General features: G+C 33.1%; 1 protein-coding gene across 1 annotated transcript; it reads right to left on the bottom strand.

Moving 5' to 3' along the window:
* Positions 1-49,230: 49,230 nt before the first annotated feature.
* Positions 49,231-50,462, bottom strand: LOC105710475 (phosphorylated adapter RNA export protein-like). The gene is given in 1 exon segment (XM_064369116.1): positions 49,231-50,462. A coding segment is annotated over 1 exon segment (1,182 nt). The 3' UTR covers positions 49,231-49,280.
* Between the last annotated feature and the right edge of the window lie 21,627 nt (positions 50,463-72,089).

Below are 72,089 nucleotides of genomic sequence, written 5' to 3'. Positions count from 1 at the left end.
CTATTTGTGGGCAGATCTATGAAAAGCTTCAGATGCTTTCCAAGTTCCTCTAACATAGTGGGACTTAAGCTTCCTACTCTTTCTCACCTGTTGATTTGGTCAGTGTATGGTTGTAAGCTTTGTTAAGATGCTTCTACAATATAACTTATTCTAGGTATCTCAGGAGGATGTTACTGAGGTTCGTCTACTCAGTCAATCTGTAGTGAGTTTCACATTGTTTCATCTCATGTATATGTAGCCCTGCCTGCATTTCCTCTTCCCCAATGCACTGACCTGCTACTGCCAGTTGCTTCAATAACAGAATTCTGACCGCTGCCTCTTCAGCTCATCAGGAACATTTTCTGCTAACAAGCTTCTGCCAGCTCCCTGACAGACAGAAAGCCTTGTTGAGCATGAAGCTCTAAAGATTTTCCTTTCTCCCTAAATGTTGTACAATGCTGGAAATAGTTTTCTCCTTGATTTCTGACTTATTTTCATACTTGTATATTGAAGGATGGTCTTTTTCGTATTATTTACTATGTCATGGCTTGCCATAAAAGTCTTCTATGAACTTTTTTTACAGATGGCTTTTCATGTCTAGTGAGCTGTTTGTTTACCTATCTTCAACCAATCTCCCTGATCATCACTGATATGCTGTGGGATTGGATGCCCATCCCCTAAACACCAAAACGTCTTTATTGAGGTAATGCTGCTTACTCCTCAGATGTCTGGTCATTCACATAAATGGTGAAATTACATTGCTGATTCCTGTAGAAGGAGAGGCCTGATGGCTACCCCAGGAAATTCCTAAGGCTAATCTATACTCAATTTGTACTCACATTTCATTTCTGAGGTCAGACAACAGAATATACGTCCGTACCTGTATTTGACAAAGGTTGACTTAGAGTATGAATGACTCCTTTTTCATGTTATCAGATGTTAATAGTTTCTACTTGGAGCAGAGAAGACCTATTTCTATATAGTCCCTTTTGTAACTCTGGGGTCCTTTCTACTTTGTTTTCTTCCACATTATAACTTTGCTTAGGTTGTTAAGCATTAACTAAGTCTTAAATACCCAAATGTTAAATAAACAATCGGTCATCTGGAATGTACAAAGTGTGCTCTAAATTTCATCTTTGGAGTAGAGAATTAGAATTATATCTTATAATTTTTTAACTACTTGAGTTTCTCCATATATCCATTTTAAATAAACTGACCACTCAGACATTTGAAAAGATATTTGTAAACTAAGGTTTTGGGAATAGAGTCTTGTTAAAACTACAAATATTCTAATTGACAAAATACTAGTACCACATATTATCAAATAGGAACACTTAAGAGTCCCTACTGCTAAGTTATATTTCACTTTGCAGTTGCTGTGTCCACAAAATCTTTACAAGCCACTGAGACAGTAAACACAAGTGCACATTGCTATTACCACCCTTTCTTACCATACTGTTTATGGTTTAGGAAAAAAAAAAATTGAGAATAATTTTTATTTTTTTACACAATTAACAATGTATATCTTTCTTCTAAGACTGGCAATAGTTAAAACAGCATAGAAACACACTGTGGCAAAGGGAGCTAGTTATATTTACATAAATACACACATACAAACACACAAACGTTAAAACTACAGTTAAACTTCCATAATGGCTGGATAGATAAAAGGTAATTTAGATTAGGTGGTCAATGAAACTCTGTCAAGGTAAGTCCTATTTGAAATTAAGTTTCAAGAATATTTTTAAAAAGCAATTCATAAGAAGATACCAGAGAAGAAATTTCTGACAGTCAACAGTGCAAAGGCACTGAGTCTAGAAATGGCTTGTGTGGTAAGCTATTACAGTGGAGGTACAAAAGGGGAGAGGGGTGTTTTCAGGTGAGAATGCTTAAGTAAGCAGTGGCTGAAAGCTATATTTGTCTACACCATTATTTTCAGAAGTCTATATTTGGTTAAAAATAGTTAACATTTTCTGTATTGCATAAAACCTAATCCTATATCTTGATAAGTTAAAAAAATTCTGCATATTTAAGACTAAATTTTATTTACTTCATCAAAAATCATTGTCACTTATATATCACATACTTATGGAATGATAAACAAGTAAATTAATGTAACTGCTCCCAAAGCTCAACTGTCTTCTAATTTTAGGAGATGTGTCATCATTTAAGAAAGAAACACAATATTGCGAATTAAAAAAATATATATTTTTTTCTTATTTTTCTTCATAATTTTTACTCTTGTCAAAAATTGAAAGTGTGCTGTTACCATGGAAGCATTTGTATTTTTGATTCAAATATCATTGAGTGCTATTCTCAAATAACAGAGTTACCTCATGCTTTTTGGAAACAAATCATTATGCCAAAATATTATTCCTGAAAACAACATTATTCATTCAAAACATATGCTGATATAAGAGGATATTTCAAGCTCATGTGTTATATAACTACTTTTCTTATGCTGTTGTATACTTAGTAAAAATTATGTAACTACATTTTTTGTAGATTTAGATATATAGAATTCTCACTCTATAAAGATACAGAATCTTTAAGGTAGTATACCTTTCTCGTAAAAGCTAGTTATTATTAATTAAATTGAAATGAACATTATTTGCATTTGTAAAAGTGGATCTAGTAATAGAAACAATAGAAAAGAAATTCTGATTAATGATAAAATCAAAGATGCAATCATAGTCAGATAAGGTGGATATAAGAAAGTTGCAGCTCTGAAAGGACAGCATGTTTACTGGCTAATTTATATGAAAGTTAGCATCTCTGAGGATGACAGGCCTTGGAATGAATATCATGACTTTACCTCCAGGTGTTAAAATCTTCAATTTATCATGAATAGTAACCCGCAATAAAGAGGCTGTAGCGAGAAGATTATATAGGTGGAGTTCATACATTTTAATATCAGTGTATCCTTTCTTGCTTTCAGGAGAATAGTGATTACATTAAAATTTACAGAATTCAAGAAGATAAGTTTCAATAATCTCTTGGTAGTAGAGGATAGGCATTCATTGGAATACAAAAATGCTGTTTTGGTTTCAGATATTTATTATATTTCATGATTTTGTACTATTATATTAGTATTTATTATATACTACATAGTATAAGTATTATTTCATATTTATTAAATCTTTTCTGTTATAATTATGTTACATATTTTATATATATTTAGAAAATTTAAATAAGAGCTTATAAAGTTGAAAGGAAATATACATTTATAATAATTAGCATAAGTCTATGTGTATTGTATACAGTGGTGAGAATGAATGTAATCATGTAGGAAATGAGAACAGATGCAAGAGGGGGTGGGGATTGAGCCAGAGGACACTCAAGAATTGGAATTCTGAATGTGTAGGAGAAAAAAAGTAAAGGAAGCTGAGAAGGAAAAGAGAGACTGAGAATAAAATTGCTGTAGCCAAAAGAAGGTATTTCAAGGAGGGTGGTCAAGTGAAATGAAACCTAAATTGTGCTTACTGAGTATGGCACAATAGAAATCACTGGTGAACATTTAAAAATTTCAGTAAGTGGTATAGAAAAACTGCTAAGAGCTGGTTCAAAAAAATAAGAGAGGAAAAGAGACAGCTTTAGACATCTTTAGGGGAAAACTACTTACAAAAGATAGCCAAGAGATGGCAGGCCACTTGAGGAAAAAATGTTCAAGAAAAATTTGTTACGTATTATTTCATTTTGTAAAAGTTTTGTTGCCATTTCAGTATGTTTATATGAACATAGATATGAACTGGTATAGAGAAAGCAACGAAGGAGAGAGCAGGCCAGAGGGGATTGGATGCAAAACACAAGTGGACTGGCTGATCTTAAACATAAGTAGAGACAACAAATTAATAGTTCTGAGAAGAAGCACATTATATATATATTATATATAAGGAGCATATTATACATTTATATGTTGCAGATAGACTGGTAGATTATGTGAGAGGAGGATGAGTTCATTTTCTTCTGAATGCTCTCATTTCAACATAAAGGGTTTTGGTGGTCAGCTGTGTTTCAAGAGGAAGTAAAAGTTTCTGGTTGAAAGAAGGAGAAGGTGTGGAACAGTTGTGGTGGCCGTGAAATTATGCCCATAAGGTCTCTGAGTATACACTGCATAATTGGTTCTGCATGATTCACTCTAAAATTTAGTATCTTGTTTGTGTGCCTGACAACGTACTTAGGCTGTTTTCAACTAAAGTGGTAAGATTGCTAACATAGGTGTATTCCTGAAACATAGGGGATTTATCTGATGGGTGATTTTGGCTTAAGAATTCCTCAGCAACTGCACTGCACCTGACATTTCTTCACAGTCTTCTTCTTTCTATTCCTCTTTCACAGGGGTTAGACCTGCTTTGAGCCTGATGGCTGTTTAATCTTTCCCAAGTTCCTACCCATTTTTCCTCATAAGTGTTTTCCCCAGTAAATCTCTTATATGTCAAATTATGTCTTGATTTTTCTGTTTCACACAGAAGTTTAACTTGCACAGCAGGAAGCTGAACTCTATGGAGTTCATAGAATATATTTAGTAAGGAAATATAATAGGATTGCAAAGCATTTCTCACATTGTGATCATGAGTTCAATGTTTAGTTAGTCACAAAGACTGTGTTCATTGCCCATGACACGCCATGTAAAAGGAGGATGGTGTGGAACAGACAGAGACTTAGATTTAATAATGAATATTGTAAGTTTCACCACAGGTCTGACACAACATACAAAGGAGTGACTGAAAGGACAGGCTATACTGAAGTGCTTACTGAGAAAGAGAAGGATAAGTAGAAGGGATGGATACTGAAGTAATGGTTGAGTTGATAAATCAAAGGTCTTGATTAAGTAAAAGTAATCTGGAAAAGAACTACAAAAGGTCCTGGAAAGAGGAGAGGGTGGCCCAAGAGTAGAATATTTGAGGTATGCATTGGTTGATAATGACTACACTGTGGGTAACCATGAAAGAGTGGAGAAGGTCAGGTGTAGCACAGGCAATTAGAGGAGAATTTTTCCATGGCCTTGAGTATTTTTGGTGTATCTTTATTTTCATCATACTACCACATATTAGCAATCTTCTCAATTTGTTTATTTTTTCCCAAACTTTGTGAGTTGAAATGTATTAACTTTCTTCTGTAACAAAGAAATATCTGAAAGTGAAGAACCAGTAGGCCCTGTAAAGATATCTCTCTCTACTGTTTTCTGGATGCAGACAACACTGTTTTTCAGGTAAGGAAGCGACCATAAATTAACAGAAATATAAAGATATGTGAGCAAAGTATTACAGCCTGACTTCTAATAGAAGCATAACAAATATAAAAGATATGTGAACTCTTTGAAAAAATAATACAAGAAGTGATATATACAATGGTTTGTAGAAATAAAGTAATAAATATGTGCCTAATAGCAAAATATAAAAAGTAATGTGAAAAGATTAATATAGAAACTATGCAAGAGACATTGTTTGGACTTTAGACACATTTTATATTATTTGTAATAGCTATTATAAACATATTCCATCTAGTATGGTCAAATCTGAATGAATTACCAAAGTTAAGAATATAGAAGACTTTTAATACAATCTTAACCTTCTTGATAAAAAATTCCAAGCTAGAAAAATGGTGCTATTGAATTTGTTTTGTTAGCATTTTGTTGAGGATTTTTTGCATCTATGTTTATTGGAGATATTTATTGGCATGTAGTTTTCTTTCTCTGTTGTGTCCTTGTCTAGCTTGGGTATCATGGTAATATTGTCCATTTGTGTTACTCTAAAGGAATATGTAAGGCTTGGTTATTTATACTGAAAAGTTTGGTTCATGGTTCTGTAGGCTATACAAGCAGCACAGTGCAGGAGTCTGCATGCGGTTAGGGCCTCAAGCAGCTTTCACTCATGGCGGGAAGGAAAGGGAGCTGGAGTATGCAGAAATCACATGGTGAGATAGGAGGCAAGAGGGTTGGGAGAGAAGTGTCAGGAACTTTTTAACAACTAGCCAACCAGAACTAGCAGGAACTAATAGAATGAGAACACATACATTATTATAAGGAATGCACCACGTCTTTCATGAGGGATCTGCCCCCATAGCTCAACACCTCCAATTAGACCCCCACCTCCAGCATGAGGAGCAAATTTTAACATGAGATTTGGAGGGGTCAAATATCTAAACAATAACAGGCAGAAATTGTAGAATAAGATTGAAAGTGTTCCCTCTTCATTTTTTTTGACTTTTAGAAGTATTGGTATTCTTCTTTTAATGTTTGATAAAATTCAGGCCAGGCACCATGGCTTGTGCCTGTACACCCAGTACTTTGAGAGGCCAAGGCAGAAGGATTGCTTGAGGCCTGGAGTTTCAGACAAGCCTGGGCAATGTAATGAGACCTCATCTCTACTAAATATTAAAAAATTAGCTGTGCATACCTATGGTCACAGCTACTTAGGGGGGCTGAGGGAGGAGGATCACTTGAGCCTGCCTGGGAGGTCAAAGCTGCAGTGAGCTGTGACCATGTCAATGCATTTCAGCCTGAGTGACCAAGTGTGACTCTGTCTCAAAAAACAAAACAAAGCAACAACCACAACAAAAGCCATCATCAGGTCCTGGGCTTTTTTTTTTTTTTTTTTTTTTTTTGACAGCAGATTTTTATTACTGATTCAATGTCATTAATCTTTATTGGTCTGTTAATGTTTTATATTTCTTTCTAATTGAATCTTGGTAGATTATATGTGCTCAAGGATTTGTCCATTTTTTCTAGTTTATCTAATTTGTTGGGCATATAGTTGTTCCTAATAATCTGTGATCCTTTGTGTTTCTATGGTACTCTTTAAATGTTTTCTTTTTTATCTCTGATTTTATTTGAGTCTGTTTTTGTTTTCTCTTGTTAATTAACTAAAGGTTTTTTAATTTTATCTATATTTTCAAAGAACCAATTCTTGTTTTGACCTTTTGCCTTGCTTTGCTAGTATTGATGTTATTAACTTTTACTCTGATCTTTACTCTTTCCTTTCTTCTCATTTTGGGCTTAGTTTTTGTTCATTCCTTTGTTTGTCTAGTTGAGGTGTAATTTTAGGTTATTTGAAATTTTTCTTTTTTTAAAAAAATAAGCCTTCATTGCTATAAACTTGCTTGTTAGAACTTTTGCTATATCCTATATATTTTGGTGTCTTGAGTTCTCAGTTTTATTTGTCTCAAGACAATTTTAAATTTCTGTTATAATTTCTTTGTTGACCTACTTGTTGTTCAGGAGTATCTGGTTCATTTTGTATTATTTGTAATGTTTCTGAAGTTTCTGTTGTTATTCATTTCTAGTTATATATCATTATGGTTGGAAAAGGTTCTGGATATGATTTCAGGCTTCTTAAATTTGTTAAGATTTGTCTTTTTTTACTTTTTAACTTTTTTTTTTTTGAGACAGAGTTTTGCTCTTGATACCCAGGCTGGAATGCAATGGCGCGATCTCGGCTCACTACAACCTCTGCCTCCTGGGTTCAGGCAATTCTCCTGCCTCAGCCTCCTGAGAAGCTGGGATTACAGGCACGCACCACCGTGCCCAGCTAATTTTTTGTATTTTTAGTAGAGACGGGGTTTCACCGTGTTGACCAGGATGGTCTCAATCTCTTGACTTTGTGATCCACCCGCCTCGGCCTCCCAAAGTGCTGGGATTACAGGCGTGAGCCACCACGCCCAGCCCTACTTTTTAACTTTTTAAAGTTAGGAGCATTCCAATTCCATTATTTTAGTTATTCAAAATATTCCAATTCCATTATTTTAGTTATTCAAAATATACAATCAAATTTTTTTAAACTATAGTCCTCCTATTGTGCTATTGAATGCTAGATCTTATTCTTTCTAAATAACTGTGTTTTTGTGCCTATTCACCTTCTCAACTTTATCCTCCCCTATCCCCTACTCTTTCTAGCCTCTGGCAACCACTATTCACTCTCCACATCTTTGAGATCAACTTTTTAGCTCCCACATATTAAGTGAGTACCTGCAATATTTGTCTTTCTGTGCCTGGCTTATTTCACTTAAGATAATGTCCTCCAGTTCCAGCCATGGGAGTGCAAATGACAGGATTTCATTCTTGTTTACGGCAGAATAATATTCTATTGTGTATATGTACCATATTTTCTTTATTCATCCATTGATTGGTCCTTGGGTTGATTCCATGGCTATTATGAATAGTACTGCAGTAAACATGGAAGTTCAGATATATCTTTGATATACTCATTTTTTTTGGTTGGTTGGGGGAGATATATCTATATATCTATATATCTATATATATATCTAGCAATGAGATTGGTGAATCATATGGCAGTTCTATTTTTAGTTTTATGAAGAACTTTCATACTGTGCTCCATAATGACTTCAATAATTTACATTCTCACTAAAAATATATCAGGATTTCCCCTTTCCCACCCCACCATCATTTGTTATTGGCTATTTTTTGGAAAGACTTTCTTTGTGGCCTCACATATAACCTATCTAGAGACTGTTCCATATGCAATTGAGTAGAATGTGTATTCTGCATCTGTTGGATGGAATGTTCTATAAATGTATACTAGGTCCATTTGGTTTTGCTATTTAAAATCTGATGATTTTAAAAAATATTTTTGCCCGAGTGATCTGTCCTTTATTAAAGTGAGGTGCTTAAGTCCTCTACTATTATTGTATTACAGTGTACTATTACTGTAAACAGTCTATCTCAACCTTTATACTATTAATATTTGCTTAATAAATTTAGGTGCTTTTGATATTGGGTACACAGATATTTGCAATTTTTATGTCCTCTGGCCAAACTCACCTTGTTGCCATTATGTGATGTCCTTTTTTGTTTGTCTCTTTTTATAGTTTTTGACTTAAATTCGATTTTATCTGATATAAGTATAGGTTCTTCTCATACTTTTTGTTTGTTTCTAAAATTCCATTTGCATGGATTTTTTCTTTCTTCTCTTTACTTTCAACCTATGTGTGTCCTTACAGGGAAGTTAATCTCTTTTAGGCAGTATATAGTTGGGTATTATTTTGTTATTTGTCAGCTGCTCTGTGTCTTTTAATTGAAGAATTACTCAATTTACATGGATACTTAAGGACTTACTACTGCCATTTTATTTTTATTATACTTGTTTTGCAGATACCTTCTTCTTTTCTCTTCTACTCTCTTATTTTGTAGTTAAGTAATTTTCTCAAATAGTATGTTTTGTTTCCTCACTTCTTATTTCTAAAGTTTTCTTTGCAGTTACCAAAAGTCTTACAAAAAACATCTTAGAGTTATAAGACATTATTTTAAGCTGATAACGCATTACTTTGAACACATACACACCACTTTAATTCCACTTCCCCCACCCACATTTTGGATTTTTGATGTCACAATTTATGTATTTTTATATTGCATATAACCTAAAATGATTATGGTATTATTTAATAGTTTTGTGATGTAAGCTTCATACTAAAGATATAAGTGAATTACATACTATCATTGCAGTATTAGAATATTCTGAACTTAATTTTCTATTTACTTTTACCAGTAAGTTTTATGTTATTCATAAGTATCTTTTTCATTCTAATTGAAGAATTCTTTTTAGCATTTCTTGTAAGATATATCTAGAGGTGATGATCTCTGTCAGCTTTTATTTGTCTGAAACTATCTCTCCCTCATTTCTGAAGGATGACTTTGCATAGTACAGTATTTTTGCTTGGTACTTTTTTCCTTCAGCATATTGAATATATCATTCTACTCTTTCCTGGTCTGTAAGGTTTCTGCTGAAAAATATGCTGCTAGGCCTATTGGAGTTCCTTTATTTGTCATATTCTTCTTTTTTTTTCTTGTGAATTTAGAAATTCTTTCTTTGGCTTTGATTTTTGAGAGTTTGATTTTAATATGTCTTGGGGTCTTTTTGTTTGGCATGAATCTGATTGGTGAGCTTTGGTTGTCCTTATCTGGATCTTTATATCTTTCTCCAGGTTTTATACTGTTTATAAAACTTTTTATAAAGTTTTATACTGTTATTATCTTAAAATATTATTCTATTATATTTTCTCTATTCTCTCTTGAATACCAATAGCTTCTGTATTTGTTATTTTGATGCTACCCATAAATCCTGTAAGTGTTCTTCATTCCCTTTATTTTTTATTTCTTCCTCTAACTGTATGTTATCAAAGAACCTGTCTGAATTCATGGATTCTTTCTTCTTCTTGATCAAGTCTGCTGTTGCTGTTTTGTATTAATTTTTCATTTTGTTCACTGTATTTTTCCTCTGTAGGATATAGGGCTTTTATTATTAATTTAGTCTCTGTTACATTTCTCTGATAAATTTCTGAATTATTTATTTATATTTTCTTGAAGTTAGCTGAGCTTCCTGAAATAGGTATTTTAAATTTTTTGCAAGGTAGTTCGTCTTCTAGATCTCTTCAGGGCCAGTCACTGGCTTCTTGTTTTGTCTGTTTGGTGAAATCTTGTTTCTCTGATTATTCTTAATTCTTGTAGCCATGTGTTAATGTCTGCACATCTGCGTAGAGATTTATTCCAGTATTTGCAGACTAGCTTTGCCTGGGGATTTCATTCAACAGTAAGCTGAATGAGAGAACCACCTGGTATGATCCCTAAGTCTGTGGCAACTTCAGCCTTTGCAGTGCTGAGAGGCACCCTAAGCCTAGGACCACTGCATTCAGTGCAGCCAAGACTGGAGTCCTGTGGTCTCCAATGCAGGCAGGGCACCTGGCAGGTATCTTATGGCTGCCAAAGCTGGCATGGTGCTGGGGTACACCAATTTCCATGGTTACTGAGGCCTGATTGTCTCTGAGATTTTTCCAGAACCCAAGGCCACTGTAATATTTGGTGGTGATGTAGCCTAAAAGCCGAATTCATCTTACAGGGTCTACCAGTTCCTATCTGGCACTGGGGTGGGTTTAGGGGCTAAGTCCATGGGTACTATCCTTGAGCTATAGACTGTGGGGATCTGCTTAGTGCTGTGTTTTACTGTGGTGGGCTCAGTATCAGGATCCAAGGCAGTGTCCTGCAGTCACTTTCCTTTTTTGTTTTTGAAAAGGAGTTTTACTCTTGTTGCCCAGGCTAGAGTGCAAAGGCGCAATCTTGGCTCACTGCATTCTCCGCCTCCTGGGTTCCAGCGATTCTCTTGTCTCAGCCTCCCAAGTAGCTGGGATTACAGGCATTTGCCACCATGCCCAGCTAATTTTTGTATTTTGGGTAAAGACAGGATTTCACTACGTTGCCTAGACTGGTCTCGAACTCCTGACCTCAGGTGATCTGCTCTCCTTAGCCTCCCAAAGTGCTGGGATTACAGGCATGAGCCACCATACCCAGCCTCATTTCCCTTTTTTTTACCCCAAGAGGACAGTATCTCTCTCCATACTGTTCTGCCTGAAGTTAGGATAGGAGTGATATAGATAATGTAAAGCTGTTTTTTTTTCCTTCTTTCCATTAATTTATTAGTATTACTACTTGGTGTCGTGATCCTGCATCTAATTTCTTTAGCTCTCGTGAAGGTATTTTTATGCGTGTATAGTTGTTCAAATTGATCTTTCTTTGGGGGAATGATACTAAATTGTTTTATTCTGTCACCTCTCTTCACTCTTTTCATAATATGATAAATTTTATATTGTGTGGTTTTGTTTTGTTTTCAAATAAGACTACAAAGACCTACTGTTTATGTTATTTTCATTTGAAAAATTTTAAAGTTATATTAGGTATCTTCTGAGTATTTAGATAATTCTATCTCCTGAAATTTTAGATTAATTCTTTCTTATTTTCTAATAGGAATCATAATTAAAACATACTAATGCATTTGCAATATAACATTATATAAAGTGATTCTTAGCTACAGAATCTTCATCCATAGTTGTCTGTCATATTAGCTGAATCCTATCTTTCCCACATGCTCCCTTCATAAAGCAATTTAAACAAGCATTGTTCAGTTAAACTATAGAAAAGTTAAAAATAAAGATCACCTGTATTTCTAAAAGTTATTAAGGCATTAATAATATTAAGAAAATGCTTCAGAGGATGTACAAATGGTCTCATTTGTTTTTGTCTCTTCTGCTTGTGCTTTCAGTTTTTCACTCAATAATAAAGTAAGTATTCTATAGACAGAAATTATCTTGCTTGCTTTTTAAAAAGTATGTCAGAATAATGATTTTATATGTAAATCTTTACTCTGGACTCTCGTAATATTAGAACAGAATGTTTTTGTTATCATTTCCATTAATTATTTGAAATAAAAATACATTAAACAATCTCAGATTAAGCTAAAATATAAGTATAATGGTTGGTCTGTGATATCACTGTAAAGTAATAGACATTTTTAAAGTATTAAGCAGCTCAAATATTATTTTAATGAAGGCCCATCTACATAGCAAGGTACAATAACAAATTATACTAGATTTTTTCCTATCTTTAAAATTTTCTGATAATTTTCTGAAGATTGGTTCAAAATTACACGAGTATCTCAAATGGCTTCCTCTGAATGTATTTATGTTCATAATATCAGAGCTGTCCAGTAACATAAAATGGGTCAGCACTAGCATAATTATAACATTGCATTTATAAACCAGTATAGACTAGATATTTTGATCTCTTTTTTAAAAATACCACAAAATAAGTTTTTCATTGCCAGAACTTTGAATGCTTTCTTTCTCTGTGGCAGGAGACATTTTATATAATTGTTAATCTGTCCCTGCTATTTCTATACTTTACGCTTTATTTGTTTCTCCCACAGAAAATTTAAAACAGTCTAGAAATAGGGAAAGTTTTTTTAAAAAAGCCTTTTCTAGATTGAATCTATTGCAATGTTTAGATCTCAATTTTGTAGGACCTCTCGAATCTAAATTTACAATCTCTATGATGTCACACAAACAAAAAACAAAAACCTACAAATTTATTGTGAATTATTTATTCCCCCAAATGTATAAATAAATTTAAATTTAAGATTTTTTATACATTATTCTAATACCAAAAAACAAAAACAATTTGAAAAATCCATCAAAACCAAACTTTTATTATAAGAAAAATGGCACCCATAATTGATGATGATTGTAGTAATGATTGGCTCCAAAACACAAGTTCATGAGAAATGTTATGTCTCTGTTTTCCTGGCAGAAACTACATGTGTTATTGAAAAATGTTTTCAAACTACAACACATGGGGACAGATAAGGAGAAAATAAGCTGATATATTTAACCGGCACTAGTGAAACAACATGTGTCTCTCCTTTTGAAAAATTTGTTGCAGAACAATATAATAACATCAGTCACGTTAAGGACACCCCCCAGGATTGATTTGTACCTAAAAATAAAAAAAGCATACACATGCTTACAAAAAGAATGGCAATAGAAGAAAGTTGTGTGAAGAATCACATGGCTTTGTTTGGTGATTTTAAAATAAGTTAGTTAAACCTCTGGTTCCATAACCTGTTGAGAGTTTATGATCTGATATCCTAAGACTCTTATATGTATACTACATTATATATAGAAATACATATATATAAATAATATATTTTTATAATATATTATAAAATATAATATGTAAATAATATATATGTATTTCTATATATATAGTGTAGCATACACATACAAATAATAGAAATATAATGTGTATATATACACACAAATATAAAGTATAAATACATTTTGCATATTTATGTATTTATATATTTGCATAATATATAAATATCATATACGTGTGTGTGTGTGTGTGTGTTAGATAGATAGATAGATAGATTCAAATACCTAGAAAATCTACAAGAAATGCTTTCTATGACCACACCAATCAGCCTGATCATGATGTCTATGTGTAATTATCCAGTGAAAAGATCCAGAAATCCTTAAGGAAGTGCCTGATTTTAGGCCTGGAGCAGGAAAAATACATGAAAATCGTGAACTTTATTTTAACCAAAAATAAAAAAAAATTACTTAAAAATAAGAAGGATATATCAAAAGATTCAGAGGTCAAGCTTAAGTAATATACACCAAACAAATCAGGAGAAATTTGAGCATTAAAACAGATAATGATATTAATCAATTTAATGTTGAGTATATACTGATACAAATAAATTAGTAAACTTAGTATTTAATTAAAATGGTTTTTTGCATGGTTTTAAAGTACCATCTCATACAATACTTTCTTATAAAAAGAAAAAGAGTAATTTTGCAATGGAAAAGTCTGCTAGATGCTACCTTCATCAAAGGATCAAAATACGCATCATCAATAATTGGAAAAGTTATATATTGTGCAAACTGAGAAGCATAGCACTTCAGTGGCATTCTGCACAATTGTTAGAAACCTGAATCTAATCAGAAGGAACCCAAATTGAGAACTAACCCAAACTGAGGACATTCTATGAAACAACTCTTTCACATTGTTCAAAAGTGACAAGGTTGTAAAAGTCAAAGCAAGAATAAGTAGTTTTTCTAGATCAAAACTAAAATTAAGACATGACAACTAAATAAATCATGATTCTAAACTGGATCATTTTACTATAATGAACATTATTAAGACAACTGGCAGATTATGAGTGGGGTCTGAGGACTAGATTTTACCAAGGTATTGATATTAATTTCCATTTTTCGATTATATTGTTCCCATATAGAAAAATTGTATGCTTATAGAAAATATACTGCATAATATTCAAGGGAGATTGAATAACATACTGGCAACTTACTCTCAAATATTTCAAGAAAATTAAAGTTCTGTGTTATGTTCTTGCAAATTTTCCTTAACTGTGATAATTTAAAAATGTAATATTTATACAAAATTCTACTCCGGATGATAATAATATTGCAAATAACTATTTCTAAGAGCCAAATAGATGTATCTGTTATTGATATTTGCATATTAGTGACATATGCAAGCAATGTCACTACTAACAGCACAATTCTTTACCTCTGTCATGTTTCTATTGACATGAACTGTAATAAGCTAACTTGGGAACTTTAAAATGTAAAAATGTGCATTTTATAATAATGGAAACACCAAACAAAATTTAAGTATTTATTTACACTTAAGTAAAGAGAAATAAAAAATAGGTTTTTTATTTCTCTTTACTTAAGTGTCCAGAAATAGATACTGATGCACCGAACATCTTCACAACATTAGAGTAGGCATACTTCCCTAAATAATTTATTAAAATGCACTAACTATAAATAAGTAATAAATTTGATGCTATTTACATGAAGACCTTTATTCCTCAATAGTCATGATTAAAAAATAAAAAGGAAGTCTATAGACCACATGGAAGATTACACTGAAAATAAAGATCTGAGAAAGGACTAACTTTCAAAATATGTTTGCATATGTTTATCAATTTATGTATCTATATATGCCTTTTTGTACCTAGGAATGTACAGATGAATGTGTCTATTTAAATATTTATATTGTAAAACAATAATACTAAGATGACAGAAAAGCTACTTGAAAGACAGACAAAATAATTGAATGAGTACTTCATAAAAAAGAAAATCAAATGTACATTGGTTCTATACATTAGAGAAAGGACACTCTCTTCAATAAATGGTGTTGGGAAAACTGGATATTCATATATGTAAGAATGAAACTAGACCCCTATCTTTTGCTATATACTAAAACCAAGTAAAAAATGGATTAAAGACTTAAATATAAGACCTCAAACTAGGAAACTACTAAAAGAAAACTTCAGGACATCTGTCTGGGCAATGATTTCTTGAGTAATATCTCACAAGCACAGGCAACCAAAGAATGAACAAATAGGATCACATCAAGTCAGACTGCTTCTGAACGGCAAAGGAAACAATCAACAAAGTGAGAGGCAACTCACAGAATGGCAGAAGATATTTGCAATCTATTCATCTGACAAGCGATTAATAATCAGAACATATAAGGAGCTCAGAGGACTCAATTAGAAAAAAAGTCTAATAATCCACTTTTTAAAATGGGCAAAAGATACGATTAAACATTTCTTAAAAGAAGACATAAAAATGGCAAACAAGTATGTGAAAGGTGCTCAACATCACTGACTATCAAAGAAATACAAATCAATACCGCAATGTGATATCAACTCACCCTAGTTACATCATGCCATTTATCTAAAAAACAGGTAATAATGAATGCTGGTGAGGATGTGAAAAAGGGAACTCTCACATGCTTGGTGGGAGTGTAAATTAGTACAGTTGCTATGCAGAACAGTATGCAGGTTTCTCAAAAAACTAAAAATGGAACTACCAAATGATCCAGCAATCCTACTTATTGGTGTCTACTCAAAAGAAAGGAAATCAGTATATTGAAGACATATCGCACTCCTGTGTTTATTGCAGCGCTATTCACAATCAGTAGCTAAGATTTGGAATCAACCTGTGTCTATCAACAGATGAATGGATTAAAAGATTTGATACATAATCACAGTGGAGTGCTATTCAGCCATAAAAAGTATGTGATCCTGTTATTTGAAACAATATGGATGGAATTAGAGGACGTTTCGTTATGTGAAGTAAGCCAGATATAGAAAGACAAACTTTGCATGTTCTCACATTTTAATTTTTAGTAGGAGCTAAAAGTTAAAACAATTGAATTCATGGAGATAGAGAACAGAATGATGGTTACCAGAGGGTGGGAAGTGTTGTGGGGAGGGAAGGGGAAAATGGGGATTGTTAAAGAATACAAAAATATAGTTAGATACAATGACTAATATCTAACATCTGATAGCACTACAGAGTGACTACAGTCAGCAATAATTTGCTGTTCATTTTAGAATAACTGAAGGAGTACATTTAAAATGTTCACAACACAAAGAAATGATGAATGCTTGAAGTGACGGGTAGTCCGTTTACTCTGATGTAATTATTACACATTGTATTCCTGTATCAATAGATCTCATGTACCCCAGAAGTATATACACCTATTATATATCAATAAAAATTACAAAAAATTAAAAAGCTAGAAAATGTATACTGGTTCTACCAGTTTGGAAAACTGTTTGGCATTATCTTTTAAAACTGAACATACATATTTCCAACGATAAGAATGCTCTTAAAAGCATTATTTATGACCAAAACTAAAAGCATCTATATATCCACAACAGAAGAGCATATCCTTTTATTTTGGCTGAAGAAATGCAACTTTCTACTAAGATACTGTGTAAATTTATATGAACAGTAACATTTTAGCTTTATTTAAGAATATGTAAGATAATAGAAGTTTGTTTCTATTTGTTGGGCTTGTGTTTGCATCTTTTTTATCTTTATATTTAATTATACCTCCAAACATTTCTATTATAATCAATTATTACTATATAATAGCCAAGTTGAATAAGATAGTTGTCTTAGAGAAGGTTATTTTTGAATTGATTTTTCTTAGATAAATATGACTTTATATATAAAGTCAGATGGTGAGGTCAAAGTAGAATAGTCTTTCTGTATTTTATTACTTTTTACCAGTAATATGTATGGTAGAATACTTTCTTATTGTATTTCATATGCATTGCTGTACTTCTCCATACCATTCTTCATTAGTATGACAACTGTTAAAATTTTGATTAATCATTGGTTATCTCTATAAAATATGAGCAGGTGTGAATCTTCGAGTTGGAACTATTAACAAATCACTCAGGCTTTGTAAAAAGAGAAACCTTTTCAAGAAACATTTTCTGTGATTTTATTATGATAGCATTTTAAATATCATCAGTAGAAAATGTCCGAAGTAAACTCAATGCTCTTCATTGTTTCCTTATGCCCAATATACAAATAAAGCAAGAATGATATATTTGAATCCTTATGTTAATTATTTGCTTAACCTGAACTAGTATATTTTTGGTACTATCTTGTCATAAGAGTATTTTGAATATAGAAGCCTGCTTAAATAAATTTCTTTTAATATTATGAAGTATGAAAATGTACTGGGGACTAATTGGATCTTGCCTGGCAATAAATTAGTGATACAACAGGAGGCAGGTAAATACTGGGTAGAAGAGAATGATCCCCCAGCAAAGGCTCCACTCTCAAGCCTGGAAACCCTTGGCCCTAATGGGAACAGGCATTGCTGTTTTCACGCTTAAATGTTGCCTTTTACAAGACCCCTCTGGCCCATCACATCCCCATCCTGTACCCATAAAAACCCCAAACTGCAGACTTTATGATTAGAAGGGCAGAAGAGTGGCAGAGCAGCATGACAGAAATGGAGAGAAAAGAAGGAACATCTGAATACTGAGAGGAGTTTGGCTTGGGACGGTTAGAGAAGAGACAGGCAATGGGATGGCAAACTCCAGGGGAAGATCATCTTCCCACTCCATCCCCTTTGCAGCTCCTCATCAACCCCCTGAGAGCCACCTCCATCACTCAATAAAATCTCCACATTTACCATCCTCCAAGTCCAAGTGACTTGACTCTTTCTGGATGCCGGATAAGAACTTGGTTATCAAGAAATGTGGTGTAAAAGGTTGTCACCCTGACTACCCATTGAACTGGTTACCACTTAGCCATTCATGATGGCAAAGCTAAAAGAGCATTATAACACCCATGGACACAGCTGTAGGGCTGGAGCCGTCCCCCCAGAAAAGCGCTTACCTTGTCTCACTTGCATGCTCTCCCTTCTGTAAAGGGTTTGAACACCTAACGGTCAAGTAAATGAGCCACCTCCTTCAGAAGGGTTCCCACAAAGGGGTCAAAGAAATTCTCCTCCCTCATTAGTATTCACCATTTTATTCTACTAATAGATATTATATTTTTCCTCAATCACATCATGCCTTATTTCCCTTTTAATTATTACAAGTAATTTAAAGAAACATTTAGAACACAACATTATTAAGATACAGCTTTATGAATTTACTAGACAACATCAAAATGGGTAGTGTAGATAAAATAGTTGAAATTTATTGAATATAAAAAAATTGGTTGACAAACATTTCTGTTCATAAATTATTTTACTTCTTTTTACATGTGGAGTGGTGCTCTCTGTGGAAACAGTTACTTCACATTGCTGTGATTTTAATCAGACATTTTCAAAAAGTAAGTGAGATACTTGGGAATAACTGAAAATGTAATACATATTACATAGTATGATTGTGTACACATTTCATTTCTTTGATGCCATTGTCGTTTTTGTGTTTATGTAGAGTAATGCTCTTAGGGAATGCACATTGACGTATTTAAATGTAATGTATTCTAATAAACTGATGACTAAAATTTACTTTTCTATGTAGCAAAAAAAGTCTGTATTCTGTGTGTGTGTATATGTGCGTATGCATAGAGCGAAAAAGAGGAGGAGACTGAGATAGAACAAGTATAAACAAAAAGTGTAAACAAAAATATGTATTTTTACATATATTTATATAAAACTATAGCATATAGAAATTATACATATTTTTATGTATAAACATAAAATATATTTTTCTACATAATTTATATATTTTTGTCCAATTTTATCTTGAAAAATAAACGTTTTTGCTACCCCTTACAAATTATGATTGCAAATTATGCTTTTTATTGGTGTTTAACTCCAGAAAATATCAACATTTATTCGATTTACTGTAAAACCATGTACATCATCAATACCCTCATAGTCTTATTTGCATTTGTTTTCTCTTGAAACTTATCTGTGCTGCCTTCTTTTAAAAATTTAATGATTTTCTAAAGCCTGCTAAACTCTCAGGAACTTTAACCATGACCAATGATCCCATCATTTTTTTTTCTACACTAACTAGTAAAGAACCAACCAACCCATCATTCTTAAAATATGTCTTCTCACTTGTCCCGAGAACTTTCTTATAATTCTGCCCTCTGCTTCTACTAAACTGCCTCCTATCACCCAAGGCTAGTCCTATGACTCTAAAATGAGAAAAATAGATGAGACTCTTATGTGTCATACTGTGGAATGTATGATTTAAAGCTTGTCACATACTGAAGATGGAAACAATACATCATTATGTTATCTCTATTCAGTGTTAAATAACCATTTTAGCCTTAGTGCTTACCTGTATTCTAGTTTTAGATTTTTTAACAATTTGCTAAATATCTAATAGTTGGTCAATGCTTCACTTAAAGTGTATTGAGTACTGTATATCACCACCACTGAAAAAGAAATTTCCTTTTTCTTTTGTTCTTTAATATATTTTACTTGTAGACATATTTAACACATCAAACTGATGTGACATATTGAATTCATAATCAATCACGACCCTCCATTAATAATTTATTATCCTTTTTGTAAACCTCCCCTACTTCATACTTTGATTGCCTTGATTTTTTAAAGCTTAATATTATATTTAGTATAATCTTTTTTCAATTTCCCTAAGTACAGAATTGTTTTCCTGTCATCTTTTGTTTTCTGCTTTTATGATCTGTACAAATTTCTTTTTGTATCTTACTTATTTTTGAGGATTATAATATATATATCCTTGATAAGCCCTTTAAATTTCTCATGAGCATAAGTAAGAACTACTTACAGTGTCAAATTTAGGACAGACTCAATCAATAATCAATTATTTGTGGGTAGTTTTGTTCAGTTAATGATGAAATTTTCCTTTAAATAGATTTTAATATGTGGTAGAAAAAAAAAGGATATAAATACAACCTTACTTTCAATTTTTTGCCATCTATTTAAAGATATGTTGTAAGGGCCTATCTTTATTCCTACATACAGTCTGGTGAAACTGCCTTTTTTTGAAAATAAGGAACCTCTTCTGTAGGCCAGATGCATAAACTACTTGACAGATGTTCTATCCCTGCTTTAGCTTCCCAATCACTCTCTTAGATGGATTTACTGCTTTTCTGTGCAAGAAATGCTGGGTTTCAATAAAGATGCCATAATTTCATACACAGTGACCTTGGCATGAAGTTACTTTTCCAAAACTGTGAAACAGCAGCTGTGTGAAACTTCTTATTTATCTTTTTTATGCACAATATTTGTTTTTTTTTTCCGCATAAATATAACTTCAGTAGTTTGGGTACCTTGAAGTTGTACATAAAGGGAAATACGTAAGTGCTCACGGTAATGAAGGATATTTAACTCATCAGGATTCTAACTGCAAGCATTTGCTTTGGAGAAATGCTAAACATTCACTGTGTAATGGGCAGAATAATCATAAAAGATCCATTATAGTGTGTTCCTTACATACTTTTAGGTTGCCTTAGGGAGTATACAGCAGGTCATAAAAAGTTGTTTTATTTAAGAATTTAACAGCTTTTTTTAAATCAGAAAAATCATAAACATTGATGTGTAACCTAATAAAGTGTTCACATAATTGTCATTGAAATCGTGTTCTTAAAAAAAGTATATCTGTGATAAATACCCAGAAATGAGAATAAGAAAAAAATATTCCTAATATTTTCTTCTCAAAATATGTATGTTGTTTGATAATATCAATGTTAATTGTTGACTTAGTTAATTGTTTGATGTTATCAAACTTAACATATATATTTTGAGATTTTTTTTCTTGATACATAATAGATGTACTATTTTGGGGTTCATGCAATAATTTAACCAGGAACTGTTTCATACTCATATTGACTTAGGGGATATTCCTGGAATAATGTCAGTGCTATATGTTTGTTTCTGGTTTTCTGTGATGGTAGGAGATGGAACCAGTTTGCTTCTACACTACTATTTTGGAACCAGAAGTATATTTGTTTTTTGAAGTCTACAATATCATATATAATACTCTTAAATCTTGATTTTGTAATGATAGTGACACAATAATTAATTCCATGATTTTTTTTTATAGTTGTGCTGGAAGCATGGGAGCAGGTTTTAAGCAAATATGCATATATATACATATGTAATTTTGTTAATTATTGACAAATTCTCCTTCATAGATATATAATTTGGTATTACCACAAGCAGTGAGTGGGTGATTAGTTTAAATAAAGACTTGCCGACAGTGATGTAGTCACACTTTAAAATTGTTGGCAAACTGATGGTAAAATTTGGCTGTGTCTGTCTTGCACTGGGCTGTTTCTGTGGTTGGTAGTGTTTTATTATTATTATTGTTATTATTATTATTACTGATGCAATTTAGAAACTCATTATTAGTCTGATCAGGAATTCAATTTCTTCCTGATTCAGCCTTGAGAGTTTGTGCGCTTCCAGGAACTTATGCATTTCCTCTAGGTTTTCTAGTTTATGTTCACAGAGGTATTCATAGTAGTCTCTGAGTATCTTTTGTATTTCTGAGAGATTGGATGTAATATCACCTTTGCCATTTCTGAGTGTACTTATTTGGATCTTCTCTTTTCTTTCTGTATTAATCTAGCTAATAGTCCATATATATTGTTTACGTATTCAATGAACCAACTTTCATTATTTAATTCTTTGCATATTTTGGGGTCTAAATTTTATTTAATTTTCTTTAGCTAAATCTTATTGATTTATAATTTTTACTTGGCTAAGCTGATTTTAGTCATTTCTTTTCTTCTGTTAGATTTAGTGTGTGTTTGTTGTTTTTCTATTTTCTCATGGTTAAATTAGATTATTAATTTGAGATCTTTCTAAATTCTTTGAGTAGGTATTTGGGGTTATAAACTTTCATCTTAACTCTACTTTTGCTGAATCCGAACGATTTCTTATGCAATGTCTCTCCTTTTATTCATATCATAGAACATTTCTGCCTTAATTTCATTGTTTACCCAAAAGTAATACAGAAGGTAGTCATTTAGTTGTTTTTGTAATTTGGTTTTGAGATTGTCTCTTGCTATGGATTCTACTTCATTCCACTATTTTCTGAGAATATGTTTGGTATGATTTTGATTTTTTGAACTTATTGAAACTTGCTTTATGGCTGAGCATGTGATCAATCTTACAGTATTTTCCATATAAGGATGGGAAGAATGTCTAGTCTATATTTGTTGCATGGAGTATTATATAGATATCCATTAGTTCCATTGTTTCAAATTTAAGTCCAGTGGAATTTAAGTCCAGAACTTCTTTGTTCATTTTCTGCCCCAATGATCTGTCTAACACTTTCAGTTGGTTGTTGAAGTCCTCCAGAATTTGCGTAGCTATGCAAATATATTTTTAGGTCTAGAAGTATCTTGTTTTATGAATCTGGGTGCTATGATATTGATGTGTATATACTTAGCATAGTTAAATCTTCCTGTTGAATTGAAATCTTTATCATTATGTAACATCCTTCTTTGTCTGTTTTTACTGTTGTTAAAAGTCTCTTTCATCTGGCATACGAATAATGACCTCTAATTTTTCTTGTTTTCCAATTTTTGCAATAGATTTTCTTCTGCAGTTTACTCTAAGACTGTGTGTGTCATTATATGTGAGATGGGTCTTCTTGAAGAGAGTAGAAAGGTAGTTCTTTTTTAAAATCCAGTTTGCCATTCTGTGTCTTTTATGTGGGTCATTTCAACCATTTAGATTCAGGGTTAATATTGATAGGTAAGCTTTTGATTCTTTGGTGGTGCTGCCAGCTGGTTGCTTTGTAGTCTTGTGTAGTTGCTTTATAGAACCTGTGGGCAGTGTAGTTGTCTATGCTTCTGTGGTAGCAGATATTGTTCTTTTGTTTCCATGTTTAGAATTTCCTCAAGGAATTCTTCTCGTAAGGCTGCCAAATGATAAAGAATTTCCTTAGCCACTCTTTGCCTGGAAATAATTTTATTTCTTCTTTGCTTATGAAACTTAGTTTGGTGGATATGTAATTTATGATTGGAATTTCTTTTCTAAGAAAGAAAAGAAAAATGCTAAAAATAGCCCTCCAATCTCTTCTGGCTTCTAGAGTTTCTGCTGAAGAGTCTGCTGTTAGCCTAATAGAGTTCCCTTTGTAAGTGATCTGATCCTTTTTTCTAGATGCTTTAAAAGTTTTTCATTTTACACAGTTTTATAATTTAATTTCATAGAGTTCTAAAAAGTTATCTATCATATTTTAGTTTTTTTCTGTATTAATGGTTATTTTACTTGTAATATCTTGTTTTATTTTTGCTTTATCTAATTTTTATTAGCTTACATAGTGATTTTGCATTTTGTTGATTCTTTTAAGTAATGAGCATTTAAATTTACTTATTAACTGTTTTAACCTTATTGCATTCTGCTTTTATCTTTATTATTTTCTTTTACCATTTTGGTTTGTTTTTTGTTCTTTTTCTAGACTTTCTGTTTGGAATTTAATTCCCCTATTTTTATCTTTTATTTTATTTTTTGGTGTTGGGGAATCAGGAGATAAAGCGACTGGCCTGATCTCTGTCTACTCCTTTCTCAAGTCCAACATTTACTCCACACACACTCGTTCTCAAAGGAAAGAGAAAAAATCAGAACACGTAACATAATCTTTTTATGAAGCAGATCTCCTGGTAGATAGACTAATGCTATTTCCTGGGAGGAAAGAATGTTTCTATTGAATATGCTTAGCTGGAGGAACATGACAATTTTTTTTTTTTTTTTGAGAAGGAGTTTCACTCTTGTTGCCCAGGCTGGAGTGGAATGGTGCGATCTTGGCTCACTGCACCCTCCACCTCCCAGGTTCTAGTGATTCTCCTGCCTCAGCCTCCCTAGTAGCTGGGATTACAGGAGCCTGCCACCATGCCCAGCTATTTTTTGTATTTTTAGTAGGGACAGGGTTTCACTACTTTGGCCAGGCAGGTCTCAAACTCTTGACCTCAGTTTCTTCTGACTCTTCTATTTGATTTCTAGTTCCTTTCTCCCTCTCACTCTCTTTTCTACATTTGGATGTTTTGTCATGAATTCAATTTTGATTTAAAGTACAACTATAAAGTAAGTATATGAGTTTATTTCTATTAGGCTACTTATGCCCCATACTTACTCATACCTAATTTAAATTAACTTTCTAGCTTTGGATTTTCAAGACAACACAGGTAGAATATAGAGATATCTCTACTTAATATCAATCATCCAGTTTGTTTAATCAGAATTTCTGAATGAAAAGATTTATCATGGATTTAATTCTTATTTATTATTAACATTTCAAGCATTTTACAGATATTTTCATATGTAGAGAAAACTTGAAAGAAATGAATCCTAAACACACACACTTTAAAACCATTATATAACAATTAACATTTTACTTTATTTTCTTTATTATCTATTTATGCATTCATCCATCAAATCTTTATTTAATTTCAAAGTTGCAGATATTATTTTCATTCAAAAACATTTTTGCATGCTAGAGTTAACCAGAGTCTCGAGGTCAAGAGTTGGTTATTTTTAAATGATCTTTTTAAGGTCAAATTTACATACAATAAAGACAGCAATCTAAGTATACTTGTAGTCATTGTGCTTTAGAAAATGCATACAGTTGTATCCAAAAGTTCTATCAAAACATTACCATCACTCCTTTTTGTCAATCTCTACCTTTAAACTCTGATAGGCAACCACTATTCTTTCCTTTGTCAGCACCAATATTACTTTTGCTTGCTCTGGATTTCAATAACTAGAAATTATGTATTATGTAATCTCATATAAGACATTTCACTCAGTTTAATGTTTTCAACATTTACCTATGTGGTGGCATCAATTTGCATTTTAAAAAAGGAAAAATAAAATATTTGACATGTCAAAGAGAGACCCCCTAAATGATTTCTGAGTAGCACAACTACGAGGCACATATCTTCTTTTTTTTTGAAAGCTGATTTTACAACGATTTATTGGAATATACAAGGAGTGTTATGTAGTTATACATGTCCTTCACATTTATGTCTGATACAGCTGAATTCCTGTGTCTTCTTCTTCTTATTATTATTATACTTTAAGTTCTGGGATGCATGCGCAGAATGTGCAGGTTTGTTACACAGGTATACACATGCCACGGTAGTTTGCTGCACCCATTAACCCGTCATCTACATTAGGTATTTCTCCTAATACTATCTCTCCCTTGCCCTCCCATATATAAGAAATATATCATGTTACAATACAAATATTTTTTTAAAAAACTATCATGGTACAATACAAATATTTTAAACAGTTTCTACTGGATTAGCAGTGGTTAATTTGTTAAATAAAAAGTTTCTTTGTGTATAGTATCATGATTTCCTTTCGTGCCTCCTAATACATTTTATATACATCAGCTTTTTTGATGCTTAAAATGTCTTTTTAAACATCATTATTTTATTTTTAAATTCTACAAGTTGCATTTGATGTATAAATTGAGATAATCTCTGCATGCTTATTTGTAATGCAGTGAGTTTTGTAAACATACATATATTTTTCCTGTAAATATTGGCTGAAAAACATTATAATGACAGATCTACTCCATAAAATATTTGGATGTCAAAAACCAAGAGATCTTTCTCTAAAAAAAAACAGTAATTGAAGAGATGTTACGTAGAATATGCGTGCATTGGAATTCAAGTTTGCCTCGTTTTCAACTAAACCTTGGTTCAGGTAATTTTTTTTTTCTTATTGTTCTGCTAACTACTGTGTTCTTTCTTCTATAAACTTTTACTGGGGGTTAGTCCCAGCACCCAGCATAGTTCCAAGACTCTACTCTCCCTAATATGGTCATTACAACCCATGTGTCTTGTTTAATGACACAAGACATTCATAGCTTCACCAATAACATAACATTTCCTTTTCAGTTATGACATTTATATTGCTCTTGTTTATTATTTTCTTTACTTTCTTGTGAATTCAGCTATGCATAAATAAATAAATATATTTATTAATATAGAATATTAATAAAACATTTTATCAGTAATTTTTAAATGTGTTTAATCAAAGTTCTTTTAAAGATATTTCATTAGTCATAGTGCAATAAATAGAAGTTGATCATGGTAAACATGTTTTAAAGATTATAGTAGAATATTTAAATCATTTTGTTTATTTGTTTCTCTTTTTTATTTGGTTTGATTAAATTTATTATCATCAGGTGAAAGAAAATTTGTAGGGAAGCTGCATTCTTCTACATGTACTCTCAATTTTACTAATGATCTTTTTCCCCAATGATGTTTACACTATTTATTATTTTATTATTGAATTATAATCATTAGCAATTTACCTTTTATTTTTAAACATTTTATATAATGTATTATGTAACTACTAGTATAAGTTATATTCTGAATTTTCATAGTACATTGATTTCTTGTTTGAGTAATTTTTTAAATTTATTGCATCAAATGTCAGCAAATAATCCAAAATTGAACTTTTCAAACATCCTTTAGCTTATGCTAATTGCACATTTTATTGATAAAGCAACTACTTGTTCTTACGTAGCAATACAATTTTTAGTTAGTTCAGGAGTTAGATGTTTTAGTCTACAAAACAGTCAAGTATCTATCAACTTCATGAACATGAAGCCTAATGCAGTCATTCTTGGAATAAAGTTCCATTCGCTCATCTGCTCACATTTTAGAGTTTCCATTGTGTAATATACTGCCTGGCACATAATAAATTCTAGGCAAATTAAATATTTGGTGAATAGACTATTGTACTAGCATGATTTTGTGAAACATTCAGCAACTCAGGGAAAGCAGTCAGTATGGTTGCTCACAGTTGGAGATTGGCAATGCAGTAATAACATGACAACAAAATCAGTTAAAGATTATATTGTATTATTGAAAGGGCTGAAAACATTACACAGGATAATACATTCTGAACTAAGGGGAAAAATGACAACAAAAGTAGCAAAGAAATAGACAATATGAAATCACAGAAGATTAAACTCAGTAAGAAATATTAAGGAGGATTAAGTGTATGATGGCTTCATGAAATTTATCTATTTATATAATGCATATTTCTTTCATATGTAAAAATATCAAAGGCTTCTCTAGGCTTTATCCAGCTAGCTATGCCTATTGGTACTCACAGTATGTAACTAACATCTTAGATAAATTGGCTTCTATTTTTCAGTATTTTCTTTTAAGATAATCTTTTCAATAAAATTGTGGTTTATTCCTTTCTCTATTTTTCATCTCTTTTTTTTTTTTGGTGGGGGGATCTTCTGAGAGCGCATCTTCCTCTCCCCAAGTGTTTTCTCTTTTGCTATCAGTTCTTGGCCTTTTTTTAAGCTAGTAACCTCCCCTAAAGAGAGGTTATCTATACTTTATTTTCAATTATCATATAGAAGAACAGTTCAGAACTATTATTGGAGTCCCAGATCCATCTATCTGTCTCCTTGGTCTTTCCAACAGGATGTCTCACTGGCAATTAAAATTCAACATGTCTAAAGATGAATTCATTTTTAGTGCCTCTCTCGGTCCCTACTCCTGTCACTGCTAGTATCAAAGCCCTAACCTCCTTCCATGTTTTTGATGAGTGGAGCCATCTTCTACCAGTTGTGCAAACTACAATTTTAGACTTCCTCACTGACTTGGCCTTTGTACTCTCTCCTGTATTTCTGTCAAATTCTGACATTCAACTTTTAAATACTTCTCCAATTCATCCACTTGATGTCATCTTCCATTACTAATTTCAAATGATCTTCCTATGTTGACTATTGGAATTAACTGTTCAAATGTGGTCACTTTTGAATATAAAAAGGAAGATAAAGTAATTACACCAAGACACCTTACGTGACCATAGTTCGACTGTTTCTGACAATCTAAGAATTATCATACTTCCAAATTTAAAGATTTTACATTATCAACCATTGTTCCTACTCTCACTCATTCTCCTCTTGAAGTAAGAGTTAACTTTTAAAATACAAATTTATCAATAACTCCTTTGCATGGCTTTTAGAATAAATGCCATAATTCCTAACATGGTCTATAAGTCTGGCATAGTCTGGCTTTCACCTATATTTTCAAATATATCTCATGCTTCTCTTGCTTCACTCTTCATCTTTCTCACTGTGCTCCAGGCATCATTTTAAAAAAAGAATTTAAATTTTATTTTTGAGATGGAGCCTCACTCTGTCACCCAGGGTGGAGGGTGGAGTGCAGTGGTGCAATCTTGGTTCACTGCAACCTCCGTCTCCCAGGTTCAAAGGATTCTCCTGTCTCAGCCTCCCAAGTAGCTAGGATAATAGGTGTGTGCCACAACACCCGGCTAATTTTTGTATTTTTAGTAGAGATGGGGTTTTGCCATGTTGGCCAGTCTGGTCTTGAACTCCTGACCTCAGGTGATCCACCTGCCTCAGCCTCCCAAAGTGCTGGGATTACAGGCTTGAGCAATTGGCTAATTTTGTTTTTCAAAGGCTATAAGCTACATGTACAATTAATTGTTTAATTCCTGTTTCCTACTAGAATGTCAGCTCCATGCAAGAAGAAATTGTGAAAATATGTCATTTATCTTTTTTTATTTCTCTTGTTTGCTTTTAGCTTTTTCTTTTTCTTTTTATTTTTTTAATTTCAACAACTTTACCAGTACAAGTGGGTTCTGGTTACAGGGATACATTATAGAGTGGTGAAGTCTGGGATTTTATGGTATCCTTCACTTGAGGAGTGTCCATTGTACCTCAATAAGTAGGTTTCGTCCTCACCCACCTCCAATCCTTCCTCCTTCTGAGTCTTCAATGCCCAATATACCTCTCTGTCTGACTTTGTGTTTGTGTACCTTAGCTTAGCTCCCACTTATAAGTGAGAACATGTGGTATTTGGTTTTCCATTCCTGAGTTGCTTCACTTAGTAGTATTATATTTAGTGTACATATAATATAGTATATATAGTAGTATTCCTATATATATACAAATACACATATATACATACACACACACACACACACACATATGGTAGATCTACTTTTGATTCTTTGAATAATCTCCATACTATTTTTGAAAGAGGCTGCACTAATTTACATTCACACAAGTTGTGTTAGTCTGTCTCATACTACTATGAAGAAATACCTGAAACTGGGTAATTTATAATGGAAAGACGTTTAATTGACTCACAGTTTCACACAGCTGGGGAGGCCTCAGGAAATTTACAATCAGAGTGTAATGGGGAGCAAATACATCCTTCTTCCTTCCTTCTTCACATGGCAGCAGAAGAGTGAATGCCCAGCAAAGGGGGAAGCTGCTTATGAAACCATCACATCTCATGAGAACTAACTCTCTATCATGAGAACAGGATGGGAAAACCTCGCCCGTGATTCAATTATCTCCACCTGGTCCTTCCTAGAACACTTGGAGATTATGGGAACTACAATTCAAGATGAGATTTGGGTGAGGACACAGCCAAATCATATCACAAGCCGTTATAAGCATTCCCTTTTCTCCACAACTTCACGAGCATCTGTTATTTTTTTTGAATATTTAATAGCAGACATTCTGACTGATGTGACACGGTATCTCATTGTAATTAATTTGCATTTCAATGATAATTAATGACATTGAGCATTTTTCATACTTTTTGGTTATTTGTACATATTTTGAGAAATGTTTATTCATCTCATTTGCTCACTTTTTTGTGGGATTTTTTTTCTTGCTGATCTGTGTGAGGTAGATGCTTCATATTGTCTTTTGTTGAACATGTAGTTTGCAAATCTTTTCTCCCATTCTGTAGGTTTTCTATTTACTCTGATGATTATTTCTTTTGCCGTGCAGAAGCTTTTCAGTTTAAATGGGTCTAATTTATTTATTGTTAGTTTTGTTGCATTTGCTTTGGGGATCTTTATCACCCATTCTTTGCCTAGGTCAATACTGAACAGGTTTTTTTTTAAGTTTTCTTACAGTTCTTAGATTTGAGTATTTCATCCATCTTGACTCAACTTTTTGTATATGATGAGAGACAGAAATCCAGTTTCATTCTTCTACATGTGACTATCCAATTTTTCCAGCATCATTTATTAACCTTTCCCCAGTTTATATTTGTATGTTTAAGTTTTGTATGTTTTCTCAAAGATCAGTTGGTTGTAATTATTTGACTTTATTTATGGGTTTTCTATTATGTTGCATTGGTTTATGTATCTACTTTTATATCAGTACAAGGGTGTTTTGGTACTATAGCCTTGTAGTATAATTTGAAATTGCATAATGTGATGCCATAATATTTATTATTTTTGCTTAAGAGTACTTTGGTTATTTGGGCTCCTTTTTGGTTCTAAAAGAGTTTTAGGGTTATTATTCTTTCTAATTCTATTAAGAATGATGTTGGTATTTTGAAAGAAATTTCATTGAATCTAATTTGTTTTGGGCAGTATGGTCATTTTCATCACATTTGTTTTTCTACTTCATGAACCTGGGATATATTTCCATTTGTTCATATCATCTATGATTTCTTTCAGTAGTGTTTTGTAGTTCTCCTTATAGAAATCTTTCACCTCCTTGGTTAAGTATATTCCTAGGTTATTTTATGGAGCTTTCATAAAAAAGATTGATTTCTTGATTTGATGCTCAGCGTGGTCCTTATTGTTGTCGTGCTACTGAATGTGTACATTGATTCTGTAACCTGAGACTTTACTGAATTAGCTTATCAAATCTACGAGTCTTTTGGGGGAGTGTTTAGAGTTGTCTACATATAAGATTATACCATCAGCAAACAGAGACAGTTTGACTTCCTCTTTTCCAATTTGAATGTCCTTTCTTTCTCTTGCCTGATTGCTGTGGATTGAACATCCAGTGCTATGCTGAACAAAAGTGTCCAAAGTAGGCACCGTTATCTTGTTTCAGTTGTTGGAGGGAAAGCTTTCATTTCCCCTTTTAGTATGATGTTGGCTTTGGTTTTTTTCATATACAGTTTTTATTATTTTGAGGTATTTTCCTTCTATGCTTAATTTGTTGAATGTTTTAAGAATGCTGAATATTACTGGCTGCTTTTTCTGCATCTATTGAGATAATCATAGAGTGCTTGTTTCTAATTCATTTATGTGATGAGTCATATTTATTGACTTGCGTATCTTGAACCATTCCTGCATCCCTGGGATGAAACCTCTTGATCACGGTGAATTATTATTATTATTATTTTTGATGTGCTGTTAAATTTGGTTTGCTAGTAGGTTGTTAAAATATTTGTTGTTCATTGGGAATATTGGTCTGTAATTTTCTTTTTTGTTATGTCATTTCCTTCTTTGGCATTTGGGTAAGACTGTCCTTGTAGAATGAGTTAGGTCATAGTGACAGTAGGATCTTAGGTCATAATGTCAGTAGGATTTGTACCAATTCTATTTTAATGTCTGGTGGAAATTGGCTGTGAATTCATCTGATCCTGGGCTTTGTTGTTGCTGTTGTTGTTGGGCAGATTATGTACAGCTCATTCAATTTCACTGTACATTTATCTTTTTATTCTTCCTAATTTTAAATTTTAATTGCAGAAAAACATCACAAACACAGGCTCAGAAAATATAGAAAATGCTACTGTCCTAAGCCTCTCTTTTTACTTTAGTTTAGTGTTTCATTTAGAGTAATTAGTAAGGATCCATTATAAAATGGATGGGAGAAGACAGACCAATAGCACAGGAAAGACATTTTTATCTACAGTCTAATTATCAAATTTTCATCACTAGGAATACTAACAAAATTACTGTCTCAAAATAGACTCTTATTTGGCAAATCCAATATATTATCTTGATTTTCTACCTCCTTTGACTTGTATAATATTGGCAACTACATATTTGCTAAGAATTTTTTCCCAAATGCTGCCGTATCTTATTTTTTTTTCTAATTCCTCTGATTCTTTGCCCTTTTCTCAGTCAATAATCTACCCCACAAAGATTTTACCTATACCCCGTTTTCAACATATTATATTCTAACATAATTTATACTCATCCATGATTTTTCTTATCATTCTACTAGTTTTTAAATTCTCCAAGTTAGAGTGTTTTAATTTTTGTTCATCTGCAGTAGCTAGCATATTTGTATACATCCTGTTTTTAGTAAATATATGCTAATTTAAGTTTAATAAGTAAAACAAAGGCGTTAATGGCATATGTTTTCATGAAAAGTGGTGAACTCTGTTGCCCAGCAGAAATATTTTTATTTACCTGTAACTTACTAATCTTAAGCTTCAATCTGTCTGCTATGTTTATTTTTATATTGCATGTTGCTAAGCAAACCCAATTCAAATATGAGTATATGCCTATAATTAAATCCTTTATGCATTCATTTTTATGTTACATTGTATATATTATCTTTTTTATCTTTGTGTTGTATTTATAGACAATAAAAAGTCTATAACCACTGTGAAATGGACCGAATGCCATCATCAATGATTTGAGAGTATTTCTAGTTTTTAAAATATATTTTATAGAAATGCGAGTTTAACATTTGAATGTTTTTAATGCTTCACAAAATTTGTTTTTATATTTTTAAAATAATGAATTATCTTTATTATATAAAAATATAATGAATTATATTCTTTAAATAATGAATTAATTTTGAGTAAATTTTTATTTTGTAATTTACCCTGTACTTGTCTGAAAAATTATATGCAATTTATGCAGACAATTGTTTAATATTCCTAATTAAGCAAGTGATTGTCATAATCACTGTTTAGTTTATTTGATCTATTTATGAGATTACTGAAAATGTGTTAGCAAATTTAAATGCTTTAACTTAAAAGCCAAATCATGAGTGAACTTTCATTCACAACTGCTACAAAGAGAATAAAACACCTAGGACTACAACTAACAAAGGACGTAAAGGACCTCTTCAAGGAGAACAACAAACCACTGTTAAAGGAAATAAGAGAGGACATAAACGAATGGAGAAACATGCCATGCTCAGGGTTAGGAAGAATCAATATCAAGAAAATGGTCATACTGCACAAAGTAATTTATAGATTCAATGCTATCCCAATCAAGCTACCAATGAACTTCTTCACAGAACTGGAAAAAACCACCTTGAACTTCATGTGGAACCAAAAGAGAGCCAGCAAAGCCAAGACAATCTTAAGCAAAAAGAACAAAGCCAGAGGCATCATGCTACCTGATTTCAAACTATACTACAAAGCTACAGTAATCAAAACAGCATGGTACTGGTACCAAAACAGATATATAGACCAATGGAACAGACCAGTGGCCTTGGAGGCAACGCCATACATCTACAACCATCTGATCTTTGACAAACCTGACAACAACAAGCAATGGGGAAAGGATTCCCTGTGGTTTGCTGCCTCCATCCCCCGTCACCTACATCTGACATTTGGTTTGCTGCCTTTCTCCCCATCACCTATATCTGGCATGTCTCCCCATGTTATCCCTCCCCAACTCCCCACCCCCCACCGTCACTCCCCTAGGTCCGCCCCCAGAGACCCCAGTGTGTGATGCTCCCCTCCCTATGTCCATGTGTTCTCATTGTTCAACACCTGCCTATGAGTGAGAACATGTGGTGTTTGATTTTCTGTTCTTGTGTCAGTTTGCTGAGAATGATGGTTTCCACATTCATCCATGTCCCTACAAAGGACACAAACTCATTGTTTTTTATGCCTGCACAGTATTCCATGGTGTATATGTGCCACATTTTCCCTGTCTAGTCTATCATCAATGGGCATTTGGGTTGATTTCAAATCTTTGCTATTGTAAACAGTGCTGCAATGAACATTTGTGTGCATGTGTCCTTATAGTACAACGATTTATAATCCTTTGGATATATACCCAGTAATGGGATTGCTGGGTCAAATGGAATTTCTATTTCTTGGTCCTTGAGGAAGTGCCACACTGTCTTCCACAATGGTTGAACTAATTTACAATCCCACCAACAGTGTAAAAGTGTTTCTATTTCTCCACATCCTCTCCAGCATCTGTTGTCTCCAGATTTTTTTAATGAGCACCATTCTAACTGATGTGAGATGGTATTTCAACATGGTTTCGATTTGCATTTCTCTAATGACCAGTGATGATGAGCATTTTTTCATATGTCTCTTGGCCTCATATATGTCTTCTTTTGAAAAGTGTCTGTTCATCTCCTTCGTCTACTTTTGAATGGGCTTGTTTTTTTCTTGTAAATCTGTTTTAGTTCTTTGTAGATTCTGGATATTAGCCCTTTGTCAGATGGGTAGACTGCAAAAATTTTTTCCCATTCTGTTGGTTGCTGATTCACTGTAATGATTGTTTCTTTTGCTGTGCAGAAGCTCTGGAGTTTAATTAGGTCCCATTTGTCTATTTTGGCTTTTGTTGCCAATGCTTTTGGTGTTTTAGTTATGAAGTCCTTGCCTATGCCTATGTCCTGAATGGTTTTGCCTAGGTTTTCTTTCAGGGTTTTTATGATGTTAGGTCTTATGTTTAAGTCTTTAATTCATCTGGAGTTAATTTTAGTGTAAGGTGTCAGGAAGGGGTCCAGTTTCTGCTTTCTGCACATGGCTAGCCAGTTTTCCAACACCATTTATTAGACAGGGAATCCTTGTTACTTCCTTGTCCTCTGTTCTCAACTCTTTTCTCTTTATTCTTTCTTTTCTAGATTCTAATTCTCCATAATTTTCTTACTATTTTCCCACTTTGCTGGCTGGCTTTCTCATGCTGTATGGGAGTCTATTCCCTCTATACTCCCCAATTCCTGAGTATATTCTTTTTCTGGCATTTGTTTATATTCCTTCTTGTACATTATTTTTGCTGGGGACATTCTTTAGGAAAACATGATAAAACTACTTTGTAACTTAAATGGGCATGATGTATAATAATAGTAGCTTTATTAATAATAAATAATAATATATAAACCTCTGTTTTTAGTGATGTTAGAAATTTAATTTTGGCACGTAAACATATGTATTTTTCTTCAAAATAAAGTCTCTGTAGAGTAAAATTTCAGCCTAATTCAAATTAATCTCACTGAATTCAGCCATTAAACTCTATTGTAGGACTGTTCCTAGGGGTCGTTATAGACATATATGAACTTCCACAATTTCCTCCCTGTGTTGCACCTAGATATTTGAAAATGCTTGCAAATATTATCACATCAGAGGAAGATGAATCTGTCTGTGTACATTTTCCTGGCCTTCACCAGCCTCTGCTGAGATGTCTCCTTCATTTTGTTCTTTGGGTTTTGGGTTTTGTCTTGTTTTTTTTTTTTTTCTTCCCCTGATTCTGGTCATCCATAATTTTAAGGCAAAGCTATTTTAGTGATCACTTTTGAGAAGATAAACAATGTGCTCTTTGTTATTTTCCATCTCAATCCTTCCTGACTGCAGATTATTTTAGGTCCATTTGGGTTTCTCACTAGCTACAGTTTTCCACACTGGAGTGTCTTCTATTTGACCTCTTGTCCCAAGACGCAGTGATTCTTGACTACACATTTTGCTCTTGTGAATGGTGCAGAGAGATTTTCAAATATTTTTTCATTCCATAGTACTGTTTGAAGAGTTTTAGGGATATAGACAGGAACATAGGTCTCCTTTGCTGAGACATACTTTACCTTGGCTTGTCTACCTTGACCTGTCTCTTTCTGCTGTTCCTCTGTGTTGCTGCAGGATAAATGTAAGGCAATCTCCTTCCAGAGACCTAGGAGGAATTTAGGATTCAGGATACCCCATGCTTCGGGATTCTTCCTCAAATGATGTGGGCTTTCTATTGTCTTGTTACCCTGACACTGACTGGAACTATGGCTCCTTCTTAGAAGCCCTGATAGCCTACAAGCGCCAGACACTTTTCCTCAGATCCTCTCCAAACTTTTCTTCAGGTTAGAAAGAACTTTTAATTGCTTACTGCGTGGCAGTAAAATAATTTTATGGAACATATTCCATCATGTCAATCATCACAATTAACTCTTCTAGGAATTCTAGTCTTTTACTTTTTGATCAATATGAATTTAAAACACAAGCCATATCTTCCCCAAGTGTCTATCTATTACAAATAAAATTCTTCTGCTATCAGGCTGATTGCTGTGAATTAAAGCACTCATCTAATGTTTGGTTTGATTTGATTTAGTTCTTGTACATATTCTGAGCCCCTTATCAGACGTGATTAGTGCTACTGGCTCCAGGATTGAAAGGTGATGAAATTAAAAAAAAAAAAAAAAATAGACAAGAAACACAAAGTCTGAGTTTAAAGTATTTAAGTGTTATTTTACCTTGGCAGTATGAAAGCTTCAGTCTCATCTCTTAGAGTCATTAAGAGGGTCTAAAATTTGTTTTATAAGTAGCTTTCTCTCTCCCCCTCTTTCCTCTTATAATCCCTACTTCCCATGAGTTAACAGGGTGTGATACAACTATACTATATGCTATTTTATAATTCTTCACTTAAAATTTTTTGCATGATGTCCTTGCATGTTCATTTATCTAGAATATTTTCATTTATTTTTCCAGGAGTGTTAGCCACCAAATTATCACTTCTGACAAGAGATCACAACCAAAGTTGTACTACAGTAGGGATGCTGCCTATGGTTTCTGGAGAGAATGTCTCTCTCCAGTGATCATTTCACTCAGACAGCCACCAGCATCTGTGTTAGTTCCCATGTGCTTCACTTTCCCTTTACCACAATAACCAAAGTTATCTAATTTTATTTAAGTATCCTCACACAGCCTCCCAAATCTTCTATCCAACCCAATCTCAGATTTCTCTCTAGCTTAAAGCTACCCAGTTACTTTGAAAGTCTTTATCCGGGATCAGGTATTTTCATAATGTTGAAATTCACTCCCAAGAATTTTTTCCTTCCCTTTGTCTTACCTCTAAATTAGCTGTATTATTAGACCACAATATCCCTTGCATTTATTCAGGTGAAATTTTTCTTTCATCTCTTGCTAGTTGTATCTCTTCTTATTATTTTATTTTATATAACTCTCCACTATTATACCCAAGCACACAAGTTAAGATATTCTCTTCTTTCCTCCATCTATATATCCAAAATCTTTTCCCATATTTTTATTAAAAGATAAAATGTAAGCGAACAGAAGAAAAAAGATCAAAAAGTTCAATTACATTGAGGCTATGTTGTCTCTACCAGCTTCTCACTGCATCCTGGTTGCTAGATCCTATCTTTTTGATTTCCTTCCCATTGCCACTCCTGTCACAATTGTTTGTGATATCTACATCTATGTTGCTAATTCCTATTAAACTACATTTAGAATGTAGCTCTGTTGAGTGAGATACAAGAAGACATATCAAATATCACAGTGTTTCTGAGATAGATAAATACAGGCAAATCAGTAAAAATATGCCCTAGGATTTTTTTTTTACACTCCACCCCTTTAAAAGTATTTTTTTTTTTTTAAATTTTTTTGAGACAGATTTTTGCTCTTGTTGCCCAGGCTGGAGTACAATGGCTTGAGCTACCAAGCCATTAAAGCTATTTTAAAAAGGGTCAGAGTACATGGTGAAAAGAGATTTTTGTGAAGATACAACTATGAAGAAATTTTCAGATTTTAGTACTATCTCTTCTCCTTTAAAGAAGGAACTTTTATCATGCTACTCAAATGCTTAAAACAGGATTCTTACATTTGGTGGCCTCAGTAATTCTTGGGTAAACTAAATAATAAGTAATGGATTGTACAGGGTAGTCTTTTCTGTATAAAGAACTATTCCAAATTTCATTCAATTAAATCAGTATTTATTATCACTCACAAGTCAATGTGTCGAACACGTGGTTTTTCAGGTCTCAGGTTTACCTCTATATTTGTGAGCTGAGCAGTCATTTCTACTAATATTGGTTACACAATGAGTGTGGATTGGTTGTCTTTAGGCTGAATAGAGGATGATGTTTGTTGATAAAACTTGTTTTTTGATTCATACTGTCTTTCATCCCCCATTGAACTAGTCTGGTTTGTATTCATGTTCATTTCAGAATTCTAAAAGAGAGTGATACTGTTCAAAAACTTTTAAGGCCACAACAAGGACCTGGCACACCATCAATTTTCCTATTTTTCTAAAATCTAAACTAAGCAACTGTAAAGCCTAGCTTTAGTGTGGGATGGTGTTAACACAGGGAAGCATGAGAAATTGAGCTGTCCTAGGATGTGAGCTGACAAACTGCTCAACCATTAGAGTAAAAAGAAAAAAAAAATACTGTGGCTTTGAGATCAGCCTTTATATTCAAACATTAAGAGAGTCATGAATATTTGAATGTTTTACTTGTAATAATTTGTCCTCAGAAGAATTAGAGCCATTCTAGGTTCACCTTAAAATCTGTAAACCAGGACAAAAGACCTCAGGTGCAAGAATCTAGAGGTACAGGGCAGATTTTAAAGGACAAAACAGGAGTCTCAAAGGACTACTTAATAAAGATAAATCTGGTCAGATCAAATTATAGAAACTCAAGAAAAAAATAACAATGAGATAAAGAGTTAATCTACAAACATCTACCAGGTCCAGGGATCTAGAAGCCATTCAGCATCTGTCAAGTCTAGGGAAGAAGACAATGAGACAATACAAGAACAATAAGATAATAACTTGTATCTAATCACAAACACAACCGGTATCACTAGATTTATATCAATACAGGATCATATACATATCAAACGGGTTCTCAGAAGTGTCTAATGATGCTATTCCATTTCCCTGATGATTTTCATTTCCAAAACTCCAAGTTGAGTATTTCAGACATTGCTCACTCTCCTTCTATTTATGCCATTACATAGTCTTTGCTAATTATCTTGCTTTAAATAACATTAAGAAAATAGAAGCTCCCAGATAAGTTACCCTCTTATCATAACACCTCCAAATCATGACTACCCCTCTCCCTGGCATCTGCAGCTTCCTTCTTCTTCCCATTTATTTCCAACTAGATTCATCTTTCTTTTTTCTTCTTATTATTTCTTCTAAAAAACCAACCAACAAACAAAAAAAAGTGCCGAACGTTCAGGTTTGTTACATAGGTATATGTGTGCCATGGTGGTTTGTTGCACTTATTGATCTGTCCTCTAAGTTATCTCTCCTCAACCCCCACCCCCCCATCCCTGTGTGTTGTTCTCCGTGTCTATGTGTTCTCAATGTTCAGCTCTCACTTATGAGTGAGAACATGTGGTGCTTGATTTTCTCTTCCTGTGTTAGCTTGCTGATGATGATGGCTTCCAGCTTCATCCATGTCCCTGCAAAGGACATGATCTTATTTCTTTTTATGGCTGCATAGTATTCCATGATGTATATGTACCACATTTTCTTCATCCAGTCTATTGTTGATGAGCATTTGGATTGGTTGCAAATAGTGCTGCAATAAACATATGTGTGCATGTGTCTGTATAGTAGAATGATTTACAGTCCTTTGGATATATACCCAGTAATGGGATTGCTAGATCAAATGATATTTCTGGTTCTAGATTCTTGAGGAATTGCCACACTGTCTTCCACAATGGTTGAACTAATTTACACTCCCAACAACAGTGTAAAGCATCGCTATTTCTCCACAACCTCACCAGCATCTACTGTTTATTGGCTTTCTAATAATCGCCATTCTGACTGGCATGAGATGATATTTCATTGTGATTTTGATTTGCATTTCTCTGATGATCAGTGATGTTGAGCTTTTTTAAAAATACATTTTGTTTGTTGGCTGCATAAATGTCTTATTTTGAGAAGTGTTGTTTCATCTCCTTTGCCTAATTTTTAATGGATTTTTTTTTGTAAATATGTTTTAGTTTCTTATAAATTCTAGCTATTAGACCTTTGTCAGATGGGTAGATTACAAAAATTTTCTCCCATTCTGCAGGTTTTCTGTACACTCTGATGATAGTTTCTTTTGCTGTGCATAAGCTCTTTAGTTTAATTAGACCCCATTTGTCAATTCTGGCTTTTATTGAAATTGCTTTTAGCACTTACGCACCTTTCCTTCTACCCACAGCCAATTTCCCCATTTGTGCTCCAGATCATTTTTTCCCTTATCAAAGAATAGTTTTCTTCACCTATCTCCTTTCACTTTTACATTATCAAGGTCTGCCTTTTTTCCTGATGCTTCCTACAAAGAAACACATTAACTCTGAATTATCCTGTTTGAATAAAACAAACCAAACCAAACTAAAATAAAAACAAAATGCTATTAATTTTTTTATTCCACCCCTCTTTTGCAACTATTTCGTGTTCTATTTCTTTGCTTTTTCTAACCGTAAATTCTCAAAACTGTTGCCCCAAATTTTTCCATATCAATTCACTTTTAACCCACTATGATCTAGTTTATTTATATTTTGTTCCAATGAGTCCATAAAAATAGCTTTTGTAAAGGACACTAAGGGTTTTCATCTTGAAAAATCCAGTGGACATTTTTCTGACCTCACTTTATTCTACCACTTGGCAACTTTCCGGAGAATTGACCTTTACCTCCTTTCTAAAATGTTCCCTCAGTTTCTATAAAACTTCAACTATGTATTACTGTGCCTCCTTTTTGTTTCTCTAACATTTCTTCTTGACTCCAACATTTCCACTATGCTTCTAAAAGATACAACACTTCAGATTATATGAAAAGAACTTTACCTACATCAACTTTGTCAGGTAATTTTGCCATTTCCCATATCTCTATATAGTATACATATTCTGACAGCTTTCTAACTTAACTCTGTGTTTTAGATCTCTCATGTGAACTCCCCAATTAAATACTCTATTGCCCATTTGGCATTTCTAATTCAATGCTTCATAGCTATCTCTAAATCAATATATGTAAATGCAATTACATATATTGCATTTAATCCCGCCTAGCCTATTCCAAACTTATTTTCCCTTCAGTTCTAGTAAAGCTATCAAATTCATTAAGGCAGACATAATAACCCATAATAAATGCAATATTTTTCTCTGTTTTCTTTCAACTCATCTGCAAATTCTGTCAGTTCTATTCTTAAATACTGTACAGGTTTACTTGTCTAACCTCTCTACTACTGTTATCCCAGGCCAAATTACCACCATGTACTTGTTATGAAGTGCATTACATGAGTCTCCTAATCTTTATTTCTATTTCCAATTTTACCTACTTCCAAATTATTCTATACATACCAGCGAGAATTATGATAAATTTTTAAATTAGGTTGTATCTCCCCTCTACTTAAATCCTTAAAATAATAATGACTCATTCTTTTTACTATAGACTACAAGGACCCAGGGCACCTATTCAGTTATCCAGCATCATTTCATTTCCTCCCTGCCTTGATTACTTTACTCCAGTCACACTGGCCTGACACAATGGAAAGGCTCATATACAGGTCTTCGGGAAGCTCTTATATTATGCCAAGCTCTACTAGAAGTCAGAACCTCTATACTTACCCTTTCCATGCATGGAACTGTCTTAACATTTCAAATATCTGATTCTTTCCAAAATTTTTGAAAAGCACTGCCCATTTCTGTTTAGATGAAGGACAAGATGTGACTCACACCTTTAGTAGATCCTTCTGTCTTCTCTAGGGAGACCTTAGAATTGTATTGTATTCTTTGTCAATGTCTATAGGGCAATCAGAAAATTCTGACAGCATGAAGGAGCAGGGTAAAAATAGAGTGCAGAGATGGATGAATTACTCTTTATTAGAAATTGATAAATAGATGCCAAGTTGTAACTAAATAAAAAAAATTTGCCCTAGTACTGCCAAGGACTCTCCTGCTTTTTCTCCTTTTGATTCTCACCAAGACTTTGCTTTTTCATTCATGATTTATGCTTGTATCAGTGGACCAGTAACTTTTTTTTCTACTAGATCATTTTACATCAATTATAAAAAAGTGTTCTCTTTCTGAAATTATTCAAAAGAGAGAAAAAGTATGTTATATCCATTAATTCAATCTTCATTTTTTGTTCACTTCTACAGAAATGTGTGATTCAGATATTTAAATTACTCTCTTGAAATAAGTTTCTGCAATACACCTCTTGTCTTTTATTCACAGAATTATGTCTCCCTTTATATTCTTGGCAGATGTTCTCCAATTCATCTTTTTAATTTTCATCTTTCTGTTATGTGAAGCATATCTCTTATTTGGTTGGTGGTTGGTAAATGTACATAAATACTGGACTTGAAAAGGCCTCTACATTTATAGAGGTGGAGAGAGAGTAGTGTAATGTTACATTACTAACATTCTTTGGCATGTAAGGCTTTCATTGTATTGTCAGTTGCAGACTTTTTAAAAGAGTCTTTATATTTAGAGCAGTTTGTGGTTCACACATAACTGAAAAGATGGTACAGAGATTTCTCACATAGAAATCTACCCAGGCATAAGCTCCCTATTACCAATATACCCTACCAGAGTAGTATATTTGTTCTGAATGTTGCACCTATATTGAAACATCATTTTGTACCAAGTATCCTGAGTTGATATTAAAGTTCACTCTTGGCATTGTACATTTTGCAGATTTTGACAAATGTATGATTACATGTAACCACCATTACAGTATCTTAGGAAGTAGTTTCACTTTTCTTAAACTTATCTGCACTCTTCCTCAATATTAACCCTTGCCAACTACTGATCTTTTCACTGTTTCCATAGTTGTGCCTTTCCCAGAATGTCATATAGTTGGAGTCATATAGTATGTAGCATTTTTCAGACTGGATTTTTCACTTTGTAATATGCATTTAAGTTTTCTTTATGTGTTTTTGTGACTTGATAGCTCTTTTCTTTTTAGCGCTAAGTCAAATTCCATTATATGTATGCACTACAGTTTGTTTATTCATTCACCTACTGAAAGAAATCTTTGTTGCTTCCAGGTTTTGCAATTTTATGTGTAACTGTTATGAAACACCTATACGTAGATATTTGCATGGACATGAATTTTTAACTTCTTTGGGTAAATATTAAGAAGCCCGGTTCCCAAATTGCATGGGAAGAGTATGTTTAGTTTTGTAAGAAACTGCCAAATTATCACGTACGATTTCGCATTCAAGCAGCAATTCCTGTTACTCCATATCTGAGCCAGCATTTGGTGTTGTCAGTGTTGTAGATTTTGGCTACTTTAATAGGTACATAGTGGTAACAGATTGCTGTTTTCATTTCCCCTTTTCTGATGCTCAGGGTCTTTTTGTATACTTATTTACCATCTGTGTATCTTCCTTGTTACGGTGTTTGTTATATTTCTTATTCCACTTTTTAAATTGTGTTGTGTTCTCATTGTTGATTTTTAAGAGTTCTTTTCATATTTTGGAATAAGTTTATAAGAATAGCAGTCTTTTATTTGATCTGTCTTTTGGAAATATTTTCCTTTGTCTGTAGATTGTCATTTCATTCTCTTGACAGTGTTATTGCAGAACAGAAAGTTTTAATATTAATGAAGTTCAACCTATATATTATTTATTTTAAGGATTGTGCCTTTTGTGTTGTAATAAAAAGCTCAACACAAAAACTAAGGTCATTTATATTTCCTCCAATGTTATCTTCCAGGAGTTTAATAGTTTTACATTTTACATTTAGGTCTGTGATACATTTTGAGTTAATTTTTGAGATTTATATAAGGTATGAGTCTAGATTCCTGTTTTTATTTGCCAGTGGATGTCCTGTTGTTCCAGAATTATTTTTTGAAAAGAATATCTCTTCTTCATTTTATTGTTTTTCCCTTTTTTGTGTGTCATAGATTAGTAGATTATGTGTATATGGGCATCTTGACACTAATGAGGTTTTCAATTCGTGAACATGAAATAAAGCGTTATGTATTCAGTTTTTCTTTGATTTCCTTTAAAAGAGTTTTGTAGCATTTCTCAGAAAGATCTTGTATATATTTTGTCAGATTTATACCAAGGTATTTCATTCTGGGGGTGTAAATGTAAACTGTATTGTGTTTTTTATTTCAAATTCCATATTTTTATTGCTGGTATACAGAAAATGAAATAGATTATTATGTATTAACATGTATTCTGCAACCCTGCTCTAACAGTTTATTAGTTTCAAAATATTTTTGTCAAAACTTTTGAATTTTCTACATAGATGATCATGTCATTTGCAAGGAGACACTTTATTTTTTTCTTCCCAATCTGGATACATTTTCTTTTTTATTTTTGTCTTATTTAATTTGCTATATGAAATAAAATTTATTTTAAATTGCTTTTTATTTAAAGATATATAATTAATTAAAATGATAAATTTTAATTTCCAACCATTTTTAAGTCTCAAACTTATGGTTTTAACTTATTAGCAATACTTTTATAACTTGAAGAAGTTGTCTCTTTATATGTTTCAAGATAAATAAATTTGAGATTAGGTCAATTATTGGTTGAAAAGATTTGTTATCTACACAGTTTGCACTGGTTTCTACTTTTATGACAATAAATTGCAGTGTGTAATAATGATTTAAAAATTGTGATTAAATGCTACTTTTTCCAATTACAACACAAAAATTAGACTAGTAACAACAAATATTTTCAAATGTTCATAAAATTATAATCCATGTTTAATGTCTTTTGTTTTAATATTTAATTCTTAATGATGTCAATTTCTTCTGCTTCTGCCTTTTCTTTGTATCTATTGTAGACCTAACACATAATAGACATCCTATAATGTTGTAATAATCAAATAATTAAAACAGAAATAACTTGTCCTACAACATAAAGTATAAAATGAATTATAAATGGAAATAGTTTATTTATATTCTAAAAATGATTCTGTTTTTACCACCTGCATTTCAAATGTTCTTTGAAATCAAAATACATGCAATTAATAGCATTATAATCTGCATCAAGGAGTAGACAATTTTCACTTCAAGGAAAATACACATCAGAATTAAACAGATATAAATCCTAAGATTTTTTAATTCTATATTACAATGAGCATATATTTAATCTTTACTTTGATTGTTTTAGATTAGATGCCAAGATTCAAGTTGCAGTTAGTGACCCATTGAAACTCATTGTGGAGGATGAAATAGAATAATTATCTCTTTTGTTTCTGGAACAGGTGTAGAACAGTATGCAAAAGCCAACAGATGAGTTTGAAAAAACTGAAATAAGAAAATTCATCCTTAACAAATCCCTGCTTTGTTATAGACAAACAGGGTCTGTGTAATTGAGAACTATAGTTAGATACTTATAATTCTGGCACAAAATATCTTACTCTTGGTAGATCCAATCTCATTTTGCTTTCAAACATATATGTGTCTAATACATTTAATTTGGTTATTACTGTGTATAAATAAATCAAATGTGGCACTAACATTTTTGGCTTTGTCTTTTACCATATATATTATTATGTTATATATAATATTATATTATGTATTGTAATAATATACCACTACTAATGATAATTATATATATTATTACAATAATGACAATATTTCTTCATTATATAATATATAAATGTATAAAATAATTATAGTATATATAATATATAATTATATGTATATATATTTTGTACATATATAAATATATATTATATAATATATAAATGTATAAAATAATTATATTATATATCATATATAATTATATGTATATATATTATATTATATATCATATATAATTATATGTATATATATTATATTATATATAATTATATGTATATATATTTTGTGCATATATATATATAAAATGAATTCATATGAAACTTTCAAAAACTGAGAGTAAAATACTAAAGAGGAGATTATATTTAATAGTATCTTTGGTTTTAGGGTGTGCTCTTTGTAAATATTAAAATGTAGTTACTTATAACTTCAGGGAATAATTGATACCAATTTGTGACTATATGATACAATTTCCTATTTAAAATAGAACTCCCAGAGTATAGAATAATGATTACCAGAGAATGGGCTCATTATGTGAAAGGAGATCTGGAGAAATGTTGGTCAAAGGATATGTAGTCACAGTTAAGAGAATTAAGTTCAAGAGATTGACTGTATAGCATGGTGACTGTAGTTAATGATAGTATTTTTCAGTCTTAGAAAATGCAAAGAGAGTTGATGTTAAGTGTTCACACAAAGAAAATGATAATTATGTAAAGGAATGTATTTGTTAATTATCTAGAATTACTATTCCACTATCTATCTATAAGTATGTAAAAACATCTTATAAATGATACATGTGAGTAAATATAATTTTGTCAGTTTTAAGAGAAAAATTTTATAAACAAACCAAACCTCTAATTGTATATGTATCTGTAGTTGTAGCACTGCTGGTTGACTTCATAAATTCAAGTTTTCACACATGAAATAAAAGAATAATATGGTATAGTAAAATAAATAAAATAGAACTTCTTTATGTAGTCCAGTCAGATGTTCAAAGTGTTGATGCTACTAACTGTATTTACATTTTTACTACTAAGGAATCAGCAGTTGGAGGAGTTATATGTTACATAAATACAACTATTTAATATGTTTAGTCAGTAATTACTCATGCCATAATTGTCATTTTTCTAAAATATTGGGAATTTGCTAATATGCACCCTTTATGCCCAGAATGTGAATATGTATACCTGAATTGCAATACAAATAAAACTAACAAAATTATTTAAATGTCTACATTCAGATATAATATTGTAGCTATCATTCCTACTACAAAAACTAGGAAAGTAAAGCAAATAAAATACAAAATATATATTTTTGAATACTTTGTAGAGGCATAAACAAAAATAATTAGAAGAATTGCACATCTATATAATTAAGACCTCTTCTTCTAATTGTTGCAGCAATGGTCTGTAATTTATTTTTTTAAGGACTGCCAAAAATCTAATTTTATTTTTGCATTCTTTATAAATAAAAAGCAAATGATAACCACTTTCCTCTTAGATCCAACTTCAATGACCATATTCTCAGAACTACTGAAAGACTTCAAGTATATTAATTGTAAGGAATAGTTTATAATTTCTGAGTTTTACATTTTTGCTTAATATACAAAATTTTTGCTTAATATATAAAGCATATTTTTTGCTTAATATATTTGGCAAACTACAGTTAACTCTTGGAATGTTTAAACTACCTTTATTTTCTTCATTAATAAGAAAGGGTAATTTAAAACCTCATGCACATGTAACATTTTATTTTTATTTTTGAGATGGAGTTTTGTCATCACCCAGGCTGGAGTGCAGAGGCACAATCCCGGCTCACTGCAACCTTTGCCTCCCGGGCTCAAGCGATTCTCCTGCCTCAGTCTCCTAAGTAGCTGGGACCACAGGCATGCACCACCATGCCCGGTCAGCTTTCTGCATTTTTAGTAGAGATGGGGTTTCACCATGTTGGCCAGGCTGGTCTTGAACTCCTGACCTCAAGTGATCCACCTGTCTCAGCCTCCCAAAGTGCTGGGATTACAGGCATGAGCCACCGTACCCGGACTATGTAACCTTTTAAAGACTTAACTTCCTTAACATAAGGTAAAAGTCTTAGGCTGCCACTGGGAATGCCTCTTTTCTTTTTCCTTTTTAAATTAGAGACAGGGTCTCACTATGTTGCCCACATTGGTCTGGAACTCCTGGGCTGAAGCAATCTTCCTCTTTTGGCCTTTCAAAGTGTTGGAATTACAGGAATGTGCCATGGCGCCCAGTTTGAAAATATTTTTAGTGTATGTGGTAATACACAGGAGATCACATTTAGTATATGACCAAGTTAATTAAGAAGTCAAAAAACACGTTAAATTTAAGAACAAATAGGCTGGGTGTAGTGGCTCACATGCCTGTAATACCAGCACTTTGGGAGGATGAGGCCAGGAGTTTGAGACCAGCCTGGTCAACATGGTGAAAACAATCTCCACCAAAAATACAAAAATTAGCCGGGCTTGGTGGCGCATGCCTGCGATCCCAGCTCTCAGGAGCCCGAGGCTCGTGATCGCTTGAACCCGGGAGATGGAAGCCGCAGCAAGCCGAGACTGCCACTGCACTCCAGCCTAGGTGACAGATTGAGACTCTGACTTAAACAAAAAACAAAAAGAACAAATCTGAAAAACTTCTGACATTTACTTACTTCTGGACAAACAAATGAGTAGGAAGAACCATCAGTATAAAGCTCTTAATTTTAGTCTTCTTTTTTTTTTTTTTGAGATGGAGTCTTCCTCTGTCACCCAGGCTGGATCTCAACTCACTGCAATCTCTGCCTCCCAGGTTCAAGTGATTCTCCTGCCTCAGTCTCCCGAGTAGCTGGGACTACAGGCATGCACAACCACGCCTGGTTAATTTTTGTATTTTTCGTACAGATGGGGTTTCACCATGTTGGTCTAGCTGGTCCCGAACTCCCGATCTCAAGTGATCTGTCCGCCTCGGCCTCTCAAAGGGCTGAGATTACAGGTGTGAGCCCCAGAGCCTGGCCAATTTTAGTCTTTATCCTTAAAATTGCCTGAGTTCTCAGAACACAGAAAAAGCAAATTTGAATGCACTTGTAACAGCTTAATAATTTATATGTCCCGTTATGATTTTAGTGGAATGTTTTAAAGCCGAAGCATAATTCAATGTAAAGATAAACTTGAAAAAGCAAACAAACTTTTGAATAGTATGTTATGACCTAGACAAAACTGATTATCAACTATCAATAGTCATAATAATTAGCACATGCAACAGATTGAGAAACTAAATCCTGTGCTATATACTCAAGTATTTTGTCAGACATGAGATACCTTTAAATGTTTCTATCAATTGCATTCCTTTCCCCGCATACTTTATTTAAAACAAGAAAACAATTCTCTTTCCTCCAGATTCTCATGTTTTTCAGTGTAAAATGTTGCAATCTCAGTAAAAATGGTTTATTACAATGTTATTTTAGAAAGGCTTAGTCCTCAAACTGTTGAAAATGTACTTAAAAGATGTCCCAATAATGAGAATGATCAACTTCAATGGCTTCCTCTTCATCCAACTTGGCTTCTCCATGTCCTTCCTGTGACTCATCAAGAAATGCCAGGGCCTCATTTGTGTCACTTGCAAAAGTTTCTCATGACGTATTGTCATCTTCTTGAAAATTCAGACTTTTAATAGCTTGTTTCATCTTTTTCCCCAACACTTGTGTTCTCTTCCTGGCAGCTTTTTTATTTTCATATTCCTTTTGATTTTCAATGTAGAAGATGTCCTTAATTTGTTCTTCGCTGATACTAGGAGTGTTTTTCAAGAGATTCAGAAAAACTCCACCTGGTGTTCTTCTTTGACTACCATTCATTATAAAGAGACCACCATTTTGTTCAACTTCAGCAGTTTCTATCAGAAGTTTAATTGCCTTTTTGTTCCCAATAATCCTCACTACTCGAGCTATCAGATCTTTCTTTGGTTCCTGTAACCTGAATGAAATTTCATCAGCCACTTTCTCTTGAAAATCTTCCTCTGTGATCTCGTATCGACCTTTGTAGTTCATTTCTGGTCTGTTCCCTAGCCTGTCTTTGACAGGTCGTTTCCTTTTGAGATGACCTTGCCCATTTTCCTCTTCCATGGATCCCATTTTTTTGTCACTGTGCATATATTCATCTAGTTCCTTGTCTAGTTCTTTTGTATGCTCTTGAGATTCCCTCCTAAGTTTCTTAGCAAGCAAATAATTGTAGGTTTCAGATTGTCTGCTTCTGTCAATAGTGCCCTCCATTCCCAAGATACCAAGTTCAGTGGCCACTGCATCTTGATTCTGTTCCTGCAGCACAGCACCCCATATGTTTTTAACCTTCTTTCCTCCAGCAACAGGTGGTTTTTGACTGCTCTGGCCAAACGGAAAAAGCTCTGGTTTGGGAGGAGGGTTAAAACATTTTTGTCGTTTGCGTTTCCAAAGACAGCCATCATCATCTGAATCAGAAAAACTCTCTTCACTTGAATCCACATTTTCAACAGCTCAATAATGTGATACTGGTGCACACGTAGTTGCCGTGTTCTGGAAGGCCCTCATAGCATTGTCCCCGCCTAGCACTTTTGGCACTTGCAGCGGCCTGTCGCTGGGTGCGACCGTCATGTCGGAATCTGAATCAGAAAGCTGCCCATCTTCCATGTCGCCAGCCTCCAACGCCATCTTCCCGCGGCGCGGCGCAGTGCACAGCTCTGTGCACGGCGGGTCGGGAGAGCACTTCTGGAGGGAAGGCCCGGCGGCGAGGTTGCTCAGGCGTCCCCGCACGGAGGCCTCCCTGACCCAGTGGCCTGAGGCTCACCATTGCCGTGCAACTACCCCGGAAAAATGAATCCCTTGTGCCCCCAATGCTTTTCTTCCAAACTTTATTTTCGTGCAAACATAAATATGTTAAGAGTTGCGGTAGTCTGGGATTCCGCCTTTGGCTGTACATCCCTCGCCTGTATGCTCTGGTCAAGCCTCCCCGCTTCCATTCTTGCTCCTCCACAATCCACTCTACATATGCTTCCAGGGAAGCTTTTCAAGCAGTATAGTCCACCCTGTATCCACTCCCTATCCACAGACGCCGAACCAGCGGATGGGAAGGACTGACCGTGCACCACCATTCAAAGTAAGGAGCTTGAGCATGGCGGGTGTTGGTATCTGTGTGGGGGTCCTGAAAACAAAGACCTACAAATACCGAGGGACGATTGTACCTTAGCTCGAATCTTCCAAGGGCATCCCTCCTCAAAACAAGGACTGAGTTTTCAGCCTGGCAAACAAGGTCCTGTGATCTGGGCATCTGGACACTGGTCCTGGTGTGTCCCCCTGCCCAACTGCTGGCGCGCTGCTCCTTTATTCATTCCAAGCTAAAGGCCTCTACATTTGCTGTTCACTCGGCCTGGAAGGCCCTTCCCTCAAACCACTCCATTCTTTAAAGGTTATCTTGGAACCGCCTTTGCAAAAATTGTCAATGGCCTATAATTTTATCACTCATACCTTCACCTGAAGTCGCTTTACTTTTATATGAGACCTATAGGATAAATTTATGACATTTTAGCAGATATAGTGAAAGCTAAAAGACAGTGAAATATCATCTTGAGGTGCTGGAGTTAAACAACTGTCATCTTAAAATTATCTGTAGTTAGAAATGATTTAAAATGTAAATCAAAATAAACACAATGTAGTTGATCAACTGACGCACTGTAATATTTTTTAAAGAAATCTTTCAAGTGTAAGAAAAATATCTATAGATGGAGACATGGTAATTATAGAGGAAATAAGCCCTCTTCAGGGTAAAGAAAAGATGTGTATAATTTAAATGTCTATTGACTTAATATCACTCCCACTATTGTTACTACTAATGATAATAATATCTATTGAAGATTAAAACGCCTGTAAAACTAAAATAAATGAAAACATTAGTTGAAATGGATAACAGGAAAATAGAGTTAAAATAAGAATGACCTTGCAATGCATGGAAAGCAATAAAGTAATATTAAGAAATAAGAAATGTAGAGTTTCAGTGATCTGACCACCTATCTCAAAAGGACAGAAAATAAATTAAAATAACATTAAAAAAAGTAAAAAAGGACATATAAAAAAAATGTACAATCCCAAATATTGAATATTTAAATTTTTTTAAAAATGGTAAAAATACAAAAAAACATAAAAAGAAAAGTCACAAATAATGATTATTAGAAATGAATGAGGTTATCATTACAGAGTCTACCAATATTATAAATATAATAAATAAATATTACATTTATTGCAATCAGTTTCACAATTTGGGTGAAACAGACAAATTTTAGAAACCATAATTCATTAAAACTGACACAAAAATTGTAGAAAATCTGAAAGTCTTATCACTTTTATACAAATTAAATCCATAATTAAGTTTCCCAAAAATGTTACTGTAAGCATAGATGGGTTTATTTATAAATTCTACTAAATAGTGGAATAAATATTACCAGTATCATACAAAATCTTCCGGTGAATTGTAAAAAAAACTTCTCAACTCATTTAGTGAGACCAGTATAACTTCTAAGTCAAAATTTATCAAGAAAATTACCAGAAAAAAATAGTTAAATTAATATTTACAAAATGATATACTGCATAATACCAAACAAAAATAAAAATTAAAATGTCTATAATCACTTAAATTGATTGGAAAAATATAAAATTTTATAGTCAGTTATGTAGAAAATTCTAAATTCAATGGACTATAATAAAATGTCCTGAATTTTGCTTTTACTATCTCAACAAAAGAAAGGTAGCAACTTATGTAAACCACCATGTTTATAGGGAAATATTGATTGCTTTCTCCCTGAGTTTGGTAACTAGACAAAATTCTCTCTAATGCTTATTCTATTTTAGATTTGACTACCTGTCTTTTCCAATGGGGAATAATATATTATAGAGAAAGCAATTATTTAAATAATAGAAAATGTCATATAAATGTCTCATTGCAGATAACATGAAACTGTAAAATGAAACTCCAAAGGAATCTAGAATTACAATTAAAAAGTAAATGTAGCAAGATTACCAGATACAAGTTAATATTCACACACTAATTGTATTTTTATGTACCAACAACCATCAATTAAAGATGAAATAAAAATATAACTTATAATACTGAAAAACATCAGCATTACCCAAATAAATATCACTATAGTTATGAACATGTATACACTGAATATAGAAAGTATTGCACAGATTAGTTTATAAACCTAAACAAATGGAAAGCTATACCTTATTTATGGAGTAGAAGATAATACTGTGTAAACATCAGTCTTTTCCAAATTTATTTTAAATCTAAAACTTAAGGGCAATCCTCATTCATAAAAGAATAAAATTTGTCCTTACCTCATAGCTTACAAAAAATTTTATTTGAGACGAATTATTAAACTAACACATAGAGATGGATTTTCAAATTAAACTCACACAAATTAGAAATTATTCTGAATATCAATCATAACTAATACTTAAAAGTAAAGCAATCAAAACCACAAAGTAACTACTGGCTTTTTGACACACTTCCTTCAGTCACACTTTGATATTATTTGAATGATAAATGCTTTCAAGCTTAAAGTAAATGAGGTATAAAAGTGTGTCTGAAGATTATTTCATATTGAGAAACATTTATAAAGCATCTTTTTTACACACAAAAATACATAGCACTCACTCAAACCCTAAATCCACAGAGTCTGTATTAATTTACTAAACTCAATCTTTAACCAAGAATGCTTAAGATTATTTTAAAGAAATGTATCGTTCTGTTACCAAATATTACTATTCTGTCTATGTGAAGAATTAGGTATCTTGTTGAATATAGATTAGACTAGGTTACTTGGTTTCTTCCAATGCCTCTGCAAAGTTCCCTTAAAAATTATGAGAAATATGGATCACAGTCCACATGCATTCAGTCCTTTCCCACAATTATAAACACCATCTAAAAGGTAAAGTAATAAAGTTAACGTAGAATAATTTAATAAACATTGCATAAGGTTAGCAATTAAAAATAAGCAAAAGACGTCAAAAATACTTTCAACATTAATACATTAAGTGGTAAAATATTGAAACCATTTCACTAAGACAGGAAGTCAACCGTTCCCACTCCAGTCACTAAGATAAATCTTTATTTCATGCAAAAGGCATGAGAAGAGAAGAAAACAAGGGAGAAAAATAAAGAAAAAAAATGAGAGAGAGATATGGAGGATGAAAGGGAAGAAAAGGTAAGGGAAGGGAGGGGAGAGGAGGAGAGAGTTGGGGAGGGGAGGGGAGTGGGAGGGAGAGGGGGAAGGGAAGGGAAGGGAATCGAAAAGAGAGAGAGAGAGAAAGAAAGGACAAAAGGAAGGAAAGAAGGAAGAAAGAAAGAGAGAGAAAGAGAAAGAGAGGAAGGAAGGAAAGAAGGAAGGAAGCAAGGAAGAAAGGAAGAAAAAGAGAAAGAAAGGAAGGAAGGAGGGAGGGAGGAAGGAAGGAAGGAAGGAAGGGGGGAAAAACCAATGAAGGAGTGTAACCTCAGCAAGTTGGTGGAACAGAACTTTCTAGTGTTTGCACTGTCACAAAAGCATCAACTTGAACAATTATCCACACATAAAAATACCTTTGCAAGTGCTAAGAAATTCAGATAAGATATTACAGCACCCGGATACAGTTCAGAAATAAGAAAAGATGTATTGAACAGGTAGGAAAGACAGTTTCGCATTACATTCTTTACCCCTTCAAGTGTGGGAACCACAGTGGAAAGAGAAATAACTTCCAGTTGAGAGAATAAGAGTCAAGTGAGCACACAACTTTACCACATACCACAGTACTAGGCTTGCCTGAGTGAAAGTTGGCACCAGGCTGTTACCCATGACCCCAGGATTATACTGGCCCCTACAGATCCAGGTTTCAGGGCTGCCCTATTGCCAGACCGCTTTAAAGAACAAGAATCCACCCAACCACATTCCCCACAACCAGCACTAGGCCAAATCCTGTAGCCGCAGTCTCCAGGCTGACCCACACATTTGCAGTCCAAAGCCCACGACCAGTATCCACAGATCCATGCTGTAGTGGACCCAGGGCTTAGGCACTTCCCATTAAATTCTGGTGCCATGCTGTATCTCCACTGACCCAGGTTCCAGAAGCTACACCTGAGGACTCAAGTTCCAGGCTCACTCCAGAACTCATAAACTAAACCAAGATGCCTCGTCCTTTGGAATCAGAGTTCAGGACTGCCACAGTTGACTCTGGCATCGGGTTATGCTTCAGAGACCCAAACCAATCCCATTCCCATGGATTCAGACACCATGCCAATTTTCATGCTAGGATGGTTCTGCAGCCTCAAGCTCAAACCCTGCCCCAATACAAAGTCAGCCCCCATGGATCTAAGCTTTAGCCCTAAAAGACACAGATCCAACGCCCATCCCACAGACTTATGTTTCAAGCACATCTCTAGGGACTCAGTAGACAAATCTACCATACTGGGCCCAGATGAAGACCTGCATGAATAGATTCAATTTGCAGGCCCATCCCAGTGGACTCAGGATCCAAGTCCAACCCTGCAGACTCAGCTAGGAGGCTGGCCATTGTGGATGCAGGTGTCAGGCTCACTGACCTGCTTACCCAGGCACAGGTCAACCCACCTGAAGACTCCAGCTTCAAGCTTCCCCTTGGACCTGCCAAATGGCCAGCCCAGAATCTGAGCATGTTGACTTGCAAAGGGCTTTTTCTGTTAAAGTCAGCCTGTAAAAACTAGAAGAGGTGCCTAATTCTTCAAACATAAAAACAGTAATGCAAGACCATAAAGATCAGAAATAATTATAAAACATGATGTTACCAAAACAATAAAATAAAACATGAGTAAACAACCATAAATAAATGAAACCTATGAACTCTCTGACAAAGAACTAAAAATAATCATTTTAAAGAAGCTCATTCAGCTAAAAGAAAATACAGATATACAACCAAAAGAAACCAGAAAAATAAAACATGAAGAAATAGAAGTTTAATAAAGAGATAGAAACCATAAAAATGAAGCAAAGAAATTCTAAGTTGAAGAACTGAATAAGATAACTAAGAAATTCCATAGAAACTACTATGGTTTGGATGTGCCCTCCAAAACTCACATTGAAATTTAATTGCTAATGTGGTATTATTGAGATGTCGAATCTATTAGGGGTGATTAGGTTATGAGGGCCCTACCCTTATAAATTGATTAATGCCATTATCATGAGATTGGGTTAGTTATTGTGGAAGTGGGCTCCTAATTAAAAGATGAGTTTAGCCCAATTTGTCTCTCTCATTCATCATGTTATCCCTTTTTCCATGTTATAATGCAACAAGAAGGCCCTCACTAGATGTGGCTCTTTGATCTAGAACATCCCGACTTTCAGAACCAATTGCCAAGTAAACTTCCATTTTTTATAAGTTACCCAGCTTGTGGCATTCTGTTTTAGCAGCATAAAATAGACAAAGACAGAAAGCATATTCAGCAGAATTTATCAAGTAAAAGAAAGAATTAGTAAATTCAAAGACAGGTCATTTGAAATGACCCAGTTTAAAGGACAAAAAGATAAAAAAATGACAGAGTGAAGATGCCTACAAAACTTATGGAACATCATCAATAAAGTCAATATATGTTTTAAAGGAGTCTCTTAAAGATTAGGAAAAAGAATGGAGCCAAAATTTTACTGAAAGAAATATTGAGCGGAAACTTCCTAGATCTGGTGAGGGAAGTAAATATTATAAGCAAATAAACTGCCCCAAACCCAGAATAGATTAAATATTTCAAAAACTCACCAAGATCATATTATAATCAAATTCTCAAAAGTCAGAAACAGAATTTTGAAACCAGCCAGAGAAAAGCAACTTGTCCCAAACAAAAGAACCTCCATGAGACTATCAGATGTTTATAAGCAAAAACCTTTTAGACCAGGAGAGAATGGGATGACAGATTCAAAGTGCTGGAAAAAGAAAATGCTGCCAATCAAGAATAGTATATCTGGCAAGGCTATTCTTCAGAAATGAAGGAGAGAGAAAGATTTTTCCAGACAAACAAAACAGTGAGAGTTTATCACTAGCATTAAAGTTTATCACTCCATTAAAGAAATGCTAAAGATAATTCCATAACTTGAAATGAAAGGATGGCAAATACAATGTGAAAATGTATATAAGTGGACAACTCACAGTAAAGGTAAAAATAATATAAAAATCATAATGCTTTATTACTGTAGTGATACACACAAATGATTTTAATTCTAGTACAAAAGTGAAAATACAAAATTATTAAAAATATAGCTACAATAACTTTTAACGAATACATGATATATAAAATATGCAAAAGATACAGGATTCTCCTCCCCTCACATTTTATGTTACTGATCTTTTATACTGATATGACATCAGTAATACAAAATGTGAAGGGAGGAGAATTTAAAATGTAGAACTTGAACTTCTTTGTATAGAAACAAACTTAAATTGTTATGAGTTTAATACATACTGTTATAACTAAGTTTTTATGTATGCCTCATTGTAACTACATGTATAAATACTTTAGTAGATACTCAAAAGAATAAAGAAAAATAAGTCAATGCCAACCACTAAAAAATCATCAAATAATAAAGGAAGATGGTAAGGGTGGAAGGATGGAACAAAGAAACTGTAAAGCAGTCATAGTAACAAAATGGCAATAGCAAGTCCTTACCTATCAATTACTTTAAATATAATTGGATTAAATTCTCCCATAAAAGACATAGATTTTCTGAATGGATAAAACAACAATCACCATCACCACAACAAGACAAAACTATATGCTACCTATAAAAGACATAATTTACTTATAAGAACACACAAGCTGAAGTTAACGAAATTTTCTAAAAACCCCATGCAAATGATAACCAAAAGAGAGAATGATTGGCTATATTCATATCAGAAAAAGAGTAAGCCCTATGTCAACAATTGTAAAAGAGACAAAGAAGAGTATTATACAATTCATAAAACAATATATTCACAGAGAGGATTATATGGTTTGAATATTGATTCCCTTCAAAAATCACATTGAAATTTAATCTCCAATGTGCTAGTATTGAAATGTGAGATCTTTAAATAGTGATTGGATTATGAAAGCTTTGCCCTCATGAATAGATTTATTCATTCATTCATAGATTAATGTGTTGATGGAGTAATGGGTTGTCATGGAAGAGAACTGGTGGCTTTATAAGAAGAAAAGGAAAGATCTGAGCTAACACATGTCCAGCCCCTCCATCATGCAATATTCTGCACCATCTTGGGGTTTTTTAGAATTCCCACCAGAGGGAAGGCTCTTAACAAATGTGGCCCCTTGACTTCTCTGCTTCAATAAATGTAAAAAATAAATTCATTTATATCTGTATGAATTACCCATGTTTAGGCATTGAGATATAAGCACCAGGAAATGGACTAAAAGAGAAGATAGCTATTTATCAATTTCTATCTATCTATCTATCTATCTATCTATCTATCTATCTATCTAGATATAGACTGATAGAGATATAGATATCTATAGATACACATCCATAGACAGATATCTATATACCTATTTCACCAAAACTATCTACATAGACATATATAGATATATATATAGACATATCTATCTATAGGTAATTTTATAATGTAATTCCTTGTTACTATGAGGCATACAGCTATAGATAGATAGATAGATAGATATAGATAGATAGATAGATCACAAAAATTAAAGTACCTGAATATATAAAGAAAACATTATCATAACTGAAAAGATAGTCATCAATATATTAATATTAGAGGACTTTAATATCCCATATTAAACAAAAGCTAAATCTTCTAGGAAAAAACATCAATAAGGAATCTGTAGACATGAATAACTCTATAGGCCAAATAGACCTAAGAAGCACATACAGACTATGCCATCCACCAGCAGCACATTATACATTGTTTTCAAGCACACATAGGACATTCTCCAGGATAGATTGTGTGTTAGAAAGAAAAAAAACAAGTCTCAACATACTTAAAAAGATGAAAGTTGACTGGGCGCGGTGGCTCAAGCCTGTAATCCCAGCACTTTGGGAGGCCGAGGCGGGTGGATCACGAGGTCAAGAGATCAAGACCATCCTGGTCAACATGGTGAAACCCCGTCTCTACTAATACAAAAAATTAGCTGGGCATGGTGGCACGTGCCTGTAATCCCAGCTATTGAGGAGGCTGAGGCAGGAGAATTGCCTGAACCCAGGAGGCGGAGGTTGCGGTGAGCTGAGATCACGCCATTGCACTCCAGCCTGGGTAACGAGCGAAACTCTGTCTCAAAAAAAAAAAAAAAAAAGATGAAAGTCATATTAAGTATTTTTTTCGTTAATAATAGTATAAAACTAGCCATCGATAACAGAAGGGAAATTGGAAAATTCTCAAATATGTGGAAAATAAGCAACACACTCCTGAACAATGAACTTATTAAGAAATCAATAAAGTAATCAAATAATACCTTCAAACAAAGGAAAACAGAAATACAACACATCAAAATGTGTAACATGCAGAAAACGTTCTAAGAGTTAGCTTTGTAGAATTAAAGGCTTACCTTAAGAAAAGAGAAACAGAGATTGGAAGGGTAATTACAGAAGCCAGGAGTGGGGAAATGGTCAGAGGGTACAAAATTTTAGTTAGACAGGAGGACTATGTTTTATTCTTTTTAAAGATACATTGCACCACATGATGAATACAGTTAATACAGTATATTTCAAAATTGCTAAGTGAACTTTCAATGTTCTCACCACAAAAATTTGTAAGGTATTTGAGGTGATGTGTCAATTCTTCTGCATTATATTCATAAATCATATTGTATTCATAACATCGCTGTATACTCCAATAAAGTATACAGCCTCCTGTACATAAATATATACAGAAAATTATGAATTGTCAATGTCCAATAGAATATTAAAACTAAAATAAAAAATTTGTCAGAAATAAAATTTGGATCAATCTCTTCTTTTATCAGTTGGTAAACTTGTATCAGTATGTTTTACAGCCACTTTACTAAGTTCTAAAATGAAAGCTATGTGTGTGGGGGTGCATATGTAGCTATATATATTTGTGTGTGTGTTTATATGTGTTTATGCATATGTACATGTATTACATTGTGTGTTGTGTCTACATGTTAGTATTGGGAATAACCATCCAGAAATCCCTTAAAAAATTCTATTCAGGTTGGCATAGATAAGTAAGTGCTCATATAAATTGTGAAATATATAGTAAGTAAGCAAATCCTTTAGTTCACATGACTTAAGAAAACTTTTCATAAATAAGCTAGCTTTAAATTTGTTGATAAAATAAAAGCATTTTCAGAATTGTCAGCATAGATTTTTGCCTGGGTTTACTTTCATACAGAATTCTATTTGCCTCTGCTAATTGTTTTAGGATAATACAATACAACCTCACTCTAAAAAGAGCATAAGCTTTGTTTTTGTAACTATGATAAGTAAGACTAGTTTAATATTTTTGCTTAATGAAAACAGTTGTATCTTCTAAGTTACTAGCAAAATAGTAATTTCTGTAACTAGAAGGATTTGACTTAGGTGACACCTAATATTCATAGGCTATGAAAATGGTTAAAAGGGAAGTAACTTAAAATGATGACTAGTTTTGTCTAATATCTCAGTTTTAATAAGTAATATGAGTATAGTTGTTAAAAATATATACATTTGATGAATGAAAATGGATCAACATTTATTAATAAACTTATATAATTTGAATTTTTTAAATTATATTATATTAAGTAATGGATACTCGTTAAACTTCTAGGTCATTTTCAAATAAGGTAAAATACTAAAACATAAACTGATACGTAAATATAGGTATGTTCTTGCCTTCTTAAATTTTATGGGAAAACCTAATATATTTGGGTCTATTAATACACATAAAAGTTTTCACATAGGGAAACACATTTCTAATATTTTATTTAATTTTTTAATTTAAGTTTAGGGTATGTGTGCAGAATATGCAGGTTTGTTACACAAGTATACATGTGCCATGGTGGTTTGCTGCACCCATCAGCCCGTCATCTACATTAGGTATTTCTCCTAATGCTATCCCTCCTCCCTCCCCCCACCCCACAACACGCCCTGGTGTGTGATGTTCCTCTCCCTGTGTCCATGTGTTCTCATTGTTCAACTCCCACTTATGAGTGAGAACATATGGTGTTTGGTTTTCTGTTCTTGTGTTAGTTTGATGAGGATGATGGATGGATAAAGGCAGCTTTATCCATGTCCCTGCCAAGGACAAGAACTCATTCTTTTTTATGGCTGCATAGTATTCCATGGTGTATATGTGCCACATTTTCTTTATCCAGTCTATCACTGATGGGCATTTAGGTTGGTTCCAAGTCTTTTTTATTGTGAACATGTCACAATGAACATATGTGTGCATGTGTCTTTATAGTGGAATGATTTATAATCCTTTGGCTATATACCCAATAATAGGATTGCTGGGTCTAACTGTATTTCCAGTTCTAGATCCTTGAGGAATCACCACCTGTCTTCCACAATGGTTGAACTGATTTACATTCCCACCAACAGTGTAAAAGTGATCCTATTTCTCCACATCCTCTCCAGCATCTGTTGTCTCCTGACTTTTTAGTGATCGCCATTCTAACTGGCGTGAGATGGTATCTCAATGTAGTTTTGATTTGCATTTCTCTAATGACTGATGATGAGCTTTTTTTCATGTTTTTTGGCTGCATAACATGTCTTCTTTTGACAAGTGCTGTTCATTGCTTCACCCTTTTTTCTTAAAGATGAAAAATGCTTCTCATCTTTAAAATATTAATATGTGACAGACATTTCAAAATTTTTTGCTTCCCATGTTTTCAATAGAAATTACAGTTACCAAGTGTTAAAAATTCTAATAAATATGTATAATTTTGTATACAAAGTCAACCAAAAATATAAGATGTGTTTTTGATGAAAAGGATTACAAAGGTATAAACCTGTGGATTTTTGAGAATTTTTTCCCCAAAATTCAGAAAGTATTTAAAGTTGTTTCAAAGAGTAATTTTAGGAAATAAATAGAAAAATATATATATAAAGAAACATGGACCATATACAGTGGTTCACACCTGTAATCTCAGCACTTTGGGAAGCTGAGGTAGGAGAACTGCTTGAGGCGAGGAGTTCAAGACCAGCCTGGGTAATGTATCAGAACCATGTCTCTAAAAATAAACAAACAAGCAAACAAATACACCTTATAAAAAGAAAAAGTATATATAGGAGATAGGACAAAGATGTGAAAAAATTTGTAAGTATTAAGATGTATTTTTGATCAGGAGATTTCAAATGATAAGACCCTAATTTTTCAAAAAGATTTTAAAACAGGGAGTAAATTTTTCCTAAAGCAAAATGATTGGTTATTTTTTTTAAAAAAAGAAAAGATAGTACCAAATTAAATGTCTAAGCACATCATGAAAAGTGTGAGTACATCATGAAAAGTTAATGAATGACAAATTTATGAGGGAAATTTGTGTGTGATCAAGCCAGCTATAATTAAAAGGAAATTATTTATAAGTCTTTCTAAAAATTGAGCTTTGAGATATGTACACACACATACTGATATAGAATTAAAATTGTGGTTCCCTATGTTAAAACAACAAGGTTTTCTTGAATTACTGATATTTCCTTAATAAAATTGGCGAGAGATTTTGATTTAATAGGCAATTGGTTTCTTTAAGCTTTTCATCATCATCTGAACTGCAACTTTACAGTTTAGGTCAATGTTTTCCTCCAGTATAACTTTATTTTGTACTCTTTGCTTTTATTTTTGTGTTTGAATTGTTCCATGTAATCGGAAAATTTTCCTTGCTTTTACTAAGAACATAGATATCTATGCCCCTGCTTAAGGTAATAGTTTTCTTATTTATCTTCCCAATAAATATGGCAAATTATAGACTCATAACGTTGGGCATACATTCTTTTTGTGTCTGATTAAATTTAAGTACCTTTTCATCAGGTTCAACTTTCAAATTATCTAAATGGGCTTCTTATAAGGAGAACCAATCACAGTAGAGGAAATTTATTTTTCTTTATTATTTTGTTAAGTTGCCTCAGTATCAAAGATTTTTTTTATCTTTCTAAGAAAATTTCCTGTGTTTTATGTTGGTCTTATTGGGTTTCTTTGATTACTTAGAAAAAATTTTTGCACAAGTTCAATAAGAATCAACTCTCTTTCAGGATATAGTTGAATGCACTGTTTATATTACCAAGGTTTTGACTGAAATGTCATAATTTAAATTGTTTATAGGTACTGCAGTTACATTTATGAGTATATTATTGAATTAATTTTCCAAAATTGTATAAATTTTTAAAAGATCTAATATGCCATCCATCATAATTCTAGTTACTATGTTGTTTGCCAAATGTAACTATATTTTCTTATCAATTTTGAACTCATCAAATTTTTGACCATTTGGTTTAGATTTAACCATTTTTTTTTCCACTGGTTTAGGTTTAACCAAATCTAAATTCTATATTTATTTGATAACATAGTCTCAAGAAGTTCTTAAATTTGAGATTTTGATGTAATTAATATCCACCTTGCTGCACTTATGTAAATAATCTGACCAAAATTGATGAAACTAAAATTATTTTACAAACAAAATTATTTTACTCAAATTTATATTTGGTAGAAATTGAGATAACTATAGAGAGAAAAGGTATGTTTCTAGAGAAAAGCTATAATACACCTGATATTAGATTGTACCCCTTTGCACTCTTTTCAAGGTTTTTATTGTCTACTTGTAGAGTAGACGAGATCCTGAATTCTTTTAGGTTGCTGCAACCTAACTTTATTCTATTAAATTACCAAAAATAGAAACTACTATGTTCCTACAGCCCTATAAGCTGGATGAGTTTTAATGAATATGTCTTATGCATGATACATGGACCACACAGAGTGCTTACCAATTGGCTTGATATCATATCCAGATATATTCAAACTGCAAACCAAAATGAGAAGTTGATGGCTTCACACTGTAGACAGCTTTTCCTAAGATGTCAGAGTAAGACTCCATATCATAATGAGATTCTTATCTCTCTTCCTGCCTACATTTTTTTACTTGGCAAAATAATGGTATAATTGAAATTTAAAAACTAATTACTTCCAGTGGTAACTTTATAGCATCTGACCTAAGAGGTTCTTTAGTCCACCTAATGAGTAATCTTGGCAACATCCCTAATACAACTATTGCTCTCTCTCTGCTTTAATTCAATCCAGTCATGGGATACTAGATGATGAAATTGCTGTATATTATCACTTGGCTAAAAAAGAAAATATCTGTGCTATTGCTAATACTACATAATGTACCAGAACAAATTCCTCTGGGAAAGTTGCAACCCATATACACAAATAAGAAAACAGGCCACAAAATGACAATAAGTCTCACCTAAATTCTCATGGTCATTTGATTTAATAAATTGGTTGCCTTAAATACTAGGTCCATGGCTCTAAACTATTATATAAACTGAGATGATCTTATTACTATTAATTTTGCTGTGTGTGTGTGTGTGTGTGTGTGTGTAGATGTTTTAATTTTGTACGTTACTTGTACAATTTCTTCAGAGGTACAACTCCTAACAGAACAGCTCTCACTCAGAACCTTAAAATGACAGTCAACCACTATGGAACAGACAAAATTAAACTTAACAATGGACTCCAGGTAGACCCAGCCCTAACCTGAAATCCACTTCCTCCAAAGTTCTCTTATTACTCAAATGTGGCTAAAAGTGACACTGACTCCTATTTGCCAATTACTGCTTCCAATGTGGAATAGACCAACAATCTGGGAAAGAGCCATCTCCATACCAAGGGGCAATCAAAGGCTAACTACAGGGTAACTGGTCAGTGATGCTGTCAGAGAAAAAAAATTAAACCAAAAAAAAAAAAAAAAAAAAAAGAAATGTGAAAGTTGTTAGAATTAAAATGGTCACTTGTGTTAAAAAAATATATGATGAGTGGAGCCAGGGAAGGCTATAAAGGTAAGGTTCTCATAGATGAACACCCTATAAAAAGAATTATCACAAAAGACTGTAAAAACCACAACTTTTCACCAAGGCAATCAAAACTTTATATATAAAAAGATACTTCTGTGAAGACTTCTGCTAAGCAACTGCCTGTCTAAACTTGGACTGGTGCCGCCCTTGTTATTGATCTTTGTAGCCAAGGATAATTACCTCAAAACAATTATGTAAATCTTCTTTTTTTCCTTAAAAACCTCTGGCTTCCGTTTTTTTCCTTCAGTATAGACATAGTTTACTATGACATGCATATTCACATTGCAAAGTCTTTTCTAAATAAACATCATTTTCTTTTACAGAGGTTTCCTTTTGTCTGTTATTTAGGTTGACATCCACATCGTATTTTGGACCTGATATACAAATATCAGAATTAATAGAAACCTTGGAACATCAGAAATACTAAACATATTCACATTCATTTATATTGGATTTAATTTTAGCACAATATGCATACATAATATGGGTTAAAAATTTCTGTAGCTATCAATTTGCAAACTTTTGTTCAGAGACAAAAGTACTTTCCTAGAGTAGGACACTTTGGGTTCTAGGACTAAATCTGCTGCTATTAGGTTGTATCATTTAGCCCAACCAGAAGAGTTTGTTCACCTATAAAAGTAGTTGGTTTGAGTAGGAAATCTCATTGCAAGTGATGTTTGAGTATGAAATTTCATTGCATGTGAAGAGCTGAGTAAAAAAAAAAAAAAATTATTTAACACAGACACACACTAAATCAATAATAAATAAACTTCGTCCCTAGAAGGAGTGATTTATGTGTAAAAGAAGAGAATAATACAATGTGTGATTATTCAGTCATTGAAACTTCTTAAGGCCAATGCAATTTGGCATTGAAGGAAATTAGTGTCAAATTCTAACTCTGGCTGTAAAAGTTTACACAGAACCCGACATCTGGACAGAGTGTTAGTTTGAGCTGAAGGGTATTCTTCATTTGATCATATCTATTTTGAATATTCATTTTTAATTCATTAAATTAAAATGATATTTGGCATATTAATGTTTTTTAAAGGTACCAAACCGGAATTTCAGAAAAGCAACTGTTCTAGATAGAACTGGATAAATTCCTTTTATTTTTTAATGCATTTTTTTATGTGTAACAGATTTAAATGTAAAATCCAGTGTTTTGATTAAGCTATATCTTAGTTCAAATACACTATAAATCACTAAGGTTTGCTAAATGTTCAACGTTTTTTCAATCAATTTGTTATTCAAATATTTTTATTCAGATCTCCCAAGTGTTTATATAATGACTTAGATTTGTGTTAAATATTGCTCTCCAAAGTATTCATTTCAAATTTTCCCAAATGTATTCTGACTGCCATGAAAATTCAATGAATTGTGCAAATTTACCTTGCCACCTATACCTTACCATATAAACTCGACACCTTCTATTTTATACAATGGAGAGCTACTCAAAACATTCTTAAAATCTTACTGTTGCAGTCTGGTGTATTTTCAGTAGATGCAAAAGTTTACAAATTGGGAATTCTCATTAGGTTAGTTCCAAATCTGCATTCTGTTTTTTCCTTCTGTGCTTATCAAACTTTTAGAAAATCATTCATGTGATCCTCTTAAGTATCATCTCTGCTAAACTGTTAGTTCTCAGAGAATAGAATTTGTATTATCAACATTTTTCACTATAGCAGATACTTATGATTAGCAGAATGATTCAGACACAGTCTTATTTTAGTCAATATTTGTAGAAGTACATAAATAAATGTGAACATAATGAATGCACAAATAAATAAACCCCAATTCCTTGTATTTAGAATGCAACATTCACACAACGGCAACATGTTGACACAGGTCTGGTTGGCAACAGTTAATCCAGGCAGGCTCTGTTCTAAGAGTGTATAGAACTTCATTTGGGGGCTCTCAAGAGTTTTGTTTTAGACTTCAAATTGTAAGAACCGTAAGTTTCTATGGGCAACCATGAGCTCACTCAATAAAGCACAGCTTGCCTATTTGATTTATTTAGGCCACTGGATTCTTAATTCCAGGTGCTTTACAGTATTACATTGGGTATCACTAATCTTCTCCCATTTTATTCTGTTTTAGTATAACATCCAGGGTTACACAAGGAACCATTATGAGATGAACTTCAGTGAAATCCTATGGCCTTCTGGAAATTTCTCTAAGATTCTCAATTTTGATTTGAATTGTTGATTAGATAACCATTGACCATGGTTACATATTTCAGAGCTGCTGAGTGTAGGTTTAAATATGTGCTATTTTTGTCTACAGTGAATGAAGAGAAGGTATTTTTACAGCACAGGGGTTATCTTCCTGAACTGGAGTGGAGGAAAAAGAATCAATTAAAGTGTGGTAAACGGTGGCTAAGAAGAGAGTGTAAACAGTCTATGCCGAAAATTCCATGACTGCAGGAATGATTTTGCTCAGAACTAAAGGAAAAGAGCAGTGAGAAGTAAGAAGACTCACAGTCTGCTATGGTAATAACAGACAGAATTTGGGTATTTTAAAAGGAAACACCGGCAATACAAAGAAGAATGTGATACACCTAAATAAACTTTTTGTCTCTTAGGAAAGTGAATTAAAAAAAAATTCAAAATGCTTAAATCCAGCATCCAATATTCATCCTTAATATGTTAGAGAGGTAATAATGCTAACGTTTTAAAAGTTTATCTTACATCTGACAGACATAAGAAGAAAAACAGGGAAGACAGTAGAATATAACATGAATTTCAGTTAAGTTATTTTGCTGCATGGGAAGAGAGGTGACTCTTACTGCAAAAGAGGGCAAAGGTTTTCATGGTTAGAAAAAGTAAAAAAAAGGTTTGAGAAAACACACATATTGGAGGATAGAGGCTAAGGAAAGACAAAACAAATGCTAAACAAAAACAATTTTAGTTTGACAGTCTTTTTGAGGATATTTTCTAATTTCAAGAAGTGGAAGAACATGCGGGTCCCATTTCTGGGATACAAGAGAAAAACTGTTGGAGTCTTTCTTCTACCATTGAAAAATCTTCATTTAATTAAACATTAAAGTACCAGAAGCACAGCAGTAAATATATACATACATATATTCATTAATTGATTTTAAAAAGGAAAGAAAGGCCCAGACAATTATTCAAGAATAACCATATTTCAGGTATCACAGCCTGAGGGGGAACCTTTGGCTTTCCCAGGAAATGAGAAGATAGTACCTCAATTAATCACTTGATAGAAGAGTTCCATCAAGTGAAATTTTTGTTCATGTGTATTTCATTCTAAGTAGTGCCACAAAGAGGCACTATTAGTGGTTATGCAACAAAAATGCTTGTACTGTTTTTGTCTACATTTGCTACTCTACTCCTTTTTCTGAAACAATTAAGTTTCTCCTGTAGTCAGTGGCTGACAAGCGTAGGCAAGCATTTCTCAGTATGAAATGCATGCCTAATAATCACTTGTGGAGCTCTTAAAAAGTACAAAATATCGAGTTCAACTTGGAATCAAATATGTTGGAATAAGTTTTGTACATGTGCATATTTAAATATCTATGAAGGTGACAGCTATGTGAGCCTCTGACTTAATACCTTATAACTAGTTGCCTTAAACATTGTTTTTGAGTGTTTCAATTTTGCATCAGAAATATTATTTGCTATGGGAATTTGTGTCTAGATGATTAAAAGCAGTAGCTGTTTGCATTTGTCTCTAGATAACTGATTTTTTCCCTAAATATTGTGGAACTTACATTGGTGCTAAAATGCCCTTATGTGTCTTGACCAGCTGCAACGTCAGAAAAGCAGACACACAAGACAGACTGAAGTTAGACTAACCGACTTTGCAGATGCTAAATGAAGATATGAGTCTAATTACGGTAGAGAATGACTCAAGTGGCTACAGCTGGGGATAAAATCCAGGCTCTCCTTAGCCACATGAGTGTGTCTTTATAGCTAGGACTGAGTTGAATAAAGACATGATAATGGATAAATTATTTTTGAAAATAAATTTATTTGAAAGGAAGAAAAATGTTTATTCAGGAGACTTTAATTCCCCTGTAGAAATAAAATGTTTACTAAGGAATATGTTTTGAAATTTCGTTTTCTCACATTACTTAATTGCTGATAAGGCATTACGCTCAAAGCTTTCAAAATTTACTTTCATGTAAATTTTGATAGACTAACCAAATCACGTGATAGATTAACCAATGTTTTATATTCTTTTTAATAGACATGACAATTGGGCTATTTTTTAGTTTGTATGCTTACCAAGAATATGTTGTATTCTCATGACTCTTTGTGCTAGTTTCACATGTATTTGATTATGAAATTAAGTACTATGCAAAAGAATGATGCATGAGTGTGGGGAAAATAGATTTATTTTGTTCTATATGCACTAAGTGAAATACTTTGGAGGTACTACCTTAAGGCAAATCATTAAAAAGAAATCGCTGTCAAATTAGTTTTGATGAAGAGATGTAAAGGACTCAGGAGTGGTGGAGTGTAATGTGTATAGAAGGATTCTATATTCAGAATCACTTTTTAGTTATCTTTAATGTCTCAAACTGAAAATAGATGTATTATGGGAGTCGTATGCAGGAAATATTTTATGAATATACATTACCATTGGTGAATTTATGTTGTTAAAGTTAATATATAGAAATGGCATTTGTACCATCTTAATTTATGAGTTAGTATATTTGTTCAATTTCTGCACTAATACATTACTTAAATCAGATAAGGTTTCTATTTTCTGGAGGCAATGTTAAGGGGCATTTAGAAAAGCCCTTGATCAATGTGATGTACTGCTTATTTCATTGGTCCCAGAATGATCAACAGAAGACATGGCAAAGAGCAGGGAAGTAGCCTTACCACAGTGCTTGCAGAAATTCTCTGATCCTCTACTCATCTCTTCCTCAAAGTGGAAATTAATGTTCCTAACTGATAACAGGTTTTATCAACACAATAAGAAATTGAAGGAAAGGTTGAAAAATAAATGTGCCCCTAGAGTTGAGGATAAGCCATTTATGGAAAGCATCCTACTCTTTCTCCAAAGAGAGGTATTTATTTGGATATCTCACATCCAAGACACTGATAACACACATTTTATAGTAAAGTTTAAAGTTTAGCATGCATAAGCATGACTCCTTTCTCTCCTTTTAGTTGAATGAATTCATGGGTGCTAAATTACGCTCTCATATGGGAGGTTTTTGGCCATCAAAATTTCTATGTTTCAATCACGGAAGTCAAATTACTAAAGTCACTTGGGGATTGTCCCTTGATGTAGTCCTTCATTAGCTTCTGCTCTCCTCAAAAACAATTTGGAGTTAAATATTATATCATTTACATGTAAGAATTTCTATTATATTGTGACTGTGAAAGACTTGAAAAGACCATCATTAAAAAAATTTTTGAACAAGAAACACATATACTTCTTAAATCAGAGAACTAGTTATAAAGTTACGCTTATAAAAGAAGCTCATTATTAATAGTTTTGAAATAAAAATTGAGTCAACGTTTAACATCTTTCCTAATATCTTGGTTTAATAAAAATTCATTTCATAATATAAGAAGTATAATTATTCTTAACAGATGAGCTTTGTATAGATGCCTCCAAATTCTCTCCAGAGTACATCCTCCTCTCCCCAGCTTAAATATAATATTATTATTTTCTTAGTGCAAAAATGCTGCTAAAACCATTAGGTGACCTTGGGCCAAGGAGAACTTATACTCAGGTTTCTTTCTTTGAGAAGTTCTAGCATGAAACAAGAACCCATAAAGATTCCAGACTGGAGAGTTGAAGCTTTTCTTTGCAGTAGCAGACACTTTATTCCTCTGACTACACTGTGTTATTGTTTTTGGGCTGATTCTTCAATTTATTCCTTTGTTGTTGGTAAGGTAATAGCAGCATGCAAGTATCACCAATTGAGAACTGTACTACTCATATACTTACAAGGACAAATGAGGCTCAAAAAATTTAAAAAGTGTGTTGACCACTCAGCCCAACTTTTAAAACAGTGACTTTGTTATGAAATTAGAAGGCTAAGGATATAAACCATCCAAAACTGCCCAAAATGAGTCACTCATCTTTTTCTTTTTCTACTCTTGACATTAAAAATCTAGACATAAATTTAGTTTATCTCACTTTCATATGGCAAAAGAATGTGAGGGATGTTTTAGGAAAATCCCAACTTTTGACTATTTTTTTTTTCCTGGAATACTCCAACAGTATCTATTAATTGATCAAGTGGTGAGTGTATAATTACTGAGTTTTCTGGGAATTTGAAATCAGGGATCTGAACTTGCTTTCTTAGGAGACCAGGTACAGATTTATGAAAACCTGTTGAAGGTAATGATTTCAACTGTATTTGTATTAGGTGGTGCAAAAGTAATGGCAAAAACCAAAGTTATTTTGCACCAACCTAACACCTCTGATCTTACTCCTTTTTGGGGCAATTTTCTTCTTTTTTACAAAGATAATCAGCCCAGCACAGAAAGATCTTTGATCAGCTGTCTTGTCCTAGTGTTATTTTAGTAACTTCAAATTTTTTGAAGAACATTTTGGAGAACTGACTACATTTATAAGACAACATAACCTTTGCTTATTATTTTATTTTTCCAGATGTTTTTCTGGGTCATTCGGTACTCACAATAAAAATAACTAAAACTACATTTATTTGGCTTAACACTACCCACCACATTTTGGGCATTGGAGTAAATTTAAATTCTCCAGGTGATGGCTCACATGTGATCAGTCACATGGACTGTATCACAGTATCTGTCATTTCTGTTGTCCACAGACGTTATTTGATAAAACCTTTGAGTCCTGCTTGCTATATAAATTTTCTCCATCATTCCAAAATCAAACAGGCTGCCATGCAGGGACAAACCAAAAAAAGAAAATTTCAGGTCAATATCCCTGATGAACAATGATGCAAAAATCCTTAATAAAACACTGGCAAATTGAATCGATCAAAAAGCTTATCTGCCATGATCAAATTGACTTCATCCCTGGGATGCAGGACTGGTTCAACTTACACATATAAATAAACGTAATCCATCACATAAACAGAACCAATGACAAAAACTACATGATTATCTCAATAGATGCAGAAAAGGCCTCTGAAAAAATTCAACATTCCTTCATTCTAAAACCTCTCAATAAACTAGGTACTGATGGAACATATCCCAAAATAATAAGAGCTATTTATGACAAGCCTATAGGAAATATCAAACTGAGTGAGCAAGAGCTAGAAGCATTCCTTTTGAAAACCAGCACAAGATAAGGATGCCCTCTCTCATCA

Source organism: Aotus nancymaae, unplaced genomic scaffold (genome assembly GCF_030222135.1).
Source record: "Aotus nancymaae isolate 86718 unplaced genomic scaffold, 86718_ANA_hifiasm-v0.15.2.pri h1tg000088l, whole genome shotgun sequence".
Taxonomy (NCBI): Eukaryota; Metazoa; Chordata; class Mammalia; order Primates; family Aotidae; genus Aotus; species Aotus nancymaae.
The sequence above is the reverse complement of the archived record's forward strand: the minus strand, read 5'-3'. Positions and strand labels throughout refer to the sequence as shown.